The following is a 61948-nucleotide window of genomic DNA, read 5'->3' as shown; positions in this document are numbered from 1 at the left end:
ACACACACAGACACACACACACACACACACACACACACAGACACACACACACACACACACACACACACGCACACACACGCACACACGCACACACACACACACACAAACACACACACACTTCCTCCGGTCTGCTCTCAGACCCAGCCTCACACCCTGCGCTGAATAGCCACATTCATAGTCGTCTGCGGCGCAACATAAAACACTATTAATAAAACAGCAAGGGGGCGCTGAGTGACACCTGCCCGGCCCTGCCAATATACACTTAAGGTTTGCTCCAGCAACAAGTGTTATCATAGTCAGCCCTCTGGACGGTGTCATAAATAATGCCTTCGACTGGAGGGGGGGGGGGTAGAGATCCAGGAGGGTCATTTGTGGGGGTGGGGTTTGGGGGGGCGCGATGGGGGTGGTACTGTAACTGTGAGATCAGCTCAATGTTCCCAGGGCTCAATGTTCCCAAGGCTCAATGTTCCCAGGCATGGGCAGATTTTGCGTGGGGGGGGGGGGGCTTCAGTGGTTAAAAAATGCTCACCATTGTAAATCTCCATCTGACTGTCTGGCTGAATATGATCATAATATTTATATCCACTTTGACAAGCATCACAGGTATCTCTTTGCTAAAGCTGTGACAGGGGCGGGGCCTCTGACAGGGCCTTGCTGCAGCCACCCCCTCCCTCTGGAATGCCCTCCCCAGTCACATCTGACAGGCCAACACTCATTAGGGCCCTAACGTCGTACAAACGCTATTCGCTTTTTGCGCTCGGTTTGCACGCCTTAACATGTGTCTTATGCTATCTTACCTACCTCTTATGCGATCGTCCGCCTCGCGCAAGTGTCAATTTACCACATCTTAGCGCTAAAAAACCCTGCTGCGCCTGAACGCACCATTATTCTCCACGCTGCGCAGCGCAGTGCAGGGGTAATCCTTGGATACGTCATTACGCACAGATGTCCCATTAAAATACAAACTCCAGGACATCAAATTCTGTTGCTAAAATTGCGGAACAGCAGATTATTCAGTGAGGAAATCAACTATTATTCACTGAAAAACTTTGATCTCATGTAAAGTGCCACAAACAAACTTTTAGGGCCCTATGCGACATCTTACAGTGGGGCCCCCAAACCACTGTCATCATAGTATCCCTGAATGAACATGAATGACGAGGCATAGGCTACTTTATTATCAATAAAGCTTTTAAATTAAGCACAATATAAACAACTCATCTCATCATAGATAGATATACATGTATATATAGATAGATAGATAGATAGATAGATAGATAGATAGATAGATAGATAGATAGATAGATAGATAGATAGATAGATAGATATAATGACTTGCCATATGTTCAAAAATGTTGAAAACAATAATTATACACAATTCATTTTACTCAAGGCTACTAAGGCTTAAAATTGTTGCCCTCTTCTTCTCTGGAAATAACTATTTACCTTTAAAAACAGCTGAGATGAGGGGCTAAAAGCAGATATCTCATAACATGATCAAAGCACTTAAACGATCAACAGTGACATAAACCAGTAAGAGAATGCAGCAAATCATGAAATTGTCCTTTCAGCGCGCCCTTGAGGCCAATTTCTATATTGTTCTAAATACTGACTCGCAACAGCTACATTTACAGTATTATACATTTTACACATCTTGAAGTCATGTTTGATGTTGCTTGTATTGTAAATGATGTTACAGTAATAACACTATTCAGATTGCAGTTATTGCTTGATATAATTACTGTAATACAAAGCACATTTTGTTACAGTAAGCTTCCCAGTTCTCACAGCAAAGCCTAAACAGAGAAAGCGTTCCTTTCACAGATCCATCGGTATTTCTCATCACAGTCCACAGCTTTCCATCCTTTGGGTGATTGGAGTGAAATAGCACAGTGATTTCTGCCAGGTTTTTCTATCCAGTATCTGGAGGAAAGTGTGGAAAACATAATGCATTATAGTTAGATGATGGTGACAGATGTTATGATTAATGGTGTTTAGGAATGTGTCTTACGTTTTAGTCAGATCGCTTCCATCAAACCACTTCCAACTCCCATTTGCATGTGTCAAGCCAATCCAGTAGCCATCGTTATTAATGGCGCCCCAACTTTTATCATAGATGAATTTCTGTTGATCACAAAATCAATAACAATTATCAGAAATGCTTTATTTGAAGCTGCTTTTCCAAACTAACTCTACTTCCTGTCATGTTAAGATTCCCATAGTGTTCTGTTTACCTGTTCCTCTGCACTTCCTATAATAACCAAATTGGACTTCTTTCCTCTGCAGTCGCCTTGAGCGTCTTCCCAGGTTTTCCTTTTATAACCAGCATCATTAATGGCATAGCAGCTGGACTTGAAGTGGATCCAGCCCTTCTGACAAGGTTGACACTGTCTCTCTGAGAGAAATAAGAGAGACAAGTTAACAGACATGATTACTGGGTGATTTATTTTTCACTGACTCATTTTTGGACCAAGCTGAACTGGTTTTAAGATTACCGTCATTGTTTCCGGTGCAGTAGGTATCAAAGCACTTGGCACAACAAGTTGAGTTGAGCTCATTCCACTCTTTGGTCATGTTTTCTATTTGTCTCTCCAAGTTGCCCTTCTCTGTCGTCAGCTGCTGGTTTTCTGTGGTCAGGTCAGTGATGTTGCTCTCCAAGCTGCTCTTCTCTGTCTTCAGCTGCTGGTTTTCTGTAGTCAGGTCAGTGTTGCTGCTCTCCAAGTTGCCTTGTCTCAGGTTGTTGCCTATCAGGGTTGTCACATTGTTGTTATCCTTCCTCACTTCATCATGAGCTGAGATTTTTTGTAGTGGTCGATCAGGAATTATTTGCCTATCTAAATGCAAGAGTTGGTTCAAGCAATTTGAGAGCATGATTTATCAATTTCACGTTCAGATTTTGCACCCTTGGACTCAAAAAGCCCCCGCCTGTGCTTAAATTTCCTCTGCTTGTCCTCAAACTGTACGCTCACACTCAAAAGTGTTCTGCTTGGACAGATTTCCTGCACTCGCACTCAAAGATCCTCTGCTCACACTTACATTTGCTCTAGTTGCACTCAAACTCTGTGCCTCCATGCAAATGTCCTCCCCTCCCAATTCAAACTGCTTCTGTGCCCTCTTGAAACTTCTGCTTTTGGATCTCTTCTCTTCTCTTCTCTCAGATTTTGTGTGCAACAATCCGGTCAGAAGTCCACAGCCAATAGAATGCCAGGATAGTGTCACATGATCGCTGGGTCTGGGGTCATGTGACACTACAGAAGCAGTATGAATTGGGAGGGGAGGACATTTGCATGCAGGCACAGAGTTTGAGCGCAACCAGAGCAAATGTAAGTGTGAACAGGGGATCTTTGAGTGCAGGAAATCTGTCCAAGCAGAAAACCTTTGAGTTCGAGCGTACAGTTTGAGGACAAGCAGAGCAAATTTTAGGACTTTTTGAGTCCAAGGGTCCAAAATATGAACGTGAAACTGATAAATCATGCTCTCAAATTGCTTGAACGACCTCTTGCATTTAGATAGGCAAATATTCCTTAGGTCAGGTGGTTGTAACTGGCTGCCCTCAGATCAGATACCAACCTCTCGCTCTCAGCAACTAAAATAAGAAAATTGTGCCCCTAAAATATATAACTAGTGTAATTCTATACTTTCTAGCTCTACCAATAAAGTGATTAGCTTAAAGAGAAGAAGAAATGTCAGTATTTCAGATGTGTGTACTTACAGTAGACACCCAGGGCTATGACGGCCAACAGCAAGATAACACAAAGAATCCCCAAACACCACGTCACCACCTGAACACCACGCCACCTGCTGGACCACTTCCCTTCTGGCAAGACTCCTGATGGAAAACAACAATGGAACACAAACAGTTGTTTCAGTTGTTTACAATAAGATTTAAGACCGTTTTTGTGACATTTCTGATTAGTTTGACAGTTTATAGTGGAGGGAGACAAGAATAATAAGGGGATGGTTTAGGGCAGGGGTCGGCAACCTTTTTGATATGTGCCATTTTCTAATTTCCTTGTGTGCCAATCAGTTTGCCCAAGGTTTTTTAGCTGGAGGACCTGACACATTCACATTGTGGATGTGTGTTAATTAGTAACCTGAATTAATGTACCCTTATTGTAAGTTATCCATTATTTAATAGTAGCCTACTATTATTATTGGCGCATAGGAATAACATCTACAGTATACTGCCTTGCTCTACCGCAGTGGTTCTCAACTGGTGTAGCCTCAGGACCCACTATGTTCCTTGTCATGAAGTCGCGACCCAAATTTCAGATTTTTTTTTAAACCACTCAAATTTATTGCACAAAAAATAGCGCATTAATTTAATACACAATGCCTTCATGCACTGTTATAAACCTCAAATGAACAAAAAAGTGCAACAGAAGTGCAACTAGGGCTAAAAACCAATTGAAATAAGGCAGACTTGAATTACAGGCCTATATGATTTTAAATTTAAACAAGTCTGGTCATGCTCAGAAAGTCTTATTTGAACTGTATATGAAATATGAAATAAAAGGCAGACTTATCTTGAATTACATGCCTATATGTTTTTAAACAAGTTAATAATAATAATAATAAAGGTAATAATAATAATAATAATAATAATAATAATAATAATAATAATAATAATAATAATAATAATAAAGGTAATAATTATAATAATAATATAATAATAATAATAATAATAATAATAATAATAATAATAATAATAATAAAACAAGTTAACCTGGTCATGCTAATCCAGTTTCAGTAGTCTGAATTTAACTAATATGAAATAAAAAGGAATCACAGGCAGGCTATATGCTTTTTAGTTAAACTGGTCATAACTTTTAATTAAACTGGGGCCATGCTAATCCAGCTTCAATCATCTGAATTGAACTAAAATTAAATATGAAATGAAAAGGCAGACGTAGTAAAGTAAAACTGGTCAGGCTAATCCAGTTTCAATAATCTGAATTTAACTCAAATGAAATATGAAAAAAAAAAAAAATTGGCCAATGTCCCAATCAAAACGGCCCCGCGACCCACCTTTGGGTCGCGACCCACCAGTTGAGAAACGCTGCTCTACCGTACAGCTTTCTTGGTTCACACCAAAAACATCTCAGAAGCAGCGCGTCACAGAAGCATCGAGCAGGAGCCTCGCTCTTGTATTGCCTTCATGCATGGCTGCATGTGGCCGCTCACGTCACACATCAAAAATAGACCTGATAGATGCTGAAACTCTCGCTGCATGCGAGGCGAGGCAACACGCTGTGGCCGGTGTGATTGGTCTCCCCTGTTAACAAGGACGCCAAAATGACACTGCCACCACGAGGTGTTGCTTCAGTGTGGGATACACGTCTGGTGTGTTTGGGGTGTTAGCCTATACCTGCTGTGTCTGTTGTGTCCTCCCGAAACTTCACTCCACTGTACACAGTCTCCTCCTCACTTTTAGCTGAAAGAAAATAGAAAATAATGTTACGTACGTATTTTTCTGTTGGAAACGCGTCTGGTGTGTTTGGGGTGTTAGCCTACCTGGTGTGTCAGTTTGATCTGTTGTGTCTTGCTGAAGCCTCACTCCATCGTACACAGTCTCCGTCTCAGTTTTAGCTGAAAGAAAATAAAAAAATAATGTTATGGTAAATAGAGTACCACAGGGATGAGGTACTTTTGTAGGCCTCTCAGTAGTCATGTAGTTCCGGTTCCCAAGTCTAAAAGTCAATGTGATTTTTGTATGGGGATTTTGGTTAAACGCATGACATAAGGTCTGTGGTTAACAAAAGTTTATCAAACACCAATGCTGTCACAGTGTGAGGCGGGGCTGAGCGAGGCTAATTTAACTGAGAGGGCTGTCAGCTAACTTGGTTAGCTTAGCGCTGTAGTCAAAATAGCATCTCAAACCAGAATGCAAAGTAATCGTGACTCATACAGTACTTCTGTGGTCCATCAGACTAAGGATGCGACTCCCAGAGTTTTATCCAGGTAACACAGCTCCTCGAGGGAGGTGTGCTGCGATGAGTATTTCCATCAGGGAGTGAAACTCGAGTACCCAACCTCTCTTCACTAGGTTTGGTAGGCCGGCTAGGAGAGAGAGGTGCCGCGTCTATGTGCCGACAGACCACAGTGCCGACAGGCCGCAATGCCGACAGCCCACAAGCAGAACCAGCTGAGCGAGGCGGTGTGCAGCGTGTCGGTGGACCGGCTGGAGCTAAGCTCTCCGAGCCCCCACGCCTAAACCTAACCTCCCCCCACACCTAAACCTAACCTCCCCCAGACCCTAACCCTAAACTTAACCTCTCCCACCCCCCACGCCTAAACCTAACCTCCCCCAGACCCTAACCCTAAACCTAACCTCTCCCACCCCCCACGCCTAAACCTAAGGTCACCATTGCGGGTGGTCGGCATACCGGGTGGACACCAAGCAGGGCCAGTTCCAGAACAAGATGACTATGCATCCTAGATAGGAAGGGGGTGCACATGCACGGGCCGACCCGTGTCAAAAAAAAATTACATTTGACCATCATTTCAAGTAGAATGATACCAGCCAAGCAAGAATATTGTGTTTCAAGTGCTTTACTGAAATATTTGGACCATATAATGATAATACAATTATCTCAACCTTAAAAGGTTACATGTAGGTGCCAAAAAGCCATACATTCACATCAAAGAACAAAGAAAAACAACAATCATAATTCAAGTTTAAACAGTAAGTGTGCAGCTGCAGCATTTATTTAGAAAAAAAAATTACCACTCTTTTCAACTGAGCATGCAGACAATTAAAATAAGGGTGCAATGCATGCTTTTGCACCCCTGTAAAACCGGGCCTGACACCGAGAGAGAGGGGGACTGCCTGGCGCTAGCTGGAGGGCTAGCTATCAAGGTCACCCAAGCATTTCATTAACCAAAAGGCAATCCGGTTGTAGGCGATAATATTAGCATTTACTAACATTTACAAAAGCCCCGGACTAGCGATCGATTAGCTACTGCTAAGGCTTGCACAGAATCATTCACACCATAAAGCTGCTATAGGCTAATTCAGTTGAAACCACAGCCTGGGAAGCCGGGCGTGAGCCGGTAACTAAAGCTAGCTTGACCTGGTCAGATCAGTTGGCACTAAAGCATCCTTTACCAGCCTGTAGCTCGCCCAGTAATGGTGGGTAAGGAAGGGTCCACCCTGTGAAAAACATGGCTGTGATAAATGAGATTCCTTAGGGGCAACTGTGGGATTTCTCCATCGGTGACTTTTTAGCGTGGTTGCCAGCCATATCGTGTGCAATGTAGTTAAAAAATACAACGTTAAAACTCGATAGATAAAACTCAACAATAGTTGATTTTGCTGTCGCCCAGGAAATGAATCAAATTCGGTAGAAAATGTTTTACAAATGGCCATTTGGTCGGTAGACCAAAAAGTTCATTTGGCACCTTGACCACAAATAATCTGATTATGTCAGTAAATGTTATAGTGCAGTGGATTATTGGTTCAAGCAGTAATGCATTACATTTAGAAAGTAAACTTCCCAATGCAACTTGCTACTTGTGTTTATTATCACATAAGCAAAGATATTTGATCCATATCAACAGTGAAATCACCATTCCTGATTTATATAGGTACTGTATGTACGTATGTAAATAAATTAAACTTACCTTTCGGTGGGGAAGCTTTGTTAGCTTTGAATACAACTGAAGAATAATTTGCCTCTTCCTCCTCCTCCATCACTCAACAGAAAAGACTAAACAGTCTTTCTGTCGAGGAAGCTTGTTTATCTGACGTCTATCTGAAGAAGTTCCGCTGAATAATAACCACAGTCCAGCCTGAAACGAGAAGTGTTTCCTCTGTTCAGTAGATCCTGTCACTCACACCTTTGAAATTAGCAACTTCTCCTTTTTGCTAAGGCGGTGTCAGAAGCTCATTTGCATTATTGACATTGAAATATGGCTTTTCGACACAGGTGTGTTTATGGCAAATTAGACTTCTTTCTGATGACAATGAAAGTTTTGACTTTTGAATGATATTCTCTGTTATGAGATTTTAATTGTATTTTTGCTCACATACATTGAGGTATGTTGTGTGTCTACAATTTAGATGTTTGTGCTGCTTTCTTGGCCAAGTCTATAAACAAAATCAAAATAGAAGATCCACATTCAGGTCATGTCTGCACACTAAGAAAAAAGGTTGTAAACTCTGTGAAATTCAACCTGCTCAAATTGAAACACATTAGACACAGCATTGTCTGTAGATTCTGCTAGGACATTTTTACATGCTATGATATTTTCTCACCTGGACTACTGTGTGACCAGCTGGTCTCTCACGTGCACATCCACACTCAAACCACTTGAGTCACTCTATAAGAGAGCCCTGAAAGTATTCGACAAAAAACCCCGCTCCTACCACTATTGTAACATCCTGGTTAAACACAACTTACTAAGTTTCAATAACTTAATTTCCTTTAAATATGCATGCACCGTTTTCAAGGTACTGAATGGCCTTGCCCCTCCCCCGCTAAATGAGTACATCAATCAGAGACCTGTATCTGGATCCACATCCAGAACCACCAGAGCCTCAATCAGAGGTGACTGTGTTATCCCATACAGGCGCACCACCTTTGGCCAGACAGTTCTGTCTGTCAAGGGTGGCAAACTCTGGAACACAATTCCATCGGCCATAAGGGAATGCCCAACAAGGGTCAAGTGAAGAGATGGCTGAAGTCCACTCAACTCTGTACACATCACTAGGGTATAGAACAGTATGTTTATCCTGTATGGATATGTGTGTTCTCTGTATTATTATTATTTTCTCTTATCTGTTGAGTAAGTCTTCTATGTAGATCTTACATTTTAGCTGTATGTTGATCCCAAACTCAGGTTTTAGTATCTGATTGTATATTCCTGTATATTTGTACTTTGCACTTTACACTTAGCTGTATGTAGATCTCAAACTCAGGTTTTTAGTATCTGATTGTATATTTCTGTATACTTGCACTTTGCATTGTGTTTACATTTTAAATATGTATTTGTTGCATTATGTTATTTTTTTACCCCTATCAGGACTCTAAAGGCTGGCTTTACACGGTGAAACTTGCAGGCAACTAGTTGCAGGTTGCAAGTTGCATGCAACCCAATTTCCATGCAACTTCACAGTTACACAAAGCAATTCAAAAATAATCAAGTCTCGTGCAACTTGGCAGTTTCTTCCAGCAAAACTAGCTAGCTAGATTGGTCATTTTTCATCTATTGTATCGTTTTCTTCTTTTTTCAAGTGAGAATTGTCATTCTGTATTTTTGTATCGTATTTCATATCGTTTTCTCGCTGGAAAATATCAATTCGGACTCGGAGGTGTTGTATCGTTTTTTTCCCTGGCACTGGCTGGCTGGTTGGCTAGCTAGCTAGCTACTTTTAGATAAAATATGGCTGTCCCGGGCCCCGAGAATAGGAAGAGAGCTATTAGTGCTTTAATACTCATGGATATGTTGGAGGAGGAGGAGGAAAAAACACGTGAAAAAAAAGTTAAACGTATGTGGGTGAAGGACTGGCTACTTAAAAGACATACCAGTGGATCGTTTCACACTCTTTTCAAGGAGCTTGAGCCAATGAGCCTCCGGTGAGTGCATTGTTATTATTTTTCTCAAATTTATTGATCGATTCAAGGAAAATAAATAAATAAATAGCTTGTTGTTGCCACCTTGTGACAACAGCTGACTGGTTATCAGCATTTTGATTGGCTGTTGCATGAAACTAGTTCCACAAAGTTGAGAGCTGTGCAACTGTCGCAGCTGAGTTTCACAGAAGTTTCAAGTGAGTTGCAGAAGGGTTTATACCATGCAATTCATTTGCAACTTGGTTTCACCTAAGTTGCATGCAACTAAAGTTGCGTGCAAGTTTCACCGTGTAAAGCCAGCCTAAAGGTCTCATTATGCTTTCCGCATCAGCGAGGAACGCGAGTGTCCGCGCGGAAAAGTGACGTCAAATCAGCAGACACGCCCCTCCGCAAGGCTCCGTGCGGACGGTTTTCGACCGGCCGTGCGCACGCCGAATTTTGTAACTACGCGGACGCGGACGGGCGGACAAAGTGGAGTTTTCAAGACTCGCGCTCAATTCCGCCTGCAGAAACCCACACAGAGTATAGAAGCTCCACACGTTTCCTCGTCGGATTCCGTGTCTCTCATTTCCGTGCGGCCGGCCAAAGCGTCAAGCATAATCAAGGCTTTAGCCTGTATCATCTGGCAGGGGGACTAACAATGGAAATCAGTCTTGTGACTGCTATTGTCGTGCATTTACATTTTTTTTTAAATGTTCATTAATGTACACCTGTCCCCTATCGAACAAATAAATAAATTGAAATTGAATTGAAATTGAAGAAGAGAAAGAAAAATGCTAAAGCATTCTGTACCTCAAACATGGCAAAGTAAACACATTTGATTGATATTTTATTAAGAAAATATATATTATTATATAAAATCCCCCATCTCTTCTAGAAAATAGAGGAGGACCATCCTCCCTTGCCTCACTGGGAAAAAAAACCCAGTTGTAAGGGTACCCACGAGTCTCCTTTACAGTCATGCCCACTTTATACTAATCCTACGCAGTTTTGCAAAAAACATGCAATGATTTTTGCATGCAGTATAAATGTGTTATTTGCACCTATTGTATTTGAATATTTTTGCATACTGGGGTCCCTAAACAGTTTTGGAATTGCCTAAATTGGGTATGAGTGGAAAGCTGATACTCTTGTTATTAGAATATAGGAGAAATTATGTGATGATGCTGCCATGCTAGCATTACTTATGTCAGCATGTATTTTGAGCTGAGCTAAGTGCTGTTTGAATCCTCTACCCACAAGGCTTGGTCAGTGTCAAAAGTGGGGTTTTGCTAGGTGTCAAAAGGGCGTAGGTGTAGTTACACCCTTTTGACAGCAAACAAAAACTTTTAATGACTTTGCAGTGCTAGTATTATTATTAGTATTATTATTACACTATACAATGATTTCCCTGACCCTTTGGACAAATGGAATGACCTGTCATGTTACCTAAAAAGCAGGTGGACCATGTGTCCTGGCTGGCACACATGACTTATTGATGTGTCCTGGCTGGGACACATTGAAAGAACTGTAAACCAGTAAACCCCTGTAAAACTCTTACTATCAGACCTCGTATTGACCAGTTCACACTCCTAACCTTATAGAATAACATTTGAATCTAGGCCTAAGTATAGTAAGTGGGAATATTAACATATTTATATTCATCTCATATCGACCTAGAATATAAATTAGATTATAAAATGGCTCTCTCAAATCAAGCAATCTGATTGGTTCACAGCCATTGTATAATTCCAGTAACCGAGTTCAATAACCCATGGCCATGGGTTATTGGTTACCATGGCAACTCTCTTACTAAATGGCAGTGCTGCGCTCGAGACAAACAGCTTTCTCCTGATCTGCTGTATGGAGGGTCACTAGTCGTCATTATGGACGCATGATGGCGCAACTCTCTTACTAAAAGTACCTCAAAAACAAAATGGCGGAGACAACTTTCAGATCCTTGTGAATCGATCTTCGCTTATAACTTTACTAATACTTCGCAGAAAATGATGATTTGTACAAGAATAGACGCGGGCTGAACCCCTCTCTCGCGCGCCCTCACTCTTAACCCCGCATTTCTAAATAAGACGTAACGTTACTTGGTCAGCATACGGCTCTGGTGTCGGGCTTTGGAAAAGCTCTGAGCCAAGCGCCAGGATTGGCCAATGTCGACTTCAGTCTCCAGAACGATCCAATCAAATCACCCGCACGTCTATCTTCTTGCTAGAGGTCCCGCCTTACAGTATTGTTTCAACTGACTCTATCAGAATAAAATGCCAGTCGGACTTATAGTATTATTATTATTATATTATTATACTTGGAACCCTTTTATAAAAGCAATATAGCACTCGAGCAGCGTGTGTTGTGAAATATATCACACTGATAAGCTGTTATCCCACTCGGCCTGCGGCCTCGTGGGATAACAGCTTATCAGTGTGATATATTCATCACAACACACTAGCTCTCGTGATATATTGCTTAAATATAGGATAGTAGAAATGATGTTATCATGCTGGAATGAATGCTAGCATTACTTATGTCAGCATGCACTTTGAGCTGACCTAAGTGCTGTTAAGATCCTCCAGTCTACCCACAAGGCTTGGTCAGTGTCAAACTGACTAGGTGTCAAAATGACCTACATGCAGTGACACCCTTTAGACAGCAAACAAACCCTACTTTTATTGTCTTTGCAGTGAGCTATACAATGATTTGTACATAGAGTAGGTATACAATTATTTCTTTATTTTACTCCTGCTTATATACATAGTCATAGCGGACATTCTACATCACACTTATTGTATATAATGAATGCAAATAGCAGTTAAATTGCTAAAATTACCTTAGTAAAATACCTTTGATCGCAGTCCTTGTTTGTTTGTTTTAGCTTGTATGCATAGTTACATTTTCTTTTCCTTTGAAAGTACATTAAGAGCAACGTATACTGGAGTCATATCCCCTGTATGTCTACATACTTGGCCAATAAAGCTGATTCTGATTCGGATAATATCAATTATGTCAATAGTGTGGCCCATCCACTTTTATTCAGGCCCACCTGCAATTTCATTTCTGGCCACTGATCTGTCACCTTTTTAACTATCCATGACTTTGCATCCCTGAATAAGAGTCAAAATTACTATGTCTTTTGTCATTGTGTTTTATCTGGAGACTAAGCAGCCATAGGCTTTCGGTTGTATTACAGCCTTTATTTTTTTGTATTGAGTGATACACACTCAAACAACTAACTAAAACATTCATATCATATCATAATACCCCAGGTGTGCATAAACTACAGGTTAAGTAAAGACAAAAATGTGAAATTATTATTGGTTATCGTATCTGTTATCGGACAGGAGAAGCAGATATTTACCGGTTATCGTATCGGCTGAAAAAATCCCCCCCAAAGTCTATAAATCCCCCCTATCTGAAGAACATAAGGGGAGAATTCCCCCCTTATGTTTTCTTTGTTCACAGGCGAACGACGAGGCGGCAGCCCACCGTCCGAGCTTTGAACACCAAAGTGAAGATGGCTGCAACACATGAGCAATCAACAATCAGCAATCAGTCAATCAATAAATAAATATGTTTATAAAATACTGTGTGCTCATTTAACCTGTATACAATAGTGTGCAAAGCTATGTGTGCCAATCTGCCAATTAATTCAGTGCAAAATATAGATTTATCCATACCCCATTTTACTCAATATCACATTTATGTTTAAGATCACTAGTAACGGCGGCTCATCGTTACATGGAGACATGACTTATATTGATGTGTCCTGGCTGGGACACATTGAAAGAACTGTAAACCAGTAAACCACTGTAAAACTCTCAAGTGCCTTTTCACTAAGACAGACCACACCATAGTTCGAAACAAAAGGTAATTTATTGTAGTTTGAGTGTTTGGGTGCAAGTCGTAAATGGGGTCGTGGTGCGGGTAGAGGTTCGACATAGTCAGGAACCCGGGGGGGTTGAGGCTCAGGGTGGGGGTAACGTCTCCGGTGAAGCGCCGCTTCCGTGTGGAGCGCGGCTTCACGGAGATGGAGTCCCGGCTCCATCAGCCCCCCCGTGGTTCCTGTGAGCAGAGGATAGAGATGCAAGGTTATGCAGATGCCAACAGCAGCCCTAGCTAACATGTTTTAGAATTGTTGTGGGAGGAAACCGGAGTACCCGGGGAAAACCCACGCAGCACGGGGAGAAGATGCAGACTCTGCACGTGCTGCCTGTAATGGAGTAAAATAGGGTTGGGCGGGAGGGTTGTTACGTCTGATGCAAACAGGGTTTGGTGGGATTGTGGCGTTATATATAGGCTACAGTAGATTGGGTTGATTGAGCCCAGGTGAATGGATTGGAGGAGGTACAGGTGATTACGTTTACATGGTGATGAGAGTGACGATGGTGTGGTCTCATGTTCCTGAACCTCAGTTATCTCAATAACTCCATTTAAACATGAAGTCTGGATCATGTCAGGCTAGAGAGAGCAGGATATTTTCAGGTTTTACCTTTTTAAACATGAGGGGTCTTTGTTTAGAAACAACTGGATATGAGCCATTTTTTCTGCCAGTGGGTGGGGGGGGGGGGGTAGCATGTATCGATAACAAGAAATGTGATAGGAAACAGCTTTAGCGAATTTTTAACCAAACTCCATTCAAAAACATGCCGTTTTAACAGAGGGTCCATTCCTGGCATTGTGCCAAAAATGAGGCAGTCAAAATAGTGGTCGCACCGTCGTCAATCACTGTGGGTGATTTATTTTACAAGTGGCATTCAAGTCATATCTGACTAGTTTTAAATTTATTTCTCCCCACAAAAGTTAGGCTAGGTCTATATGTCTCGATATAGGCTATCAGTCAGTCAGCTCCTATCCTCTCCGCAGTGTGGACGCACAGTCACACAACACTGCCTGCCTCAAATGGCTGCCTCACACAATAGAATTGGCTGCATCCAACTCGATAAAACTTCTCAGAAGAGACTAACGTTAGCGACAAATCTGGAGACTTCAAAAACATGCCGTTTTAACGGATTCCATTCCAACCAAGAGGGGTGGCAATGTGCCAAAAATGAGCGCTTCTGCCTTTGTTAGGCTACATAAAGCCGCCCAGTCAAAATAGTGGTCGGACCGTCGTCAATCACTGTGGGTGATTTATTTTACAAGTGGCATTCAAGTCATATCTGACTAGTTTTCAATGTATTTCTCCCCACAAAAGTTAGGCTTTTTCTGACATGGGAGCAAGCAAGCAGCGCAGCAGTAAGCGTCCCTCCTGATGCACTGGACCTGGCTGCCTGCATAGCTGAAGCGTGTTGGGATCCCTCTGCCAAACAATTCAAGCCGTTTTTGCAGCACTTGAGGAAACCGTGAGTTTGCTCGTTGATATAAGTGATTGCCCGAACGATTCATTAATTAATAAACTACCACCAGCCGCCCACATAACAGCTAGCCTACATGAACAGGATCATGACTTGCCACTCTTTAACAGCAGCTGCGCTTGCGTGGAAGCGGATCTTACACCGGCGGCCGAGGTGAATAAGATACGGAGTCGCGGGAGTGCGCGTAGGCCGGCTAATTGTTGTTTAACATGCAGGCCAACCGGCTAGGAGCCAGGGGCGTTGGAAGTACCTTTAGGTAGGGGGTGCTGTCACCGATTCAACATTGGGGGGGACGGCTGACGGCGGCCATAGGGCGCCAAAAAATTTGGCCACTTTGTCGCCAGATTAGAGGAATATTAATATTAAGATTAGACTGTTGTGTCATTTTTCAGTCACCTTTTCTCACTCACCTCCATGTCACCACTTGCTCCCACTGCTGTGTTGGAATCCTCATTCTCTCTCCCACCCTTTTTGGACTTTTAGCCATATTTAGAGGAATATTAAATTTTAAATTAACATTAGGATTATACTTGTGATGTCATTATTCAGTGTCTTCTCCTCTTCTCTGCAGCATTACTCAATTTACCCTCAGGACTCAGGGACAGTGATAGCCTACCTGCTATTCCTCCGATATATCCAGGGCCGGATTAATAGTACCATGGGCCCCCGGTGCTATTCATTTTCTAAGCTATTCATTTAGCCTTTTAAGGTAGTCATAAAGATTATATCTTCCAGACTGAAATGTTATAACAGAAGTGGAGTATTGGCCAGAATTACATGAACATTTGGACACTTATTCAGCGGGTATTTTGCATGTTGCGTTCAGGTGCACTGTAAAAAAAAAAAAAAGCGGGTTATAATACGGATTCCACTGCATGTTAAGAAGTGGCTTTACTATCAGACCTCGTATTGACCAGTTCACACTCCTAACCTTATAGAATAACATTTGAATCTAGGCCTAAGTATAGTAAGTAAGTGGGAATATTAACATATTTATATTCATCTCATATCGACCTAGAATATGAATTAGAATATAGGATAGTAGAAATTATGTTATCATGCTGGAATGCTAGTGTTGGAGAAAAATATAAGTTCCATGCCATTTCCTAATCAATAAGCTATAAGCTATAATTGCATACACATAATTAATGCTATGAGTCATTAGTCATAAGACATCTTACAAATGCATATTTGCACTATGCAGAGACACATAACTAGCTTATCAAGCAGGAGATTTCTCCCCTTTGCTCTGGCCTTCAGAAACTCAGCATGACAATGGCCATGAGACAGGAACACTTGCTGATACAGACGGGCAGCCCTGTAGGCTCCAAGTGAAGTCATCACCCCTCCTCTCTGCCTTTCCTCTTCCTTTGCCTGGAAAGCATATCTCAAATTGTGACATCGCGGCTGAATATTTGGACTCTGTACATTGATCAGATGGTACATTGAGATTCAGTCTCTCCTATAACACAGTGTATAGGAGAATGTTATGGTAAATAAATATACTTTCATTAAGACATCTTCCTGGACTCCTGGTTTCAAATTCATTTTGGTTTAGGCTATCAGCTGTTATATATACATTTAGCGGATGTAGAATGGTTAAAATTCCATTCTCTATCAGCTAGCATTACTTATGTCAGCATGTACTTTGAGCTGACCTAAGTGCTGTTAAGATCCTCCAGTCTACCCACAAGGCTTGGTCAGTGTCAAACTGACTAGGTGTCAAAATGGCATACATGCAGTGACATCCTTTAGACAGCAAACAAACCCTACTTTTACTGTCTTTGCAGTGAGCTATACAATGATTTTTACATACAGTAGGTATACAATTATTTCTTAATTTTACTCCTGCTTATATACATAGTCATAGCGGACATTCTACATCACACTTATTGTATATAATGAATGCAAATAGCATTTATATAAAGCATATAAATTGCTTTATATACCTTTGATCGCAGTCCTTGTTTGTTTGTTTTAGCTTGTATGCATAGTTACATTTTCTTTTCCTTTGAAAGTACATTAAGCAACGTATACTGGAGTCATATCCCCTGTATGTCTACATACTTGGCCAATAAAGCTGATTCTGATTCGGATAATATCAATTATGTCAATAGTGTGGCCCATCCACTTTTATTCAGGCCCACCTGCAATTTCATTTCTGGCCACTGATCTGCCTCTCTGAGTCAAAATTGCTATGTCTTTTGTCATTGGGTTTTATCTGGAGACTAAGCAGCCATAGGCTTTCGGTTGTATTACAGCCATTATTTTTTGTATTGAGTGATACACACTCAAACAACTAACTAAAACATTCATATCATATCATAATACCCCAGGTGTGCATAAACTACAGGTTAAGTAAAGACAAAAATGTGAAATTATTATTGGTTATCGTATCTGTTATCAGACAGGAAGCTAAAAAACCCTGCTGCCCCTGAGTGCACCATTATTCCCCGCTCTGCACAGTGCAGTTCAGGGGGAATCCTTGGATACGTCATTACGCACAGATGTCCCATTAAAATACAAACGTCAGGACATCAAATTCTGTTGCTAAAATTGCGGAACAGCAGATTATTCAATGAGGAAATCAACTATTATTCACTGAAAAGCTTTTATTTATTTTAAGTAAAGTGCCACAAACATGCTGATATTGTCTTTCTACTCCCTCTCTCTCTCACTCTCTCTCTCTCTCCAAAACCTCACGTGTGAACACCAGGGCCATTTCTGGGCCTTTTGGGGCCCTATGCGACATCTTACAGTGGGGCCCCCAAACCACTGTCATCATAGTATCCCTGAATGAACATGAATGAGGCATAGGCTACTTTATTATCAATAAAGCTTTTAAATTAAGCACAATATGAACAACTCATCTCATCATAGATAGATAGATAGATAGATAGATAGATAGATAGATAGATAGATAGATAGATAGATAGATAGATAGATAGATAGATAGATAGATATAATGACACCTGTTCAAAAATGTTGAAAACAATAATTATACACAATTCATTTTACTCAAGGCTACTAAGGCTTACAATTGTTACCCTCTTCTTCTCTGGAAATAACTATTTACCTTTAAAAACAACTGAGATGAGGGGCTAAAAGCAGATATCTCATAACATGATCAAAGCACTTAAACGATCAACAGTGACATAAACCAGTAAGAGGTTGCAGCAAAAACTCCAATCATGAAATTGTCCTTTCAGCACGCCTTTGAGGCCAATTTCTATATTGTTCTTAATACTGACTCGCAACAGTTACATTTACAGTATTATACATTTTACACATGTTGAAGTCATGTTTGATGCTGCTTGTATTGTAAATGATAATAACACTATTCAGATTGCAGTTGATTGCTTGATATAATTACTGTAATATAAAGCACATGTGTTACAGTAAGCTTCTCAGTTCTCACAGCAAAGCCTAATGAGAGAAAGCGTTCCTTTCACATATCCATCGGTTTTTCACATCACAGCCCACAGCTTTCCATCCTTTGGGTGATTCTTCTTGGAGTGAAATAGCACAGAGATTTCTGCCAGGTTTTTCTATCCAGTATCTGGATGAAAGTCTGAAAAACATTATGCATTATAGTTAGATGATGGTGACAGATGTTATGATTCATGGTGTTTAGGAATGTGTCTTACGTTTTAGTCAGATCACTTTCATCAACCCACTTCCATCTCCCAGTTTCCTGTTTCAAGCCAATCCAGTAGCCATTGTTTGTAATGGTGTTCCAACTATGATCATAGATGAATTTCTGGTGATCACAGAATCAATAACAATTATCAGAAATGTTTTAGTTCAAAACTGAAATGGACACATTGTGACTTTAAGATACCTTTTAAAAATATTTTTCAGACTTCATTTGTGTTTTCTGAAGCTGATTTTCCAAACTAACTCCGCTAATAAATCCCACATATTAATCTGCCTGCCTCCCTGTTCCTGTCATGTTAAGATTCCCATAGTGTTATGTTTACCTGTTCCTCTGGACTTCCTATAATAACCAAATATGACTTCTTTCCTTTGCAGTCGTCTCGAGCTTCTTCCCAGGTTTTCCGTTCATCATCACCAGGATCATTAATGGCATAGCAGCTGGACTGGAAGTGGATCCAGCCCTCCTGACAAGGTCCACACTTTCTCTCTGAGAGAAATAATAGAGACAAGTTAACAGACATGATTACTGGGTGATTTATTTATCACTGACTCATTTTTGGATGAAGGCGCTGAACTGGTTTTAAGATTACCGTCTTTGTTTTTGTTGTTGAGCTCATTCCACTCTTTGGTCATGTTTTCTATTTGTCTCTCCAAGTTGCTCTTCTCTGTCTTCAGCTGCTGGTTTTCTGTGGTCAGGTCAGTGTTGTTGCTCTCAAAGTTGCTCTTCTGTGTCTTCAGCTGCTGGTTTTCTGTAGTCAGGTCAGTGTTGCTGCTCTCCAGAAAGATGCCTATCAGAAAGAATTGTCAGATTGCTGTTATCCTTCCTCACTTCAACATGAGCTGAGATATTTATGTAGTGGTCGATCAGGTGGTTGTAACTGGCTGCCCTCAGATCAGATACCAACCTCTCGCTCTCAGCAACTACAATAAGAAAATTGTCCCCCTAAAATATATAACTAGTGTAATTCTATACTTTCTAGCTCTACCAATAAAGTGATTAGCTTAAAGAGAATAAGAAATCAGAGTATTTCAGATGTGTGTACTTACAGTAGACACGCAGGGCTATGTCGGCCAACAGCAAGATAACACCAAGAATCCCAAAACACCACACCACCACCTGAACACCACGCCACCTGCTGGACAACTTCCCGTCTGGCAAGACCCCTGATGGAAAACAACAATGGAACACAAACAGTTGTTTCAGTTGTTTACAATAAGATTTAAGACCGTTTTTGTGACATTTCTGATTAGTTTGACAGTTTATAGTGGAGGGAGACAAGAATAATGGGGGGATGGTTTAGGGCAGGGGTCGGCAACCTTTTTTTTTTATATATATTTATTTTACAATTTTCAGAACAAAACAGAACAGAACAACAGGCTCAAACAAAGACAAAAACAAAAACATACATATATCAACTTTTCAGCATGCATAGTGATACCAGCCACGTAAAGTGTCAATGTGCTTGCAAGAAATGTGCGTGGGATCCCGCGCAAGGGCTCCATAAAGAGTCAGCCAGGCGAGTCATCAGTGACCTCTAACCTCGTCCAAATAGGCCAGAAACGGATCCCAGACTTCAGAGAATTTCTTAAGTGAATTGATCCTCAGAAACCGGAGTCTCTCCATATGTATAACTGAAATCATGTCCGTCAGCCACAGCTGGAAGGAAGGTGAAGAGGGGGACTTCCACTCCTTAAGAATAAGTCTCTTGGCGACAGTCGTCCCCTGTGTCAGAGACTGCTGCACTGGGTCGGCAACCTTTTTGATATGAAGTGCCATTTTGTAATTTCCTTGTGTACCAATCAGTATGCCTGAGGTCAAACACCGGATAGACTTCAAAATACTACTCACCACCTACAAAGCCCTCAACAACCTGGCCCCGCCCCCTCCCTACCTCTCTGACCTCCTCCTCCACCACACCCCTACCCGTCGCCTCAGGTCCGCTGACACTAACAGCTTGATAACACAGAGGACCAATTATTTTATTGTGTGTAAAGCGACTTTGAGTATTTAGAAAAGCGCTATATAAATCTAATGTATTATTATTATTATTATTATTATTATTATTATTAATATTATTATTATTTACCCCGATGCACATTGTTTGATGGAAATCCCGATTTCTATTGTGCAGCTAGTACGAACTGTAATTGGCTCGTCTGCATTCGAGGGCTGGACTTACGAATAGGTGAATTGTATTAAAAAAAAAAAGCATTACCTTTACTTAACAGTTAACTAATGTTTCTATCATTTACTAATGGTGTTCATGTTAACTATGTGGTTGGGTTGAGGCATGAAGTCACTGAGGTTAAAGTTAAAGCAAGTTTATGGTCAAGGCTCTTAATTAAGGGTTAGTAACCTGAATTGCGGTCGGTGTGATTGGTCTCCACTGTTTTTTTTTTGTTTATTTTGTTTTTTTAAATTGGTCTGCACTGTTAACAAGGACACCGGAATGAAACTGCCTCCATGTGTTGCTTCAGCGTTGCTTCAGTGTTGGAAACGCGTCTGGTGTGTTTGGGGTGTTAGCCTACCTGGTGTGTCAGTTTGATCTGTTGTGTGTTGCTGAAGCCTCACTCCATCGTACACAGTCTCCGTCTCAGTTTTAGCTGAAAGAAAATTAAAAAATAATGTTATGGTCAATAAAGTACCGCAGGGATGACGTACTTTTGTAGGCCTCTCAGTAGTCATGTAGTTCCTGTTCCCAAGTCTAAAAGTCAATGTGATTTTTGTACAGGGGATTTTGGTTAAATGCATGAAATAAGGTCTGTGGTTAACAAAAGTTTATCAAACAGCAATGGTGTCACAGTGTGAGGCGGGGCTGAGCGAAGCTAATTTAACAGAGAGGGCTGTCAGCTAACTTGGTTAGCTTGGCGCTGTAGTCAAAATAGCATCTCAAACCAGAATGCAAAGTAATCATGACTCATACAGTACTTCTGTGGTCCATCAGACTAAGGAAGGGACCAGAGTTTTATTCAGGTAACACAGCTCCTCGAGGGAGCTGTCATTGGCTCGTCTGCATTTGAGGGCTGGACTTACCAATAGGTGAATTGTATTGAATTAAAAAAATAAGCATTACCTTTACTTAACAGTTAACTAATGTTTCTATCATTTACTAATGTTGTTCATGTTAACTATGTGGTTGGGTTGAGGCATGAAGTCACTGAGGTTAAAGTTAGAGCAAGTTTATGGTCAAGGCTCTTAATTAAGGGTTAGTAACCTGAATTGCGGCCGGTGTGATTGGTCTCCACTGTTTGTTTGTTTTTGTTTGTTTTTGTTTTTTTAATTGGTCTCCACTGTTAACAAGGACACCGGAATGAAACTGCCTCCCTGAGGTGTTGCTTCAGTGTTGGAAACGTGTCTGGTGTGTTTGGGGTGTTAGCCTACCTGCATGGCCGTAACTAGCTATGAGAAAGGGGAGGTCCGGACCTCCCCTAATATTTCAGAGAATTATTATTATTATTATTTTTTTATTTTATTTTTTTATAAAACAATCTGCATGGAAAAGCATGAAAAACACGGGATCGCTTTTATTTTGAAATGAAAGGCAGGTCAGGCAGGAAGTCATCTGACGCCGCGTCCGCGGTAACTTGATTCCGAGAGAGCAGCAGCATGGTGGTGAGTGATGACTGTCTGTCTGCCTGGCGAGATAATTGAAGGTGAGCGAGCTGCGAGACAGTGAGCGAGTGAACGACAGACAGTGAGTGACACTGACAGATTTTTTAGCAACAACCAAGAAAGTAAGTGTCTAGTCTGTCTCTTAAGTAATGTTACCTGTGTGACACGTTGGGATGCTACTGGCTAATCATGCATGATGCCAATTGCCAAGCTCCCGAAGTCAGGTATGCAGGTGGCTATATGCATGGTTTCAGTTTCATGACCCAATAAGTAACAAAAAGAGGTGGTGTAAAGTTAAAAACAACATAATATATTTTATTTTATTTTTCAATCGTGCCTATCAGGAATAAATAAATGTCCCTCTGTATGTTTTTTTTATTATCGATGATGACTTTGTGTGTTGTGTACGGCTTGGGTTGTGTACCTGTGTTTGTAGGTGTCATTTTGATATGAATTTGGCTAAAACAGTTTGTGTTTGTTAGTTACAATTATGTTGACAGGAGAGCTGAGCAGGTGGTGGGTGACATGAAAGAGAATATACTGAATAATGACATCACAACAGTATAATCCTAATGTTGATTTAAAATGATATATTACTCTAAATATGGCTAAAAAAGGGGGGGAAAAACCCTCAATTTTTTGCTGGACCTCCTCCATTTCGGGACCCTGGTTACGGCCCTGCCTACCTGGTGTGTCAGTTTGATTGGTTCTGTGTTGCTGAAGCCTCACTCCATCGTACACAGTCTCCGTCTTAGTTTTAGCTGAAAGAAAATTAAAAAATAATGTTATGGTCAATAAAGTACCGCAGGGATGAGGTACTTTTGTAGGCCTCTCAGTAGTCATGTAGTTCCTGTTCCCAAGTCTAAAAGTCAATGTGATTTTTGTTTATGAAACAGCAATAAAAAGTGAAAATTAAAAGAGCAAGCCGTCTGCGCACCTGCTGCACTACTACGTTTAGTACTACAACGTGACCAATTGAGAGCGCATGAGGTAATTAATAGAAATGTGGAAGAATAAGAACTGTTTCTGTAGCCTTAGCCAGAGCAGTACAACTGTTGTCGCGCACGGCAGCATGTGAGTGTAGGTGTGTGTGTGTGTGTGTGTGTGTGTGTGTGTGTGAGAGAGAGGGGGGAGAGAGACAGAGTTATTAGCTACTTTTCACACCTTGGAGAGCTCTGCTGCACTCCTCCGCAGTCCGGAGACATATTTCCGGTACATTAAATTGGCCATTGCGGGCTGCTGGGTTGGGCTGGGTTCCGAATTTTCAGATATTTTAACGGGCTGGGCGGTGCAGGCTGGCTCCAATGACGGGTTGGGTTGGGGCAGGCCTTAAAAAACCCTGACCCGCGCATCACTAGTATGCCGGCTAGGAGAGATTATTTACCTATCATAATGCAAGATAATGCAAGAGGTTGTTCAAGAAATTTGAGAGCATGATTTATCAATTTCACGTTCAGATTTTGGACCCTTGGACTCAAAAATCCCCCGCGTACAGTTTGATAAGCAGAGCAAATTTAAGCACACGCGGGGGCTTTTTGAGTGAAATTGATAAATCATGCTCTCAAATTGCTTGAACGACCTCTTGCATTTAAATAGGTAAATAATTCCAGAGAGGGGGACTGCCTGGCACTAGCTGCAGGGCTAGCTATCAAGGTCACCCTTTTGATTAACCAAAAGGTTAGGCAATCCGGTTGTAGGCGATGTTAGCATTTACTAACGTAAAGCCCCGGACTAGCGATCGATTAGCTACTGCTAAGGCTTGCACAGAATCATTCACACCTGAAAGCTGCTATAGGCTAATTCAGCTGAAACCACAGCCTGGGAAGCCGGGGGTGAGCCAGCTACTAAAGCTACTGTAGCTTGATCTGGTCAGATCAGTTGGCACTAAAGCAGTGTTTCTCAAAGTGTGGGGCGGCCCCCCCTGTGGGGCGCAGTGGCAAAACAGGGGGGGCACAGGGGGAAATGCAGAAATGCAGCGCGGAACCAAGGTTTTGACGTCGGACTTCTTTCCCGGTGAGCAATAAATTAACCCCGCTTCTGTCGTGACTTTGCATTCATTCCATGGATGGTTCATTCATATTGCCAAATATTTGAACTTGTTTTGTTTAGTTTTGCACAGGTTGCACTTTATTGTTATTATTTTGAAAATATGTGCAGTGCAAAACAGGTTCATTGCAGCCACTTTCTGTTTGATTATTTTTTATTTTTTATTTTAAAAAGCACAGATGTAGCAGTCACAAAGTTTTCTATAAAGTTGAAATGGAAGTTTTTTTTTTATTTGGACAACATTACTTACCTCACTTTGAAGGAGGAAAAATGTTCATGACCCACCGCCCCAACAAAATTGTAACAAAATGGTCCAAGTTTAACTTTTATTGAAATAACATCAGGATCATGACCTTTCCTTTCTATTTTCTTTCAGTAATGTTGTCCAAATATTTGGCAATAGGAATGAACCATCCATGGAATGAATGCAAAGTCACTACAGAAGCGGGGTTAATTTATTGCTCACCGGGAAAGAAGTCCGACGTCAAAACCTTGGTTCCGCGCTGCATTTCTGCATTTCCCCCTGCGCCCCCCATCCTGTTTTGCCACTGCGCCCACAGGGCGGGCCGCCCCACACTTTGAGAAACACTGCTTTAACGCTGCAGTTAGGTTTGGTGATAAATTAGTACAGAATGCGAGTAAAGGGGAAAAGTCATTTGACAAGATAAATCATTTTACATCTTGAAACAATGTTTGACAACAGCTGTACAGGTTCATGTGGTTAATGTAACTGCAAACAGGGCACAAAGTTAGCAGCACTAGCCAAATGCTGGTAAAATATGCAAGTAGCTGGTCGATTTGCTTCACTCACCAGGCAACAAACAAACAAACAAACAAACAATGGTAATCTATTGAGTGGCTGGTAAAATGTAAACATTCACTATGGCCATTTGGCCGGTGGACAAAAAAGTTAATTTGGCACCCTGACCACAAATAATCAGATTATGTCAGTAAATGTTATAGTGCAATGGATTATTAGTTCAAGCACTAATGCATTTAGAAAGTAAACTTCCCAATGCAACTTCTACTTGTGTTTGTTATCACATAATCAAAGATATTTGATCCATATCAACAGTGAAATCACCATTCCTGATTTATGTACTGTATGTATGTAAATAAATGAAACTTACCTTTCGGTCGGGAAGCTTTGTTAGCTTTGAATACAACTGAAGAATGATTTGCCTTTTCCTCCATCACTCAACACAAAAGACTAAACAGTCTTTCTGTCAAGGAAGCTTGTCTATGTGACGTCTATCTGAAGAAGTTCAGCTGAATAATAACCACAGTGCAGCCTGAAACGAGAAGTGTTTCCTCTGCTCAGAACCTGTCACTCACACCTTTGAAATGAGCAACTTCTCCTTTTTGCTAAGGCTGAACATTGAGAAACATCTATGCCAAGAGACTCTCTCAAATCTACCATTTTTAGATGTCCCAGTCAAAGATATTAGGATGAGTGAATGGACTAAAATTACTATGAATATATGGGGGGAAATACAGAGATTATTTAATTTGCCCAAGTCAGTCTCACCTTTATCAAGCATAGATCTGATTAATAATTTTATCCCTAACCTATTAGATACGGGACTTAAAAAGTGGACAGATTATGGTCTGCTTTATATACACCAGCTATTCTGTGAAGACAACCTGAAATCTTTCGAACAAATATAAATGGAATTTAATCTACCAAGGACTGACTTTTACTATTATTTACAGCTGAGAAGCTTCTTAACTAAACATAAAGATTTGAGTAAAATAAAAACAACTCACTGAAATAGACAGATTCTGGATAAAGGTGCAGACTGAGAATGTGCTGTGCAAAATTATTTCTAGACTGTATCATGTTTTTGAGCATGGATCCAAATAACTCTATTTGTATAAAAGAAAGATGGGAGACTGAATTAGAAGGGGTCATGCCTATGTTCCCGGGTTCTATGTTCCCTGCTCCTGCTAAAAAGGGTTCTATGTTCCCCGGGTCCTATGTTCCCCGCTCCCGAAAAAGGGTCCTATGTTCCCCGGGTCCTATGTTCTATGTCCTATGCGTGGCACCAGGTAAGAGGGAGGTCTTACCTGGTGCCACGTATCCTTATATACAGGTTTGGCAGCCGACGCCCTTCCATACAGCCTGACGAAAACCCAACGGTTGAAACGCGTTGCGGTATTTATCTTGCCCGTATCACCTTCATGAAGATGTACTCTGTTTTGTTAAACTCTTTGTAGTACACAGGTACAAGTACTTCCAATTAAATGTTGTCATTTAAATTCCTAACAGCTCCTTTCTTCAATTTTTGTGTCCTATAAATACATGAGCACGCGTTTGATGCATGACATCTGAAACTTGCTTTTTTAAACTGGACATTATAAAGAGACTGTCCAGGGAGGCTTTTTGGACTCTGCAGTGCAGCTCTTTGACACTCCGTACATGCATATTCTCTCAAGTTTGTATTGCAGAACTTTCAATGTGTATCATGGTAGATCGCTAAATACAATGGTCATATTTAGCTTTTTCTGAACGTGTCGTGAACTGCATGTGAAGACAAACTTTTTGCTGGTATTGTTGGGTGATTTTTTTAAATCCATTTTCGATCATATATTTCTCCATTTCTCTTGAATGTGTCTAAAGATAACGTAAAAGAAGTGCAGTTTTGTGGTGAGGGTGATGGCTCCTCAGCTCTGCATAGAAGTGAAGTGGTTTTGTCCGATACAATAAAAAATCATCTAAAGATCTAGGAGGGTCATTTGTGGGGGTGGGGTTTGGGGGGGGCGCGATGGGGGTGGTACTGTAACTGTGGGATCAGCTCAATGTTCCCCAGGGCTCAATGTTCCCAGGCATGGGCAGATTTTGCGTGGGAGGGGGGGGGGGCTTCCGTGGTTAAACAAGGCCAGGTCAAAACCTGGCATAGCCCCGGTGCATGGTATCGTCACCCATTTTTTCCAAAGGTGGGTTGTATCATTTTAGATATAGTTATTATCATGCTAATGCCTGTGCAAGTGGTCATTTTTCTGATCAGTTTGTTTTTAAGTAGTTATTTGAGATATAAAAAGGGATGATTGACAGCTGTGGCAGCCAGTCTCAAGCCATCATTGGCTAGACAGGCTCTTCACCTTATAGATCTATTTTACATAGAGAAGACACTGCTTGGTAAAACCATGGGTAAAACAAAAGGAAGACACTGCTTGATCTGTCTACCAGACTGTATATCGATGGCCCGCAATAAAAAGGACATTGTTTTGAGAAAGGTGCGCGAAGTTGGTTGGGGACTGAAGTTTGTTACCGAGAGCACCTCGGAGTCTGGCTGCTAGGAGCAATATCCGACAACGAAATTCAGATATCCGTACAGGCGTCATTTTGATAAACTAATCGCAAAGTGGGAATCTACATGGTTACTTTTGGCGAGACAAAAAATATTACAACTTAAAATGCCATATTTACAGAGCTAGACTGTATATAAATACACAACACACTGTGCGCAAATCTAGAAACAACAGCTCTACATAAGAAAGTTCAGAGGGGCGGGGACTAGGGATGCAACGGTATGATTCTTTGACGGTATGATAACCTTGGACAAAAATCCCACGGTTTCACGGTATCGCGGTATTGCAGACCTTTATGTGGCATAAAAAATGCCAATGAAGAAAATGTATTTTATTAACAGTTTGCTGAATTGTGGGCTGAGAAAAAATAAAGTCATGTTAATGTAACCTCCAACTGTAATGACAGTTAGGCTAACTGGCAAGTATGTGTGTGCTTTGGTAATATAGTATGTAAACGATTTAGTTCATCTAATTAATTTGACGTAAATCTAAAACATAACAATCAAATACACACTTCTTTTGTAATGGGTGAACACTGGACACAAATAATTATTGTTTCCCCACACATACACCCCCACTCTGTCTCACACAGGACACATACACACACAGCCCTGTCCCTGTCTCTCTCTCTCTCACACACACACACACACACACACACACACACAGCCCTGTCCCTGTTTCGGTTTCTGTCTCTCTCACACACACACACACACACACACACACACAAAGTTTGTGCATAAATTTCCACTGCCAGATTGGAGGAGTCTTTCGTCATTTTCTAATGTTACTTCTCTTCAGTGCAATATGTTTTGATAACGACCTGCTGTACAGCGACGTTCGCTCAGTCTTCTAACGTGTCGTTAACGTTAGTTAGAGAAAGATAGCTGGTGTTAGCTAGCTAATTAGCCATGTTAGCTGCCTCAGTAGGTAACGTTAGCCTATAGAGAGTATTTATCTGACGTTTATGTTAGCTACTCCTCAAACCTGCTGGTGGAAATGGTTTATGCGATGCCATGTATGTTGAAGCAAGACAACGTTTTAATGTACCTTGAATTTGACAAATTACGACGGGTCGTGCTCACGCAGATCTAAGCCCTGGCCATCCTAGGCTCAACGCGAGACTCATCAGTCATTCGGATGAGTCTCGCGTTGAGGCTATGGCCATCTGTATTTTTACAATAGCCGAAATATTCCCATACAGCCGACGTTTTTAGATGGGGGAAAGTTCAGGGGGGTCCTTGCTTTCTCCTGCTTTATCACACACACGGTTGTAAACACACAGGGACAGGTTGAGGTGCAAATCCCTTTGTTTTGAGTGAACAGCGCATGTGCACAGATCCTCTGGCTGCAGCACTGGGGCGGCGGCGCCCTCTAGTGGCCGGCCGCCATTGACTCGCGTGAACTAGTGCATAATCTGTCTTGGCGACATGCGGGAATGTAAGGCCCCTGGTGCATTACCGCACCGGGGCCAACAAAAAAAGCTCACCATTGTAAATCTCCATCTCACTGTCTGGCTGAATATGATCATAAGATTTATATCCACTTTGACAAGCATCACAGGTATCTCTTTGCTAAAGCTGTGACCCTGGGTGACTATCCCCAGTCAACACTGTGGAGTCCTTCCGCTTCCTGGGGACCATCATCAGCCAGGACCTAAAATGGGAGATGAACATCAGAGCTCTCACCAAGAAGGCACAGCAGAGGATGTACTTTGTGCGGCAGCTGAAGAAATTCAAAGTGCCAAAGGCCACGATGGTGCACTTCTACTCCTCCATCGTTGAGTCCATCCTCACCTCCTCCATCACCGTCTGGTATGCTGCTGCCACTCTCAAAGACATCAACAGACTTCAGCGCATCATCCGCTGCGCTGAGAAGATAATCGGATGCAACCTGCCATCCCTCCAGGACCTGCATGCAGCCAGGACACTGAAGCGGTCTCGCAAGATCATGGCTGACCCCTCCCACCCTGGCCACAAACTCTTTAAGACACTCCCCCACGGCAAGAGACTGAGGTCTGCCAAGACCAGAACCACCCGCCACAAGACCAGCTTCTTCCCAACCGCCATCAGCCTCACCAACAAGGCCCGGAAACCCCTTCCGCCAAGGGCCTCACCAACAACCCCCCCACACACACAAACTCACTACCTCCTCCTAAACTCAACTGAACTCCCCCCCCCCATAACACTGGAACTCATATCTAATTTAATGCCTGTTTAATTGGGACTGTCAATTCATGTAAATTCCCTGTACATTTAATGCCTATTTAACTTAGCCTGTAAATTTCATGTACATTCAATGTAAACTCTTATTTGACTCCGACTGTAAATTCATGTAAATCCACTGCCTATTTAACGTCTATTTAACTTTAATTTAAGTCTGTAAATCTCATGTAAATTCAACGTAAATTTATATTTATCATCCACAGAACACTTCACCACTCATGTACATATTGTATATATTTACTCGATTTGATTGCACTTGCAACTTTGTGATTGTCTTTAGTTATCTTACTTCTTATCTCTGTATATCGATGTGACCGCTACGCTGCATACAGACACTAAGACAAATTCCTCGTATGTAACTTGCATACTGTGGCAATAAAAGTGATTCTCACAGGGGGGCCTCTGACAGGGCCTTGCTGCAGCCGCCCCCTCCCTCTGGAATGCCCTCACCAGTCACATCTGACAGGCCAACACTCATTGGGCCCTAACGTCGTACAAACGCTATTCGCTTTTTGCACTCGGTTTGCACGCCTTCACGCGTGTCTTATGCTATCTTACCTGCCTCTTATGCGATCGTCCGCCTCGCGCAAGTGTCAATTTGCGCTCTCAGCACGATACCATCCAGTTTTTGCACCGGGATCTGTGCGCAAACGCAGTTGTGGGCGTGCCCCATGCCAAACCAGGTGTGTCCCTGTCAAATGCATGCCTCATCAGGACTTAAAATTCGGCGCGGGATTGCGAGATTCAGATTCAGGCATCTTTTTGGAAAATCCCGCATATTTTCAATTTATAAAGGGGGAGTAATCCCGCAATGGTTTACGCCAGGGGTCTCAAACCGGGCCAGACACGGCCCCTAACAATTTCATACGGCCCGCCACTTGATATCACGTTATAGTGAAATCAGGCCCGCACCTCCGCTCGTTGTAAAACACAGAGAGCACTCCCGAGGAGCCTGGACGAGGTGCTGCCTTCATGCAGACGAGCCGCACTTCACACCAGGGTTGCCAGATAAATTTCCATAGATGTGCAGTTCTTGGGCGGTTTTGTGCGCATTTTGGCGGGTTTTGAACTCTTTGTGCTGGAAACCCTCAGCAGTATCTGGCAACAAGGCTTCACACTCCTGGGCCAGCGGCCCTCTGTAAAATCCACCTCATTAGCAGGTGAAAAACCAAGTGGAAAAAAAACATTTGCACGCTAAAATGTTGTCTTTTGTTGAGAAGTGAACATGAAGGAAAAAGAAAGGTTGATGACGAGCACAGACAGTTTCAGGAGAAGTGGGAGAGTGATCATTTTTTCATCGAGTTCAAAGGGAATGCCGCCTGTCTCATTTGCAAAAAGAAAATCGCCGTATTAAAAGAATATAACCTGAAGCGAATAAGAATAAGAATAAGCAGGGATGCAAACCTTTAGGTAACAGTGAGTCACCTTTTTCATCCCAAAATAGGGCACTTAAGTGACTGATTTTGTGTCTGCCCTGGTATCAGGGGCGTAGCTATGAGTGGGCCTGGCTGGGTCTAGGCCCACCCACTTCTTGCCTAGGCCCATCCAATCACGAGACTTTAAAACTTCCTAAATGGCCGACATTACTGCCTTTCAGAGGCTGTAATGGGCTCATTTTTAGAGATAGAGGGGCACTTTACACAAGGACGGTTTCCTATGGTGACGGGGAATTATTTTATTGTTAGTGCATCCCTTTTAGAATTTGCACTTAGGAAATGACACATTTTGAAAGCACGCTCCAGAGTGAAATTCTTGGTGACACTCCCCGCTGAGAGCTCCATGTAATCGCTTCAGACAGCTCATTTCAGGAACTCTGACGTGCCTGCACACGCGACACACGTGATTACGCCATAGCCGTGTGCGAGTTGGTGGCCATTTTCAAAATAAAACGTCAGTATGAATGAAGTTTGGCAACATTCAGAATTAAGCTACACACTGCGGCCAACTTCAGTTACATGTTCATAACGTTACTGCTGTGAGGAGCCAATGGCTGTACCCGGTCGGCATTTAACGTTAGTTACAAAAGCACGTTGCAGTGTTTTCTCACTGCCAGTAGCCTAACTACAGTAGGGTTTCAGCGCTCCCGGTCCTCGCTGCTCGTTAAAGATTTCCAATAGGCGTTATTCTGATAAACTGGTCACATATATGTTACATTCTCACCCGACAAATATTAAAACTTTAAAACAGTTTGGGTTTTTTTTTTAGCTTGAAAACAGCTTTTTAGCAAGTCTAAATGACTGCGGTATAGGCGTACTCTACTTCCGTGTTTAAAACCGGAAAGACGATTACGAAATGACGTCATGCAGAAGCGTCCTTGTATGGGCAAAATAATAAGCTGATCACACTGCCACCTAGCGACCTGGCATGTACATTACGGCATTTTAAAAATTCAACAGCGCTCATGTAAACAGGGAGAAGGTGTGAAGGAAAAGGTGTGAAGGAAATGCTATTGTGTCGTTTCATCGAGAAACTGTCCTCGTGTAAAGTGCCCCAGAGTGAGGCTCCTGCTATCATATGAAACTAGAAGATCTAAGGCTGCATTGGTGCAACCCTGTCATGTTCACTTGTTGGGAAGGAGGCTAAGTAATGCTCTAAATTTAGGCTAGATTTTGGCGAGGCAAAAACTGGCATGACCATTTTCTAAGGGGTCCCTTGACCTTTCACCCCAAGATATCTGAATGAGAATGGGTTGTGCAAGTATGAATGTCTGGATATAGAACAATGTAGATTGTTACCTAGCGGTGGTTGAATTCTTGTACTACCTCTTGTTGGGAAGGAGGATAAGTAATGCTCTAAATTTAGGCTAGATTTTGGTGAGGCAAAAACTGGCATGACCATTTTCTAAGGGGTCCTTTGACCTCTGACCTCAAGATATCTGAATGAGAATGGCTTGTAAGGGTATCCACGAGTCTCCCCTTTACAGTCATGCCCACTTTATACTAATCCTATGCAGTTTTGCAAAAACCATGCAATTTTTTTGCATACCGTATAAATGTGTTATTTGCACCTATTGTATTTGAATATTTTTGCATACTGGGGTCCCTAAACAGTTTTGGAATTGCCTAAATTGGGTATGAGTGGAAAGTTGATACTCTTGTTATTAGAATATAGGAGAAATTATGTGATGATGCTGCCACGCTAGCATCACTTATGTCAGCATGTATTTTGAGCTGAGCTAAGTGCTGTTTGAATCCTCTACCCACAAGGCTTGGTCAGTGTCAAAAGTGGGGGTTTGCTAGGTGTCAAAAGGGCGTAAGTGTAGTTACACCCTTTTGACAGCAAACAAAAACGTTTAATGACTTTGCAGTACTAGTATTATTATTATTATTATTATTATTATTATTATTATTATTATTACACTATACAATGACTTCCCTGACCCTTTGAACAAATGGAATGACATGTCATGTTACCTAAAAAGCAGGTGTACCATGTGTACCAGGACACATGACTTATATTGATGTGTCCTGGCTGGGACACATGACTTATTGATGTGTCCTAGCTGGGACACATTCAAAGAACTGTAAACCAGTAAACCCCTGTAAAACTCTTACTATCAGACCTCGTATTGACCAGTTCACACTCCTAACCTTATAGAATAACATTTGAATCTAGGCCTAAGTATAGTATGTAAGTGGGAATATTAACATATTTATATTCATCTCATATCGACCTAGAATATGAATTAGAATATAGGATAGTAGAAATGATGTTATCATGCTGGAATGCTAGCATTACTTATGTCAGCATGCACTTTGAGCTGACCTAAGTGCTGTTAGGATCCTCCAGTCTATCCACAAGGCTTGGTCAGTGTCAAACTGACTAGGTGTCAAAATGGCGTACATGCGGTGACACCCTTTAGACAGCAAACAAACCCTACTTTTACTGTCTTTGCAGTGAGCTATACAATGATTTGTACATAGAGTAGGTATACAATTATTTCTTTATTTTACTCCTGCTTATATACATAGTCATAGCGGACATTCTACATCACACTTATTGTATATAATGAATGCAAATAGCAGTTAAATTGCTTTAGAACACGGCTCTCTCGAATACTCGATTCTGATTGGTCAATCAACAATATTCACCGGTCATTATTTCTCGACAACCGACCGCTGCTCTGCCACACCTGGATTAATCAGTTGATAAGAGCATTTTGTCCGCAGACGCTACTAATTAGGCCAACCAGTTGCAGCTGTGGTGTCTTGTGTGACAATTACGAATGAAACCGCTTTGTGTTGAAAACGCTATTAAAAAATCTATTTGAATAATTATTTTTGTCAGATTATTGAATGATTTAGTTGTAGGCCGTGTTCTAAGCGGGATAATGTATACTGAGCCAGTGATTACTGGAAATAATGACCTTCAGGTGAATATTAAGCCCTCCGCTGCGCGTCGGGCTAAATCATTCACCTGTCGGTCATTATTTCCACAGTAATCACCGGCTCAGTATACATTATCCCTTACCTTTGATCGCAGTCCTTGTTTGTTCGTTTTAGCTTGTATGCATACATTTTCTTTTCCTTTGAAAGTACATTAAGAGCAACGTATACTGGAGTCATATCCCCTGTATGTCTACATACTTAGCCAATAAAGCTGATTCTGATTCGGATAATGTCAATTATGTCAATAGTGTGGCCCATCCACTTTTATTCAGGCCCACCTGCAATTTCATTTCTGGCCACTGATCTGTCACCTTTTTAACTATCCATGACTTTGCATCCCTGAATAAGAGTGAAAAAATTACTATGTCTTTTGTCATTGTGTTTTATCTGGAGAGTAAGCAGCCATAGGCTTTCGGTTGTATTGAAGCCTTTAATTTTTGCATTTAGTGATACACACTCAAACAACTAACTAAAACATTCATATATTATGAATATATAATTATATATTCATAGCCCAGGTGTGCATAAACTACAGGTTAAGTAAAGACAAAAATGTGAAATTATTATACCGGTTATCGTATCGGCTGAAAAAACTGTGGGGGAATTCCCCCCCAGTTTGCAAAGTGAATTTTAAGCCCTGCTTATGGTATCGCCGCTATGCGCACAATTCTTTACACTAAGACATCTGAAAAGCACCTCTTAGCCCTAAAAAACCCTGCTGCCCCTGAATGCACCATTATTCCCCGCTCTGCACAGTGCAGTGCAGGGGGAATCCTTGGATACGTCATTATGCACAGATGTCCCATTTAAATACAAATGCCAGGACATCAAATTCTGTTGCTAAAATTGCGGAACAGCAGATTATTCAGTGAGGAAATCAAGTATTATTCACTGAAAAGCTTTTATTTATTTTAAGTAAAGTGCCACAAACATGCTGATATCTTCTTTCTACTCCCTCTCTCTCTCTCTCTCTCTCTCTCTCTCTCTCTCTCTCTCTCTCTCTCTCACTCTCTCCAAAACCTCACGTGTGAACACCAGGGCCATTTCTGGGCCTTTTGGGGCCCTATACGACATCTCACAGTGGGGCCCCCAAACCACTGTCATCATAGTATCCCTGAATGAACATGAATGATGACGAGGCATAGGCTACTTCATTATCAATAAAGCTTTTAAATTAAGCACAATATGAACAACTAATCTCATCATAGATAGATAGATAGATAGATAGATAGATAGATAGATAGATAGATAGATAGATAGATAGATAGATATAATGACTCGCCATATGTTCAAAAATGTTGAAAACAATAATTATACACAATTCATTTTACTCAAGGCTACTAAGGCTTAAACTTGTTGCCCTCTTCTTCTGTGGAAATAACTATTTACCTTTAAAAACAACTGAGATGAGGGGCTAAAAGCAGATATCTCATAACATGATCAAAGCACTTAAACGATCAACAGTGACATAAACCAGAGAATGCAGCAAAAACTCCAATCATGAAATTGTCCTTTCAGCGCGCCCTTGAGGCCAATTTCTATATTGTTCTAAATACTGACTCGCAACAGTTACATTTAAAGTATTATACATTTTATACATGTTGAAGTCATGTTTGATCAGTTCTCACAGCAAAGCCTAAACAGAGAAAGTGTTCCTTTCACAGATCCATCGGTTTTTCACATCACAGGCCACAGCTTTCCATCCTTTGGATGATGTTTTTCGGAGAGAAATAGCACAGTGAGCGTCATCAGAAGGTTTTTCTATCCCGTAGCTGGAGGAAAGTGTGGAAAACATAGATTTTAGATGTTGTTAGATGTTAGATGGTGACAGATGTTATGATTCATGGTGTTTAGGAATGTGTCTTACTCTTCAGTCAGATCGCTTCCATCAACCCACTTCCAACTCCCATTTGCATGTGTCAAGCCAATCCAGTAGCCAACGTTGACCCGACCTTTATCATAGAGGAATTCCTGATGATCACAGAATCAATAACAATTATCAGAAATGTTTAGTTCAAAACTGAAATTGACACATTGTGACTTTAAGAGACTTTTATTTTATTATTTTTGAGACTTCATTTGTGTTTTCTGAAGCTGCTTTTCCAAACTAACTCTGCTAATAAATCCCACATATGAATCTGCCTCCCTGTTCCTGTCATGTTAAGATTCCCATAGTGTTATGTTTACCTGTTCCTCTGCACTTCCTATAGAAACCAAATTGGAATTCGTTCCTTTGCATTCTTCTCGAGCGTCTTCCCAGGTTTTCCTTTTAGGATAACTACCATCATCAATGGCATAGCAGCTGGACTTGAAGTAGATCCAGCCCTCCTGACAAGGTCCACACTGTCTCTCTGAGAGAAATAAGAGAGACAAGTTAACAGACATGATTACTGGGTGATTTATTTTTCACTGACTCATTTTTGGATGAAGCTGAACTGGTTTTAAGATTACCGTCATTGTTTCCGTTGCAGTAGGTATCAAAGCACTTGGCGCAACTAGTTGAGTTGAGCTCATTCCACTTTTTGATCATGTTTTCTATTTGTCTCTCCAAGTTGCTCTTCTCTGTCTTCAGCTGCTGGTTTTCTGTGGTCAGGTCAGTGTTGCCGCTCTGCATGTTGATGCCTATCAGAGTTGTCAGATTGCTGTTATCCTTCCTCAGTTCAACATGAGATATTTTTGTAGTGGTCGATCAGGTGGTTGTAACTGGCTGCCCTCAGATCAGATACCAACCTCTCGCTCTCAGCAAGTACAATAAGAAAATTGTTCACCTAAAATATCTAACTAGTGTAATTCTATACTTTCTAGCTCTACCAATAACGTAAATAGCTTAAAGAGAAGAAGAAATCTCAGTATTTCAGCAGATGTGTGTACTTACAGTGGACACGCAGGGCTATGACGGCCAACAGCAAGATAACACCAAGAATCCCCAAACACCACGTCACCACCTGAACACCACGCCACCTGCTGGACAACTTCCCGTCTGGCAAGACTCCTGATGGAAAACAACAATGGAACACAAACAGTTGTTTCAGTTGTTTACAATAAGATTTAAGACCGTTTTTGTGACATTTCTGATTAGTTTGACAGTTTATAGTGGAGGGAGGCAAGAATAATTGGCGGATGGTTTAGGGCAGGGGTCGGCAACCTTTTTGATATGAAGTGCCATTTTCTAATTTCCTTGTGTGCCAATCAGTATGCCCGAGGTTTTTTAGCTGGAGGAGCTGACACATCCACATTCTGGATGTGAGATGTGGATCTACATTTATTAGTTTATTCATATCCATTGCCTAGCCTCTCGGGATACTTTGTAGTGTTGCATTTAGCCCGATGCACATTGTTTGACAATGTTTTCAACTTATGAAAGCCCAAATGTATGGAACCCCCAAAAACCAGATGGAAAATCCCGATTTCTATTGTGCAGCTAGTACGAACTGTCATTGGCTCGTCTGCATTTTAGGGCTGGACTTACCAATAGGTGAATTGTATTGTATAAAAAATAAAAAAAAGCATTACCTTTACTTAACTCATTGAGTGCCAATGACGACTATAGTCGTCAATTCGGATAGTAACGTAGAGTGCCAATGACGACTAAAGTCGTCAATTGCGTTCTTTGACGGTGGGACGTGGATCAAAGCCAGATCCATCTCCTGTAAAATTTTGGGGCATGTTGAATGTGTATAACCTATTTTACCGACCCATTAGGTGGCGACAGTGCTCTCCAGATTAGAGAAAGTTGAGTAAAAAACAGAGAAGAAGTCGTTATGGAAACGGAAACGGCATCGGTATGCATCGATATGCATGAAGCATAACGTTAGCTGTGCCTGTGAACAGCAGTCAATCTGCTGCCACAATTGAGTAGCCTAGGTAAACCCAGCCACCACGTGACCTGCTCTCTCAGTTCCCAGTCACTAGCGTCTAGACTCCGGGCCATTCAGAACGATTTCTGGGGCGATTGAAAGACCCGCGCAGACCCGCAGCCACCCCGCAGCCAATGAGTGACGGCGTGACTGCCAACATCAGTCCTGCCGTGATCGGCCAATCAGAGAGTGCGTCTTTGTCAATGACGTGTAACAGCTGCAGCGGCTTAGCACTACCTAGCCGTTAGCATTTGGCCTCTCTAAAGCATAGCTCCCGAGCTAGCTACTAGCTGGCTAGCTATATGGCTATGCAACTACGTGAGGAAATTCAAGTGAAAACAGCTGTTGAGGTTGAGGTCTGTTGATCAAAATAACACCTAGCGTTATCGAAATCGGATTTTAGCGGACCATACAAGCCAGGGCTTCAGAGCTGATCACCTGGACACATTTTATGGCGAAATTATCTGATAAACTTGTCTGTGCTGCTCTGTGGTGATCAGCTAATGTCTTCATAGCATTGTGATTATGATTTAATGCATTATGGAAGATAAACGCTGGTTTAACATAATTAAAATAATTCCCTACCAAACATGTAAAGTGACGCTTCTGGGCAGTAGACCATTTGGGCATAACATTATGTAATGTGACATGAGATCACCACATTTCAATAAATATAACGTTTTTGCACATTTGAATGCTGCTGGTCGTTTGTTTAATGCTGTATATATTGGATATTTAAAGCTGATACACAACACAATTGTGTTGAGGTAATTCTGCAAAGCTCAGTTAAAAATATAACATGTAACACTTTACACAATCAAATCTAACTTATTCACAGCAATACACAGTCCAGTAGTACAGTGGGCTAATTGTTTGAATTATATCGAAATATATTTGCATGGTGTAGCATGTAATGCAGATAATGTAGCTAGATACTCTGACACAGAAAGGCAGACAAGCTAGCAGCAGGGATCTTGTCACACTGATTCCAGATAAACTCCTCTGTCTAGCCAGCTATACAATATTGATCAAAATAACACCTATATCGAAATCGGATTTTAGCGGACCATACAAGCCGGGGCTTCAGAGCTGATCACCTGGACACATTTTACGGCGAAATTATCTGATAAACTTGTCTGTGCAGCTCTGTGGTGATCAGCTAATGTCTTCGCATTGTGATTATGATTTAATGCATTATGGAAGATAAACGCTGGAAGGCTGGGTAGCATTAGCTGACGTCATCCAGGCTACAGTAACATTAGGCTATTATAGTTATGAAACGCTGAAATATTTTGTGAACGCACCAATAGTTAGAGAAGGAAACCTCTCTTTGCATTTTATTTTTTAATAAAAGTAGGCTACTTGTGATATCTCACGTGGTCGATCATCATTGCAAATTTATGTGAACAGCTAGGTTTAATGACAAATATGGAATATCACCCAAGGAAATACCACGGTTTAATGCCAACAGATAAACCATACAGATTTGTTGTAATTGTGAACACATAAGGGAGCAAAGACATGGTTTTCAAGCATAACACAATGTACAACTTTTATTCAAAGACAGGATTGAAAAATATAGGTCACTTGTATTCACTTCAGTAATGTCAGGTCTCAGTCGCATTCACGCTAACCTCTTAACTTCTAGCTAGGTCAAACACACCTTAACGTTATGAGTGTGGCCGTTTTGGATTAACATTAAGTCCACGATCAAGTCTAGCATTTCGGTATATTCCTACCTCTTAACATCTAGCTAGCTAGGTTGGATCTGGAATATGATATCGGCTTGATACATTTGATTATAGCTACTCATACAGCCGTGTGGAGCTTATCTAGCTAGGTTGCATCTGGAATATGATATCAAGCCAGTAATGTAGCTAGCTAGCGTTAAATAGGTTTATCTGTAACCACGCTGAAATGTGAGGGCATTAACGTTAATATTTCTAGCTAGGTCAAACACACCTTAACGTTATGAGTGTGGCCGTTTTGGATTAACATTAAGTCCACGATCAAGTCTAGCATTTCGGTATATTCCTACCTCTTAACATCTAGCTAGCTAGGTTGGATCTGGAATATGATATCGGCTTGATACATTTGATTGTAGCTACTCATACAGCCGTGTGGAGCTTATCTAGCTAGGTTGCATCTGGAATATGATATCAAGCCAGTAATGTAGCTAGCTAGCGTTAAATAGGTTTATCTGTAACCACGCTGAAATGTGAGGGCATTAACGTTAATATTTCTAGCTAGGTCAAACACACCTTAACGTTATGAGTGTGGCCGTTTTGGATTCACATTAAGTCCACGATCAAGTCTAGCATTTCGGTATATTCCTACCTCTTAACATCTAGCTAGCTAGGTTGGATCTGGAATATGATATCAAGGCTTGATACATTTGATTGTAGCTACTCATACAGCCGTGTGGAGCTTATCTAGCTAGGTTGCATCTGGAATATGATATCAAGCCAGTAATGTCAGGTCTCAGTCGCATTCACGCTAACCTCTTAACGTCTAGCTATAGCTAGGTTACATCTGGATTATGTATAATATACAGTATAATACTACGCTCACTACGTCATGACATTCACATTAACGCCTCCAAAAATCTACTGTAGCTAGCTAGCGTTAAATAGGTTTATCTGTAACCACGCTGAAATGTGAGGGCATTAACGTTAATATTTCAATTAGGTCAAACACACCTTACCGTTATGACTGCGGCCGTTTTTGATTAACATTAGCGTTAAGTCCATGATCAAATCTAGCATTTCGGTATATTCAGTGTGTGTGTGTGAAAAGGATGTTAGCATGCTAGCATTATTAGCACAGAATGTATACAGTCCATGGTACAACGTTAGCCCTTCAAGTCCTGAGGCGAACAGCACTGGAGGATGAAGTCTGCAGTCTGGCATTCAGTGTCCAGCATAACAAGCACGCCTGTTTCCTCATCAGGTTGGCAGCAGCTGTATAGATGATGACTGTTCTTCACAGCCACAAATATCTCTCCAGATCTGCGGCCATCTGCAGCAGGGATCGAGGTTTGGGTCCGTGTAGACACGTCCTGTTCCTCTTTCATTCCCTGACCACCGTCACGCGATGTTCTCTCTTCTTGTAGCTGGTTGTAACCATTTGCGTGCTAGCAGTACTGAAATGAAAAGTGTTAGCTCGCTTGCTAACAACAAAGGTCGCAGAGCGATGACGCCATCTGCTGCACTGCGCATGTGCTCTGTGCACAAAGCTGGTTGGATGACGGTTGCGTAATGGAGCGGTCTATCGGGGGGGGGCCAACAACCGCAGGAAATCGTTTAACAATGGTGGGAATCCAGACCATAGTGACTGAGAACAGGTCTGAGAGCAGGTCACGTGGGGGATGGGTTTACCCAGGCTAACAATTGAGCCCCTCCGTCTCCGCTGCGATAGCCCCTCCATATGATTTAGTTGCCGACACCAGCGTCTTTCTGAAAAGTTACATTATTCTCAGCTGGGAGCCGGCGACACGCTGTGAAAAAGCGGGGTGCAGCGCACTTTTCAGTGCAGAGCAAACGCAGAGCAAACGCAGCAGAGCCACCAGAGACACTCCCACGGAGGAGGCGGAGGGGGGTGGGGCACGCAGGGCAGCATACAACCATTGACAGTAAACACAGACCCAGACAGCAGGCTCGATGGACAGAGACAGGCAAACAAGCTAGAATATCTGATGCCCACCAGCAGTAAATCAAGACCAGCAAGAAGGTGTAGGGTCTGCGCACGCAGGGGCCAGCGCTGCTGGTTGCAGCTAAAAAATATTATTTGGCCAAACAAAATTCCTTTGTTTTCACTGTTTTATTGAAGGAAATTATTTTTTGAGGTGTCATTACATCAGAAAATATTAGCTTCAGAGTCAGTGATGTGCTTGAAATGCTTCATTTCACAAAAGGCTCATTATCTCAGCTTCTAAATTGAAACGTGTGTTTTTGCTGAAATCCACCTATCTTCTCCGGCTGATAACTAAAGAACGGAAAATGATATCAATAAACTTTTTTTTGCTGATGATAGAAGAGAGTCTCCTCATTCTTTGTGCGTGTTCGGTGTTTACATAGTAATATCACACAATATTCTGTGGGCCTCGAGAAATCACTGAAAACGCTCTGAAACTCTGGCACTGGGAGCGTCCGTTCTCCAAAAGTGGCTGGCACTCAATGAGTTAACAGTTAACTAATGTTTATATCATTTACTAATGGTGTTCATGTTAACTATGTGGTTGGGTTGAGGCATGAAGTCACTGAGGTTAAAGTTATAGCAAGTTTATGGTCAAGGCTCTTAATTAAGAGTTAGTAACCTGAATTGCGGCTGGTGTGATTGGTCTCCACTGTTTGTTTGTTTTTGTTTGTTTTTGTTTTTTTAATTGGTCTCCACTGTTAACAAGGACACCGGAATGAAACTGCCTCCATGAGGTGTTGCTTCAGCGTTGCTTCAGTGTTGGAAACGCGTCTGGTGTGTTTGGGGTGTTAGCCTACCTGGTGGATCAATTTGATCTGTTGTGTCTTGCTGCAGCCTCACTCCATCGTACACAGTCTCAAAATAAAAGTCAGAAAATAAAAAAATAATGTTATGGTAAATAGAGTACCGCAGGGATGACGTACTTTTGTAGGCCTCTCAGTAGTCATGTAGTTCCTGTTCCCAAGTCTAAAAGTCAATGTGATTTTTGAAATAAGGTCTGTGGTTAACAAAAGTTTATGAAACAGCAATGCTGTCACAGTGTGAGGCGGGGCTGAGCGAAGCTAATTTAACAGAGAGGGCTGTCAGCTAACTTGGTTAGCTTAGCGCTGTAGTCAAAATAGCATCTCGAACCAGAATGCAATGTAATCGTGACATACAGTACTTCTGTGGTCCATCAGACTAAGGATGCGACTCCCAGAGTTTTATCCAGGTAACACAGCTCCTCGGGGGAGGTGTGCTGCGATGACTATTTCCATCAGGGAGTGAAACTCGAGTACCCAACCTCTCTTCACTAGGTTTGGTAGGCCGTAGTGATGCGCGGGTCACCCAGTACCCGCCGGGTCCCGCGGGCTGGCCCGCCCCGCAGGCGGTCTGGGTTGGCAAATTATGAAAATATCGCGGGTGGGGGCGGGGCAGGCTCAGAACGTGACAAAGCAACATTATTAAATCATTTAGAGCAGTGAAACACACAGAGTAATTAACCTTAAGACGTGAACTCTCTCTCACACACGTAGGCCTAGACACAATCAGACAGACTCCTGCTGCACTCTCTATAGCCTATGGCAGGGCTATTCAACTGGCGGCCCGCGGCCCGCCAATCAAGTCCGACCGCCCGAATGAGTTCCCCCCCCCCAAAAAAAAAAAAAAAAACTTTTTTTTTAGATTTTTTTTTTAGATTTTTTTTTTTTTTTTTTTTTTTTACAATTAAACCTCATTTACTTAATACACTCGACTGGTTGTTTTTCAGATGTGATGTGAATCTAAAGTGAACTAAACAAGTCAGATCCACTATAAATGTTTTTCAGTAGATGCTGTGATGTAGCCACAAGAAAGGTGCAATATTCATGTTTTTCAGAAGATGGCGATGTGATGTTGCTAATCAAGAAAGATGCATTATAAATGGTGTTTCAGGAGATGTGTGATGTTGTTAGCTATAGGTTCTAAACAAGAAATTTGGTTCAAATGTTTACAGTAGTTTTCCTTTCTTGCTGCACTACAATGTTACAATGCTGTGAGACAGAGCTAAACACAAAAGATGCAATATTAATAGTTTTTCATGAGATACTCAGTATTTAATACGAATACTAATACTAATAATAGAAAAGGAGAACATACTGAATAATGACATCACAACAGTATAATCCTAATGTTAATTTAAAATTAAATATTCTTCTAAATATGGATAAAAGTCCAAAAAACATAAAATTTTCTTCGACGCTGCCCAGCGTCGAGATTCCATTCCTTACTACAGCACCCCCTACTTAATAATAGTTCCAGCGCGGCTGCGAAAATGTGGTGGCGCATTGTGTCAAGTGTACATATAATGGCTCGGGGAACGGTCCGGCCCCCGGTCCCTTAGGTTTCTGACAATGCGGCCCCCTGAACAATTTAGTTGAATAGCCCTGGCCTATGGAGTAAAGAAACGCTTCAATGAGGTAGCCTATGTGCTCTCAAAACAAACATTTTGGAAGGATTATTCGCTGTAATTATTATTTGAAGTGTCCATAAAACTAATGCCACCGCAGATTTTCTGTTGTGGACTCGACTGTGATCTATTTGTCAACTTTACTGCAACGTGAGTAGGCTGGCTACCTGACCAATTGAGAGCATGAGGTAATTAAAAGAAATCAGACAGCGAGTCTGAAGCCGTATCTGCAAGCTGTCAGCGCACCTGCTGCACTACTACGTTTAGTAGTACAACGTGACCAATTGAGAGCGCATGAGGTAATTAAAAGAAATGTGGAAGAATAAGAACTATTTATGTAGCCTTAGCCTGCCTCTGTACCTGCCTCCATTTGAAGACCATGGATTAATTGAAGAAAGACCGACATGAAAGCAGCCGCGCAACCAGAGCAGTACAACTGTTGTCGCGCACGGCAGCATGTGAGTGTAGGTGTGTGTGTGTGTGTGTGAGAGAGGGGGGAGAGAGACAGAGTTATTAGCTACTTTTCACACCTTGGAGAGCTCTGCTGTACTCCTCCGCAGTCCGGAGACATATTACATTAAATTGGCCATTGCGGGCTGCTGGGTTTGGCTAAATCAAATGTATTATTATTATTATTATTATTATTATTAATATTATTTACCCCGATGCCCATTGTTTGACGATTTTCTTCAACTTGTGAGGTCTCTAGACCATATTTCAAGCAGAAGGCCATTCGTGCATAATCTAATCCGATCACCCCTGACGTCAGTCAAGTTCTAGTATGACGTGGTCAGTCAAAGTCTTAGTATGACGTCTGTAATGACGTCAGATATGACGTCAGTTAATCCTCATATATATAGCAAGGGTTCTACGTCACCTCTCTCTCTCTGGCCGATCATAACAGCAGCTAGCTTCACGGCAGTCCATCTCCCCTGAAGCCGTCCTCCGAAGCGTTGTTTTGCGGCTGTTTTGCACCACATCTGCAGACCGAATCAGCACCCCCAAGTCCTCTTTACCCGTGGATAATCCCTGCGGATCTCTCAACGCTTCCCCACCCCACTCCTGGCATGTCGGATCCCGAGCCAGAGCAGTCCATGGACGACAGCTTAAACAACGATACCCTGTTCCGGATCAGCCACGGAGCGTATTTGCCCTCCGAGACGCCTGACGACACCGGCCACAGGCCGCCGACGTACGCCACGACGAGAAGGCACGGGGCGCGCCACTGCTCAGCAGCCGATCCTGTCCCGGGTGTTCAGCTGCGTCCGCACCCAGGCTCCTCCAAGCAGGCATCACAGGCCGTTCCATTCCACGTCGCTTGTGGTCAGTTGCACGGCAGGCGCAGATCCCTCTCACCGGGCAGTTAAGTCTTTACTTTAACCGTAAATAAACGGGAGGTTGCGTGAGTAAAATATGTCACGTCGCTGCCTGATGACGGCGACGTTATCACCGCACATTGTATATTTCATCCATAATTCTGTCAGCATGTTGTTGAGATCATCAAAAAAAAAGAAAAAAAAGACTGGGCATCAGTTTGAGTGTCATAACCTTAAGACCGAAGTCAGACGGCCCAGGGGATGTTGACAGATCATCATCATTTTTCTTAACAGTAAAGCTTGAAACGTTTGCATTGAGGCTGTGTTGTTTATCACCACTCTGACAGTAACAGCGTCGTCGTTTACATTCACGCTGGCTGTCTCATTTCACGTTTTTCCGCGTCAAGCTACCCAGTCCTAACTCACCACTTCCTGTTAACGAATTTCAAGGTAAAACGCCTTTGGCGTTCCTGTTGACCATAAATAATACCAAAAGCTAAAACAGTTAATACAGTGACATGCTAGTCATGTAACAGGCTGCGAAACCCACCGCTATATAACCATATAACCAACCATAACATATCACTGCGAGTTGCAAACTAGCAGTTTATGGTGCATTTGCAAGGGGGTGAAACTATTTTATTCGTTTGTTAACCAGTTTCTTTATATCTCATGCAGCATTTCATTTCAGCTCTAGGGTTGTGCCAGAATGAACAGTTTGCCCCATGGATCTCTTGGTCTGCCCAGAGCGTCCGAGATGATATGGCACTCCCGCATCAGTGAGGCAGGCCGGGTCCCGTCAATCACCGTGAATCTGCCCAGACTTCCCCATGGTCTGGCCTCAGCTGCGCCAGCAAGGCTATGAGCAGTCCGTAGCAAACAGGTGTTTGTTGGGGAAAAAGATGGTCGCTATCTGATGACATCATCACCGGCCGTCACCGTATCTTTTTCATGCAATAGCTACTAATAATGCTTGCATTCCCATGAATTATTGGCATGTAATCTTGAAATAATTTGTCCTTGAAAGGGTTAAAAAAAAAAAAAAAGTGTTGAAGCTATTATTATAAGAATCTCGCATCGGGTGAATCATGTCTGCCTCTCCACCTAGCGATCCTGTCCATGTGTCATATTTATTTTCAGCTCATCAATCTCATCATGTGATGACTGCTCCGGATTCGGATTCTGGACTCCTCATCGCACAATTCGGTTCACCAGACAAACCACTAAGTAATCCAAGTCCAGCGCCAAGTCAAGTCATTAAGTCACCCAGGCCACAACCCCTAAGTCATCCAAGTCCAGCGCCAAGTCGGGAAGTCACTAAGTCACCGAGGCCAAGCTGGGAACCCCTAAGCCACTAAGTCACCAACCCCTAAGCCATCCCCTAAGCCACCAAGTCACCAACCCCTAAGTCATCCCCTAAGCCACTAAGTCACCAACCCCTAAGTCATCCCCTAAGCCACTAAGTCACCAACCCTAAGTCATCCAGGTCCAGCGCCAAGTCGGGAAGTCACTAAGTCACCGAGGCCAAGCTGGGAACCCCTAAGCCACTAAGTCACCAACCCCTAAGCCATCCCCTAAGCCACCAAGTCATCCCCTAAGCCACTAAGTCACCAACCCCTAAGTCATCCCCTAAGCCACTAAGTCACCAACCCTAAGTCATCCAGGTCCAGCGCAAAGTCGGGAAGTCACTAAGTCACCGAGGCCAAGCTGGGAACCCCTAAGCCACTAAGTCACCAACCCCTAAGCCATCCCCTAAGCCACCAAGTCACCAACCCCTAAGTCATCCCCTAAGCCACTAAGTCACCAACCCCTAAGTCATCCCCTAAGCCACTAAGTCACCAACCCCTAAGCCATCCCCTAAGCCACCAAGTCACCAACCCCTAAGTCATCCCCTAAGCCACTAAGTCACCAACCCCTAAGTCATCCCCTAAGCCACTAAGTCACCAACCCCTAAGCCATCCCCTAAGCCACCAAGTCACCAACCCCTAAGTCATCCCCTAAGCCACTAAGTCACCAACCCCTAAGTCATCCCCTAAGCCACTAAGTCACCAACCCCTAAGTCATCCCCTAAGCCACTAAGTCACCAACCCCTAAGTCATCCCCTAAGCCACTAAGTCACCAACCCCTAAGTCATCCCCTGAGTCACTAAGTCACCAACCCCTAAGTCATCCCCTAAGTCACTACGTCACCAACCCCTAAGTCACTAAGTCACCAACCCCTAAGTCATCCTAACTCCTGGAAACAATCTACTCCCCATGGCTCGCTACATCAGGCTCAGGCCTCAGACTGGCCCCGGCTCCCCTGTTCCTCATTGCACCTCGTCACCACACGTCAAGATCCTGGTTCATCCTGTACCTCAAGCGGACGCTCCAGAATGGCAACCTCCCGATGAAGAACTACTCCAGCCACTCCTTCGGGATCGGGGCGGCCACCTCAGCCGCCGTGCAAGGAGTGCCCTCCGACTAAGTCACCCAGGCAAAGTTGGGAACCCCTAAGTCACTAAGTCACCAACCCCTAAGTCATCCAAGTCCAGCGCCCAGTCGGGAAATCACTAAGTCACCCAGGCCAAGTTGGGAACCCCTAAGTCACTAAGTCACCAACCCCTAAGTCATCCAGCACCTCAAGCAGACGCTCCCACTGGCCTTCATCAGCTCTCCAGCTACACCCGCCCGGAGCAGGCGGCCATACCGTGGCCCAAAGAACCCTCCTTCCTCAATCGGCGAGCATGGCAACAAACAGTGTCCCGGGCTCCGTGCCAAAATGTCTCGTTGGTGGTGGCTCCCCGAAAAGCACAGCGCCCAGTAGGCGCAGTAAATCTCCCGGATCATTTTTGGGGGAGAGAGAGAGTCGAGAGAGAGAGTCAGGGTCAGTCAGAAGGCCAAGTCGTGCGGCGCGCAAGGCCCGACCGAGCTGGGAAGCGGCAGCCGCAACGCAAGTAGGGGGATCAAGATCGAAGGCCCGACCGAGTTGGGAAGCGCCAGCCGCAAGTAGCCATAAGTCGTTAAAAAGGTTGAAGGCCAGAAAAGTACAATCAATTACTAATGTACCAAGATCGAAGGCCCGACCGAGTTGGGAGCGCCAGCCGCAAATAGCTGTAAGTCGCTAAAAGGTCGAAGGCCAGAAAAGTACAATCAACTACCGGTGCCCGTAGATCTCAATTAACCTCCGGTAATCAGATCTTCCTTTTGGGGGATCTCCTAGCCTATGCAGATGCCCTCCTCTTGCCTCAAGAGTAGCGCCACTGGCTAATGGAGTCATGCGCCAAAGTATTTGCCATGCATGCCGATTGCTAAATAAAGTTCGTTAAATCCTACCAACTGGCCTCTCATGATTGAAGTGAGGTCTCTAGACCATATTTCAAGCAGAAGGCCATTCGTGCATAATCTAATCCGATCACCCCTGACGTCAGTCAAGTTCTAGTATGACGTGGTCAGTCAAAGTCTTAGTATGACGTCTGTAATGACGTCAGATATGACGTCAGTTAATCCTCATATATATAGCAAGGGTTCTACGTCACCTCTCTCTCTCTGGCCGATCATAACAGCAGCTAGCTTCACGGCAGTCCATCTCCCCTGAAGCCGTCCTCCGAAGCGTTGTTTTGCGGCTGTTTTGCACCACATCTGCAGACCGAATCAGCACCCCCAAGTCCTCTTTACCCGTGGATAATCCCTGCGGATCTCTCAACGCTTCCCCACCCCACTCCTGGCATGTCGGATCCCGAGCCAGAGCAGTCCATGGACGACAGCTTAAACAACGATACCCTGTTCCGGATCAGCCACGGAGCGTATTTGCCCTCCGAGACGCCTGACGACGCCTAGCTTCACGGCAGTCCATCTCCCCTGAAGCCGTCCTCCGAAGCGTTGTTTTGCCCCACCCACCTCCCCAGTCCGCCACCAACGAGTCGTGACTCCTGATCCCCCACGGGGGGGGGATCTCCTAGCCTATGCAGATGCCCTCCTCTTGCCTCAAGAGCAGCGCCACTGGCTAATGGAGTCATGCGCCAGCCTATGCAGATGCCCTCCTCTTGCCTCAAGAGCAGCGCCACTGGCTAATGGAGTCATGCGCCAAAGTATTTGCCATGCATGCCGATTGCTAAATAAAGTTCGTTAAATCCTACCAACTGGCCTCTCATGATTGAAATGAAAACCCAAACGTATGGAACCCCCAAAAACCAGATGGAAATCCCGATTTCTATTGTGCAGCTAGTACGAACTGTCATTGGCTCGTCTGCATTTGAGGGCTGGACTTACCAATAGGTGAATTGTATTGTATTTAAAAAATAAGCATTACCTTTACTTAACAGTTAACTAATGTTTCTATCATTTACTAATGGTGTTCATGTTAACTATGTGGTTGGGTTGAGGCATGAAGTCACTGAGGTTAAAGTTAAAGCAAGTTTATGGTCAAGGCTGTTAATTAAGGGTTAGTAACCTGAATTGCGGCCGGTGTGATTGGTCTCCACTGTTTGTTTGTTTTTGTTTTTTTAATTGGTCTCCACTGTTAACAAGGACACCGGAATGAAACTGCCTCCATGAGGTGTTGCTTCAGCGTTGCTTCAGTGTTGGAAACGCGTCTGGTGTGTTTGGGGTGTTAGCCTACCTGGTGTGTCAGTTTGATTGGTTCTGTGTTGCTGAAGCCTCACTCCATCGTACACAGTCTCCGTCTCAGTTTTAGCTGAAAGAAAATTAAAAAATAATGTTATGGTCAATAAAGTACCGCAGGGATGAGGTACTTTTGTAGGCCTCTCAGTAGTCATGTAGTTCCTGTTCCCAAGTCTAAAAGTCAATGTGATTTTTGTAAAGGGGATTTTGGTTAAATGCATGAAATAAGTAACAAGTCACAAAAGTTTATGAAACAGCAATAAAAAGTGAAAATGAAAAGAGCAAGCCGTCTGCGCACCTGCTGCACTACTACGTTTAGTACTACAACGTGACCAATTGAGAGCGCATGAGGTAATTAAAAGAAATGTGGAAGAATAAGAACTGTTTCTGTAGCCTTAGCCTACCTCTATACCTGCTACCTCCATTTGAAGACCATGGATTAATTGAAGAAAGACCGACATGAAAGCAGCCGCGCAACCAGAGCAGTACAACTGTTGTTGTGCACGGCAGCATGTGAGTGTAGGTGTGTGTGTGTGTGAGAGAGAGAGGGGGGAGAGAGACAGAGTTATTAGCTACTTTTCACACCTTGGAGAGCTCTGCTGCGCTCCTCTGCAGTCCGGAGACATATTACATTAAATTGGCCATTGCGGGCTGCTGGGTTTGGCTAAATCAAATGTATTGTAACGAATCGCTTATTCGCCAAGGAACCGGAGACTTGTAGTTGGTACAGGGTTCTTTATTCACAGGCTCATTCTCCTAGCTTCCAGCGGTAGCCTTGCTGCTAGCTCCACACACAACCACTCCAACCCCCTCTCATGGTTAGACTGGCTTCCGCCACGCGGCCGCTGCTCCCATATACCCCCTTCCCCCTAGGAACACACCCACACACATTAGTTCCTAGCTAACAAGGAAACACCACAATACCTGCGATTACCTGGATCGCTACATATCCCCCACTCAACTTTAATTGTCGCTCCCACGCGACACCCACAACCCACACATATCCCCCCTGTACCAAAACACACCAACACCAACACTTTTTGGATTCCCCCAAATAGTCTCTTATTATTTCACCACTTCTTAATTTTCGTTCCACCACCACCATTTGCATTTCTTTTCATTCCTTCCTCTTTTCCCATTCCTTTAAATTCAGCCAACATTTCAGTTCACATTCCCATTCCAATAGCCCTTTTCTTTTTTACACATTCATTTCTCCCTTTTTCTTACTCCCATTATCCCACTTCACTTCAACCACCGTTTCCATTAACACAAACCCCAACATTTACATTCCCTCTTTTCTCTTTACACTCCTTTCAACCCAAACATAACCCCCACATTTCAATTTAAACACAAGCCCCCCTATTTCTTTGCTCTACAGCCCTCGCACGCACTGCAGTATCCCCGCACGCCCTCTTTTTGTTTGCCCCAGTAGTACATGCCACCGATGTTGCTGAGTGTCTCTTCAGGCCCATAATGACTGGATCCAAGGCCCTTATGCGCCCACCGTAGCGCCAATCCTCGCAGGCAACTAGGCACAAGCCACTGGAACCCTGTGCGTCCGTGCCCCTTTCTCTTCACAATCCCCTGATCCAGATACAGGTCCGGAAACATGCTCCACAGTCCCCTCGTGGCACCGGAACACAAGCGAATCTCCTCCACAGGGGGCCGGCATCCGGCCGTTACCCCCTCGAGCACCGGACCGATATCCGCGTCCTCCACCTGCCTGCGTCTCCACTCGCGCAAGTCGACCTTCCAGATGGCCATGTCGTCGTCCTCCAGGACCACCTCATGCACTCGGTCGTCCTCCTGTCCCGCTCCCCCAGGGGGCGGCGTGTTCAGGACAGCAGGGCGAACACCACCTGCGTCGATCTCCACCTCGGCTCTCCGCAGTGCAACCGTGGGGCGTGTGTAGCGGCTAGGCTGGGCCGGTTCCCCCGGCGGTAACCCCCCAGGCTCACCCGGAGACACGAGCGTCGCTCCCCCGACTGTAACAGCTCTGCAGGTGATGTCTCTCACTTCCCTCTGGCTGTTCAAAACGATCCCCGCTCTCCTGATGGTCTCGTCGCTGATGATGATGTCGCCCTCTACCGGCTGGTATGCAGAGCAGCTAGGCTTCTCCGGCGTTAGCAACACCCGTCCATCTGGACACACAGTCCACACTCTCCTGACCTGAATGACCGGCTCTGCACTGCTCCGCCGCTTGTAGCTCAGGCTGCTCCACTGCTCCGCTACTCCACTGTTCCTCTGCCTGTTGCTCCGGCTGCTCCCCCGGCTGTGTGTCTCGTCCAGCGTTCACACTCTCAGTGCAGTCTCTGGCTAAATGCTCAGGCGAACGGCACGTCCAACAAAGTCTCACCTGTCCGCCGCCTGCACGTCTCTCCTCTCCCGCTGTTCTCCAGTCCCCGACAGCTTCTTGACACTCTCTGGCTATGTGTCCCACTGCACCACATGCCCAGCAGGCTCCCTGCTGTCCCCAGTACCTTTGCTCCGCATACCCGGTCCGTCTCCCGGGACCACTTCGGCACCACCTCGCCACGTGGCCCGGTTCTCCGCAGGTCCAACACTCTCTTTGTGGCTCCTCCGTCCGCTTCTCTCCGCGCTGCGCAACCTCCCGTAGCATCTTCATAAGCCCCTCTGCCCAGGCAGGCGTCGCCTCCAACAGCCGTCTGATCTCCTGCATCAAGCGGGCCTCCACGCCGGCAAGTACCGCGCTGAGCTCCTGCTTCAGGCGGCCCTCCTCCCCATCCACCGACAGGCGTTCTTCTATGCGCACCATCACACGTGGCGCCCCTAGCAGCTAGCTCACACAGCTAGCTTGCTACCGCTAGGCCGCTCGAGCCGTCTGATCTCCAACTTTTCCTCCGCCGTTCCTCCTCACTCTCTCTCCTCCCGACCGAATCAGAGGCGTTACCGCTTCACTTCTGCACCAATGTAACGAATCGCTTATTCGCCAAGGAACCGGAGACTTGTAGTTGGTACAGGGTTCTTTATTCACAGGCTCATTCTCCTAGCTTCCAGCGGTAGCCTTGCTGCTAGCTCCACACACAATCACTCCAACCTCCTCTCATGGTTAGACTGGCTTCTGCCACGCGGCCGCTGGTCCCATATACCCCCTTCCCCCTAGGAACACACCCACACACATTAGTTCCTAGCTAACACGGAAACACCACAATACCTGCGATTACCTGGATCGCTACAGTATTATTATTATTATTATTATTATTATTATTATTATTATTTACCCCGATGCACATTGTTTGACGATTTTTTTCAACTTATGAAAACCCAAACGTATGGAACCCCCAAAAACCAGATGGAAATCCCGATTTCTATTGTGCAGCTAGTACGAACTGTCATTGGCTCGTCTGCATTTGAGGGCTGGACTTACCAATAGGTGAATTGTATTGTATTTAAAAAATAAGCATTACCTTTACTTAACAGTTAACTAATGTTTCTATCATTTACTAATGGTGTTCATGTTAACTATGTGGTTGGGTTGAGGCATGAAGTCACTGAGGTTAAAGTTAAAGCAAGTTTATGGTCAAGGCTCTTAATTAAGAGTTAGTAACCTGAATTGCGGCCGGTGTGATTGGTCTCCACTGTTTGTTTGTTTTTGTTTTTTTAATTGGTCTCCACTGTTAACAAGGACACCGGAATGAAACTGCCTCCATGAGGTGTTGCTTCAGCGTTGCTTCAGTGTTGGAAACGCGTCTGGTGTGTTTGGGGTGTTAGCCTACCTGGTGTGTCAGTTTGATTGGTTCTGTCTTGCTGCAGCCTCACTCCATCGTACACAGTCTCCGTCTTAGTTTTAGCTGAAAGAAAATAAAAAAATAATGTTATGGTAAATAGAGTACCGCAGGGATGAGGTACTTTTGTAGGCCTCTCAGTAGTCATGTAGTTCCTGTTCCCAAGTCTAAAAGTCAATGTGATTTTTGTAAGGGGATTTTGGTTAAATGCATGAAATAAGTAACAAGTCACAAAAGTTTATGAAACAGCAATAAAAAGTGAAAATGAAAAGAGCAAGCCGTCTGCGCACCTGCTGCACTACTACGTTTAGTACTACAACGCAATTGAGAGCGCATGAGGTAATTAAAAGAAATGTGGAAGAATAAGAACTGTTTCTGTAGCCTTAGCCTACCTCTATACCTGCTACCTCCATTTGAAGACCATAGATTAATTGAAGAAAGACCGACATGAAAGCAGCCGCGCAACCAGAGCAGTACAACTGTTGTCACGCATGTGAGTGTAGGTGTGTGTGTGTGTGTGTGTGTGTGTGTGTGAGAGAGAGAGGGGGGAGAGAGACAGAGTTATTAGCTACTTTTCACACCTTGGAGAGCTCTGCTGTACTCCTCCGCAGTCCGGAGACATATTACATTAAATTGGCCATTGCGGGCTGCTGGGTTGGGCTGGGTTCCGAATTTTCAGATATTTTAACGGGCTGGGCGGTGCGGGCTGGCTCCAATGATGGGTTGGGTTGGGGCGGGCCTTAAAAAACCCTGACCCGTGCATCACTAGTATGCCGGCTAGGAGAGATTATTTACCTATCATAATGCAAGAGGTTGTTCAAGAAATTTGAGAGCATGATTTATCAATTTCACGTTCAGATTTTGGACCCTTGGACTCAAAAACCCCCGTTTACAGTTTGATAAGCAGAGCAAATTTAAGCCACGCGGGGGCTTTTTGAGTGAAATTGATCAATCATGCTTTCAAATTGCCTGAACGACCTCTTGCATTTAGATAGGTAAATAATTCCAGAGAGGGGGACTGCCTGGCGCTAGCTGCAGGGCTAGCTATCAAGGTCACCCTTTTGATTAACCAAAGGGTTAGGCAATCCGGTTGTAGGCGATGTTAGCATTTACTAACGTAAAGCCCCGGACTAGCGATCGATTAGCTACTGCTAAGGCTTGCACAGAATCATTCACACCTGAAAGCTGCTAGGCTAATTCAGCTGAAACCACAGCCTGGGAAGCCGGGGGTGAGCCAGCTACTAAAGCTACTGTAGCTTGACCTGGTCAGATCAGTATCTGGTATCTCCCGTTAGCTGTAGCTGATACCTGATGATACCTGGATTTCTCCATCTGTGACTTTTTAGCTTGGTTGCCAGCCATATCATGTGCAATGTAGTTAAAAACATGACGATAGTTGATTTTATTGTCGCCGAGTAAATAAATCAAATTTGGTCGAAACTGCTTTATGTCCAGAAAAACTCCAGCAGTAACTGAAGGTGATGATAGTTGGTTACTGCATAGTTGGTTAATGCCTGCAAACCTGTTTACAGTTTTCTTGATATACTACTGATTTTGTAATGATAAAAAGCTGGTTGAAAATCAGCGGAGTGTTCCTTTAACGCAGTGGTTCTCAAACTTTTTCTGTCATGCCCCACTTTGAAGGAGGAAAAATGTTCATGACCCACCGCCCCAACAAAATTGTAACAAAATGGTCCAAGTTTAACTTTTATTGAAATAACATCAGGATCATGACCTTTCCTTTCTATTTTCTTTCAGTAATGTTGTAAAAAAACAAAAACAAAAACTTCCATTTCAACTTTATACAAAATTTTGTGACTGCTACATCTGTGCTTTTTAAAATAATAAATAATCAAACAGAAATTGCAATCACTTTTCTAGAACAAACAAAGTTAACCAGATTGCTCCATCAGATAGAAATCTAATGTAATGTGCAATCACTTTGTTATAATGATATCAATAAAGTTCTATCTGTGCAAAAAATAACAAATATTTGGCAAGAAAAGTTTGCATTAAGTCTTATTATCACTGTGTTAGTGGCTGCAATGAACCTGTTTTGCACTGCACATATTTTCAAAAATAATAACAATAAAGTGCAACCTGTGCAAAACTAAACAAAACAAGTTCAAATATTTGGCAATATGAATGAACCATCCATGGAATGAATGCAAAGTCACTACAGAAGCAGGGTTCATTTATTGCTCACCGGGAAAGAAGTCAGACGTCAAAACCTTGGTTCCGCGCTGCATTTCTGCATTTCCCCCTGCGCCCCCCATCCTGTTTTGCCACTGTGCCCCACAGGGGGGGCCGCCCCACACTTTGAGAAACACTTTAACGCTACAGTTAGTTTTGGTGATAAATAGTACAGAATGCGAGTAAAGGGGAAAAGTCATTTGACAAGATAAATAATTTTACATCTTGAAACAATGTTTGACAACAGCTGTACAGGTTGATGTGGTTAATGTAACTGCAAACAGGGCACAAAGTTAGCAGCACCAGCCAAATGCTGGTAAAATATGCAAGTAGCTGGTAGATTTGCTTCACTCACCAGGCAAACAAACAAACAAACAAACAAACAAACAATGATAATCTATTGAGTGGCTGGTCAAATGTCAACATTCACTATGGCCATTTGGCCGGTGGACAAAAAGGTTCATTTTGCCCCCTGACCACAAATAATCAGATTATGTCAGTAAATGTTATAGTGCAGTGGATTATAAATTAAAGCAGTAATGCATTACATTTAGAACCTAAACTTCCCAATGCAACTTGCTACTTGTGTTTATTATCACATAATCAAAGATATTTGATCCATATCAACAGTGAAATCACCATTCCTGATTTATATAGGTACTGTATGTATGTAAATAAATGAAACTTACCTTTCGGTCGGGAAGCTTTGTTAGCTTTGAATACAACTGAAGAATGATTTGCCTTTTCCTCCATCACTCAACAGAAAAGACTAAACAGCCTTTCTGTCGAGGAAGCTTGTCTATCTGACGTCTATCTGAAGAAGTTCAGCTGAATAATAACCACAGTGCAGCCTGAAACGAGAAGTGTTTCCTCTGCTAGTAGAACCTGTCACTCACACCTTTGAAATGAGCAACTTGGTGTCAGACACTCATTTCCATTATTGACATTGAAATAAGGCTTTTGAACGCAGGTGTGTTTATGGCAAATTATACTTCTTTCTGATGACAATGAAAGTTTTGACTTTTGAATGATATTCTCTGTTATGAGATTTTAATTGTATTTTTGCTCACATACATTGAGGTATGTTGTGTGTCTACAATGTACAGTATGTTTGTGGTGATGCTGCTTTCTTGGCCAAGTCTATAAAGAAATCAAAATAGAAGATCCACACTCAGGTCATGTCTGGACACTAAGAGGAGAAAGAAAAATGCTAAAGCATTCTGTACCTCAAATACTGTATATAACGTAATCTGAAACTAAGTGAAGGTATCAAAATACACAATTTTTGTATGTTTGGGTAACTCCTTGGATTACATGACTGATGACAGTGTTGATGATGGAACTAGTTACTGTAATGAAATATATTTTAAAGTGACCTGCCATCACATCCTTCTCAAACTACTTTCTACAAAGTGCTACTCTAGTCCATCAAAATGTCTTAGCTGTCATTGATTGTGTTGCATAGTTGCTTTATGTACTGTTGACAAAATGTGCTATTGTAAGTTGCTTTGGACAAAAGTGTCTGCTAGATGAGATACTGTCGTGTCAATGTAGTCTGTTGGCAACACACCCATCCACATCCTGAGTCGACAAACTTGAAGCTCAGTTTGTATGAGGAAGTGCACTTCACGGTAACGCTTTAGAATACAGCCCGCAAATAAGCATGTAGTTAGAGTATAACAACGGGGTTTAGGGCTGTAGTTATAGTCTAACTACGGGGTTTAAGGAGTGAATTATAAGATCTGTACTTATAGGGCCCTATTCTCCCACAAGCCTTCGGCGCTAAAACGGGCCTTAAACGCAAAAAAACGTGCCTTGCGCCTGTTTTGGGACGATATCAATATGGCTTTAGGCTGCCAAATGCGCTTTAGGCCGAATGGGCGTGGCGCAGTCCCAGAATGGGCCAAAGTGGGCGTGTCGGCGCTAACTACCGGCGTAGTGCTATCTTCGCACCTGGCCTACATTTAGCGCTTTGCGCCTTTGAAAACCAGGCCTATTCAGTGCGCCAGTGCACTTGTGCCTCTCCCCTGTCACCCTTCTCTGTCTCTCTCTGAAACCAGGCCTATTCAGTGCGCCAGTGCTCTTCTGCCTCTGAGTCAACCTTCTCTCTCTCTCTCTGACTCCCTCGCTCAAACAGACACAACACATAGCAGCACCCAGCTTCCCATAGGAAATAGCAGTTGTAAGTTTACTGCCTGTGAATGTCCACTCCCAGCATGCAATTGGGTCCTCCATTTCGCTACTAAATAGCAACCAAATGAGCCGAAATAGATATAAAAGGTAGATCTAAAATAATGTGTAATGGTAAGACAACCTGCAATTGTCGAACATTTCAATATTGGACCAAATAAAACATCGAAATGAAACACCACCCTATGTGAAACATATATGTCCTCTTGAGCCTATATATACCCCTTGTGGGTTTAACGTGATTTAGATAAGTGACAGCGGAACGCGCTTCTGTGATGTGCTATACTGTGATGTCCGCTCCAATATCTTGGCCCTACTTGACATTTAGTTTTACAATAAAAACACATTTATGCAATGACTTTACATAATGTAGGGTATATTTATGTGCATCGATCATTCTACCTGCAGCAGGGGAGAGAAAACGATATCTTTCTGGACAAACTTTCACCAATCTAATAGGCTATATTTTTCTAGCTGATGCGTTTAGTACATTATTTTCACTTTGATCTTGCTATAGTGTAGCGTATTTACATGCTTGCAGTATTGAAACTGCAGTTAGATTGGTTTGAGAAGCATAATAATATGGAATAATAGCCTATAATGCAGTCAGACAGACAGACTGGATGAAGGGAGGGGGGGGGGCAGAGCGTTTGGCTTTCGTCTGGTTTTGCGGGATCACTGGAATTGGAGCTAAAAAGGCAAGCGTGCGATTCGTTTATTGCAGTTATCCAATGAGCATGACGGTGCATAATTTTACGCTTAAAAGGCGTGGTTGTAATGGTTGAGGCTGCGTCTAGCGCCAGCACGACGATATCAAGTGCGCTGGTCCACGCCCACTGATTTGAGCTGCGCCAGGCGTTCGGCCTAGAAACAGCGCCGATGCAACGATAGGGACCATAGTCTAACTACGGGGTTTAAGGAGTGTAGTTATAGTATAACAACGGGGTTTAAGGAGTGTAGTTATGGTATAACAACGGGGTTTAAGGAGTGTAGTTATGGTATAACAACAGGGTTTAAGGAGTGTAGTTAGAGTATAACAACGGGGTTTAAGGAGTGTAGTTAGAGTATAACAACGGGGTTTAAGGAGTGTAGTTATGGTATAACAACAGGGTTTAAGGAGTGTAGTTAGAGTATAACAACGGGGTTTAAGGAGTGTAGTTATAGTCTAACTACGGGGTTTAAGGAGTGAAAAAATACTTTAACTAGAGGGTAACAAGATCTGTAGCCTACTTATAGTCTAACTACGGGGTCGCGGGCTGTATTATGAAGCAGGGGACAAATGTTTGTACTTATAGGCTAATTACGGGGTACCACACTGTACTTACAGGGTAACTACGGGGTTTAAGGAGTGTAGTTAGAGTATAACAACGGGGTTTAAGGAGTGTAGTTAGAGTATAACAACGGGTTTAAGGAGTGTAGTTAGAGTATAACAACGGGGTTTAAGGAGTGTAGTTAGAGTATAACAACGGGGTTTAAGGAGTGTAGTTATAGTCTAACTACGGGGTTTAAGGAGTGTAGTTAGAGTATAACAACGGGGTTTAAGGAGTGTAGTTAGAGTATAACAACGGGGTTTAAGGAGTGTAGTTAGAGTATAACAACGGGGTTTAAGGAGTGTAGTTATAACAACGGGGTTTAAGGAGTGTAGTTATAGTCTAACTGTAGTTAGACCCTGTAGTTAGACTATAAGTACAGATCTTGTTACCCTCTAGTTAAAGTATTTTTTCACTCCTTAAACCCCGTAGTTAGACTATAACTACACTCCTTAAACCCCGTTGTTTTACTCTAACTACACTCCTTAAACGCCGTTGTTATACTCCAACTACACTCCTTAAACCCCGTTGTTATACCATAACTACACTCCTTAAACCCAATTGTTATACCATAACTACACTCCTTAAACGCCGTTGTTATACTCCAACTACACTCCTTAAACCCCGTTGTTATACCATAACTACACTCCTTAAACCCAATTGTTATACCATAACTACACTCCTTAAACCCCGTTGTTATACTATAACTACACTCCTTGAACCCCGTAGTTAGACTATAAGTAGCCTACAGATCTTATAATTCACTCCTTAAACCCCGTAGTTAGACTATAACTACAGCCCTAAACCCCGTTCTTATACTCTAACTACATGCTTATTTGCGGGCTGTATTCTAAAGCGTTACCCACTTCACACCTACATCTGTTAGTTTCAGATTCGTGACAAACACAAAGTAACAAATAGCTATGATGGTTGACACAGCATTAATACTGTAGTGCAGATATGATATATGATATGATAAGCTGTTTGCTGCTGTGTGATTGCTAGTGTAGTAAAATATCATTCATTAATATCAGTCATTTTAAACAAAAACAAAAAATGGCTGGCTGCTCCAATATCATCTAACTCTGAATTAACTAATAATTTAGCCAATTGTATGTAACATACTGTAGCGTTCCTGGTATTGAAGAGGCAGAGGCTTCTTGCTGGTACAGGGTTCTTTATTCACAGTTATTCATATTTACAACTCTTGGCGGTTGTCACGCTCATAGCTAGCAGCTTCTCTCTAGGCGGTATCCGGAGACTGCCCGCGCATGCTCAGTCTCCCCCGGAAGTCTCCCACAAGCATAGTGTTCCCCCCAGTAACACTCCCACACATCAGTTCCTATCTGTAGTCGAGACACTTCCAGGGAATTACGTTAACGTCTGCGGGTCTTATTTACGTAAATGGCTCGAGCGCTCGGAGGAGAGAAAACCATCTGAAGCTTTCTTTGTTGGAGTCCAGGTATGTTTTACAAGAAAGTGCTCGTCATTGTTGACGATAAAGTTATCTGACATGGCTAACAATGGATACTCCGCTTGCTGGCTGTATACCGAGCTCAAAGTAGTAGGCTGTTTTACCCCCTACAAAACAACGTTCATTTGTATTTGGTGCCGTGACCGCCGGAAGTGTTAACACGACCCGGAAGAATTTGGCCCACCCCCACGTCTGAACATAAGGTGAATATGAAATGGCTACTATGAGGACTAACATCATCGGACATGAATACAATTGAGCTCAATCAATCCACAAGAGTCTCTCAGCTTTCCAGTCAAACCCAAATTATGTAATTCCAATACTTTTTAGGGACCCCAGTATGCAGAAATATACAAACAGAAGGCGAAACAACACATTTATAAGTTAATGCATGAAAAACAATTCATGTTTTTGCCAGAACTACATGTGATTAGCATAAAGTGGGGATGTCTGTAAAGGGGAGACTCATGGGTACCCATAGAACCCATTCTCATTCAGATATCCTGCGGTAAGAGATCAAGGGGCCCCTTTGAAAATGGCCATGCCAGTTTTTTCCCTTGGCAAAATGTAGCCTACATTTGAAGCGTTATTTAACCTACTTCCTACCTACAAGCTAGCACGGGGCTGGTACCAATGGATGCATCAGGCATTCTAGTTTTAGAAGATATCAGTATCTTCACTCATAGCTTTAAAAATGGGTCCGCTAGAGCGTCTGAAACACAGTCATGTCGGCCGCGGACGTGTCTTGCAAAAATGGCACTTTTATCCTTCGGAGGGCAAAAGGGCAGGTGCTTGGGCACCACCTGGGGTCTATCTGTGCACCTCCCTGCACTACTCATACTAGTTAACTGCCAGCTCAGTGGCCTTGTGGTTTGAGTGTCCGCCCTGAGACTGGGAGGTTGTGAGTTCGATCCCTGGCCGAGTCATACCAAAGACTATAGAAATGGGACCCATTTGCCTCCCTGCTTGGCACTCAGCATCAAAG

The 61948-nt window shown here is 43.0% G+C and overlaps 2 protein-coding genes across 2 annotated transcripts; both read right to left on the bottom strand.

Moving 5' to 3' along the window:
• Window positions 1-1734: 1734 nt before the first annotated feature.
• LOC310796406 (uncharacterized protein) lies at window positions 1735-7693 on the bottom strand (the record flags this gene model as incomplete). The annotated part of the gene is made up of 8 exons (XM_083658594.1): window positions 1735-1923; window positions 2012-2124; window positions 2235-2395; window positions 2496-2744; window positions 3713-3829; window positions 5369-5434; window positions 5515-5589; window positions 7624-7693. The coding sequence occupies 8 exons, from the start codon at window positions 7691-7693 to the stop codon at window positions 1797-1799; spliced, it is 978 nt and encodes a 325-aa protein (XP_083514720.1). The 3' UTR covers window positions 1735-1796.
• A 10063-nt stretch (window positions 7694-17756) lies between these two features.
• On the bottom strand, window positions 17757-56798 carry LOC310796470 (uncharacterized protein). The gene is made up of 8 exons (XM_083658656.1): window positions 56679-56798; window positions 53788-53862; window positions 50049-50123; window positions 37031-37147; window positions 36607-36777; window positions 36343-36506; window positions 36023-36126; window positions 17757-18488 (listed from the first exon to the last, which is right to left on the bottom strand). Exons 1-8 carry the CDS (start codon window positions 56740-56742, stop codon window positions 18344-18346), a joined length of 915 nt encoding a protein of 304 aa, XP_083514782.1. The 5' UTR covers window positions 56743-56798; the 3' UTR covers window positions 17757-18343.
• Between the last annotated feature and the right edge of the window lie 5150 nt (window positions 56799-61948).

Source organism: Poromitra crassiceps (assembly GCF_964638095.1).
Source record: "Poromitra crassiceps genome assembly, chromosome: 22".
Lineage (NCBI taxonomy): Eukaryota > Metazoa > Chordata > Actinopteri > Beryciformes > Melamphaidae > Poromitra > Poromitra crassiceps.
This window is presented reverse-complemented; position numbering and strand designations above follow the sequence as displayed.

Coding starts and splice junctions, on each gene's coding strand:
- LOC310796470 (XM_083658656.1), bottom strand. CDS start 56,742: ATGGAGGAAAAGGCAAATCATTCTTCAGTTGTATTCAAAGCTAACAAA. Junction 37,148..50,048: donor CAATCAAACTGACACACCAG/GTAGGCTAACAC, acceptor GTTTTCCATCAG/GAGTCTTGCCAGACGGGAAG. Junction 36,778..37,030: donor CATAGCCCTGCGTGTCCACT/GTAAGTACACAC, acceptor CAACTCTGATAG/GCATCAACATGCAGAGCGGC.